The following is a 60,948-nucleotide window of genomic DNA, read 5'->3' as shown; positions in this document are numbered from 1 at the left end:
CATCATACAAATGTAGTGGTAGAAACAAATGTGCATCCTGCAGTGGTGTGGTGTGTCTGCAGAGTTACTGCCACACAGCTGAAGCAGCATTTGACACAACACAGACCCATACATATAGCTTAGCCTGACCCCTCTTTTTTTCATTCTCCAAACCGAAGTTTGAGTGCTCTTTCTACATTTTAAGTGAATCACAGAATATGCTGAGTTAAGTCAGTGGCTTCCTCAAGAGCTCTTGTCCATTATAAAAACCTTAGAGCCTGCAAAGAGACAAAAGCATTCTTATGTGACAGCCAGAAAGAGCATGTGCTCCATAACCACAGGAAAGTAAAGCTCAGGCTACAGAGAAGAAAGAAGTCACAGTTGTACAGCAGGACAAAGGTTACTTCAAAGGACATAACACTTCTTTCCAATTGCCCACGAGCATTTCCAGCTCACATTTTGAGATGGTGCACTATGATGTACAGTGAAAATTGGGGGATGAATATTTTAGTGCAGAAAACACAAGCAGAAGCCAACATTCACACTCCTCCAAGAATCCTGCTGGCAAAGGCATTTCTGAGAATGCATGTGCACGAAAGCCTTTCTGCCCAGATCGTGTGTAAGATATTCCAAAAATTGAATGATGAAAGCAGGAAATCTCCTAGGGAAGTAAAACCTGCAAAAAAAAGGTTTGAGCTGAATTCATCAAGATCTAAGTTAAAGCCTGATGAGGGGTTTAATTTGGTCTATTCAGGATGTGATTGCAGGTGTAGAACAGTTTGTGCAGACTACCTGATGGCAGTGTAATAAAACAGGACACAAGATTTGGACTAAAGAAACATTTATGCAAGAATTCTTTATCCTCTCCAACTATAAAGCTAGTCTTCACCATCTGTTTCCTGGTCTGTTTAAGTTTTGGAGTTTTACTTTTTCTCCTTTCTGTTCAATGAACACCAGGAGTATGGAGCATGTTGTTTTTAAAACGAGCACTGCTTATGAGGAAGGAAAAGTTATTGGCTCATTGATCAGCACAAAATTAGCATAATACTCTCAGTACTGTGTTGGTCATCCAGAATTCAAACACTGATTAATTTAATTGTCCATAATACTAGAGGAAACACATGGCTTGGAGAATTGCCCTGCACTCTGTCTCTACAAGCTTTTAGTGTTCATTTTTATGTCTTATTTCCTCTCACACATTACCATCCAAAATAGGATTTTTTTTTTTTTTGCAATGGTTAGGTAAGAGAAACCAAAGGTATTGGCTTTTACATGTTCTACAGACTACAACAGAAGCCTGCTCAATATTTCACAAGTGCACGATCTTCACTATACATATATGCATGAGTACGAAATATTGTTTTCCACTTTTGTGATACTTATGATCTTCTCCAATTAACATTATCTTGCCACCGTGACCACGTATTCAGACTATTGTAGAGTACTGCACCATGGCAGGATATCTGGAAATGTACATGGTGCTCATTAGGGAAGTCAGCCTAGGTACAGTTTTTGATCGGATAGATACACATACCTTCAATATCAAGAGATGAGCCAAGTTTTTGCACAATAGCAGAATTTTTTTGCAGGTTAAGCCAGAAGGATATCAGCTGTGACTTATTCCTAGATCTGTGGGACTTTTTTTTACCCCTAAACTGTAGAGCATCCTCTATATTCACTATACACAATAAGAATTCAAGCATGATGGCCCCATTCCTTTTTGAAGTACAGAAAACATGACACTGAGGATGAGCGGGATTTCCATTTTTAAAAGTCTTGTTTAGACAACAGCTTTAGAACAGTTCAGCCTTTTTGAGGCTGGACTATACCACACCACAGAGCCTACAACATGGCAGTTTCAGCCCTTTTCTTGGAGGCAAGACCAAACTGTTGTAGGGTTCAACTGCACAGCAGCAGTTCATGTCTCTAGCACAGACTGCCATCTCGGGGAGTGGAGGAGAGTGGCAGAAGACAGACATATTTGCTTTGATCAGAAAGGTCCAAACCAGCCTCCCCAGTCACAATCAACCATAATTAATTAAGGAGTGAATGAAACACCCTGTCTCTCTCTCTGGGGCTGTAGCACATCATCATCAGCTCGTTGCAGCAGAATGGTGACATCTTCACAGACAGAATTAGTGTGTTTTTAACATCCTGTTATCACATGTGATTCCTGCCTCAGCCCTAAGTGCAAACTAACATTTAACTTCCCTCTTTCCCCACCAATTATTAAATATAAATCCTTCTTTTCAGCAAGACCAGGAGTTGAGGCTGTTGGCAATGTATCATCTACAAAAATAGTTAGTCTTATAATTAGAAGGTAATACAAAATCTTATTTTCTTTTCATTTGACTAAGCTGTGCCCAATACTTCAATACAGGAAGGTACAAACTATCTGTTTAAATGTAAAAATATATACAACTATATTTAACATTTAAATAACTTTAAACACAACTGTTTGCATACTAACAATCTTATGTACATTCCTTCTTAAACAATACCTCTTTAATATCCTCCTCTTTCCTAAAACAAGTTTTATTTTCCTCCCAAAATACCCAATGCTACTTTAAAATTCTGGAGGGGAAAAATTAGAGCTATATAGAAAATAGCAAGATGTCTTACAATTGTAGTGTATGATAGCACATATTTTTCATAAAAACAACACATCATTCAAAAACTGAACCACTGTAAAAGTTCTCATAAGTCCAACAGGACTGTCTTTAAAACGTTACTTTGGTTAACAGCAAGTCATTCTTAAACAATTAAGGAAAAAAATATATACTCTTTCACCACCTCTACAGATGCATTTCCTTGGCATGTTGTAGCAATCCATATACCTCTACAGATGAGCACTGCAGCTGTTCAGTGCTCCTTACTTGTACTGTGATTTCAATAAAATAGATTAGATATATAAGGTTGGATTGATTTATAATTAAATTAGTCCAACTTCCTAAAATCTCTGAATAAGAGAACTCTCTTCCTAAGACTTCATAGGAACTCTGGATATCAGAGAAAGAACAGTAACGCTACTTCTTCCTCACAAGGTCGATCTCACGCAGTACTTGAAACAGCATCACCAAGCTGCATGAAACTGCTGTTTCCCTGCTTATTTTCCCAGTTGGGACAGTGACAACTTCTGTGAGCTCTGTGTACTCTGACACCCTGCCAGTTGCACCAGCCTCTGAGCATTCAGACAACTAAAGTGCCACTGGGCTTCACAGTAATGCAATGCTTTCCTCTGAGTCATTACGTGTTTTCCAGGTCACGTGTGGCCTCTACCTCACTGAAATTTTACTCATTTCCATGGGAATAAATGCCTTCAGTTTTTGGACAGGAAGAGGAACTCGATCTTTGTCTTCCTTCTCTCCTTGCACTGTGAAACCCTCTGATCCATCAAAAATTACAAACGAAAAGGCAAAAGTGTAAGATTCTCCAGGAAAAGAACACTGCATTAGTCACTGTGTGTCAGTTAAGCTGCAAAGAAGAGAAGTCTGAGCAAAGGCACTTGGTAACAGCACTGAGGACATGTCAATGAGTCAACAGTTTCAGTCTCGTGATCCAGTTGACCAGCAGCGAGGGCTCTGCCGAGGAGGATTTTGTGGATGATGTAACCGAGGATTTTTTAGCACCTTCCTCTTGAAAAGGAATTGTTGCACTGTTGTGGAGGTCTGTATTCATAAAACACCTGCTGCCTCGAATAAAATCCGTTCCTCTCACTAACTGCTTGTCAGACACTGGCCTGGAGAGAGGGTGCTGCATGGAGGGGCTTTCCTCAATGATTGGGGGTATCCTCTCATTGCTGAAGTACCTGCAGAGGACATCTTCACCTGTACAAACAGGAGGAGGAAAACCTATTATTGCTGACTTCAAAACCCTCCATTAACATTTTCTATTTTCATAAAAGTATTCTGGTTACACTTCAAATACCTAAATCTGGGATTTTGTTCATAAAACACCTGGACACAAGCAGCTATCAATAGATTCACAGCTTTTTGCATCTTTAATGTTTTTGAAGTAACACAAGTAATGAAATAAATCCATACACAGAGGAGATACCAATTGACTGTTATATTCCAGACTCCCACACACCAAAAATGCTGATACAGACTACCTTCATGCAAATCATTATCATAGGTGAGATGTAACAAACCTTCTAATGTGTTATTCAAAATTCTGAAGAGACCAGAGTTGAATCCATAAACTTCTCACTATAACTCATGAATAATTTAAAAGCTACAAATTACTCTGGACAAGAGAAATTAATTTTGCAGGTGAGGATGTAAGCACTTCCCTCCCTGGTTTTGACCAGTGTTTCATTATGCTCTCTCTATTTTTACTCTTCCCTAGACACCTGACCAAGGCAGCTGCTGCCAAAGACATCCTACTAGACTAGGCAGGCCTTTGGTTCTGATCCAACACGGCTTAAATACAAGCCTGCAGCACATAGGTACATTTCAAGCATTAAAAAAAGGCAACACAAAGCCAAAAGTAAAACCAAACAACAAACCATACACATAAAAAACAGCCCTGCCACCTGGTGATCACTCTGTTAGTAAACCTCCAGTTTGATGCTTCTCATTATCAACTTCTACTTTTACATGAAAATAATAGAATCCAGCTTTGATTTTACCTAGAATTAGACATTACTTTTCATAACTGATTCCAAGAATAAACAAGTCATCCTTATTTCCACACTAACAGGACTCAAATAGTCTTTCAGATGCAAAAAACGGTGGGAAGAGAACAGTGTGGGAAGTAAAAAAAGCCATCCAAACAAACAAAATGTTATGAGCTTCTGTCTCTCTCCCATTCAGTGATGCCTGCAGAATATGTTGCTTTCTAACAGCAGCAGCAGCAAAAAGCAGCTCCTAAAAGGCCTACATTTTACATTTTGTGAACAAGCTTACTTCTTCAACAGCCTCCACAGTGAGCTAAACAAAAAGAAAGACTTAGCAAAAAAGTAGTTTCACGATCAATATCAAACGCAGTAGAAAGGGAAAAGGCTGTGTGTAAAAGCAAAATGGTAAACCTGTGCTATAAAGTCACAAATACAGATCTGCCCTAGTCATTCTAGCTAACTTTTAATGCTCACTACCAGTCTAAGGCAGATATGAGTCCCATCACTGAATAGCCTCAGAAATTTCACAGTTACCATCTGGCATTCCTGCTAAACCCAACAATGGTCATCTTGCATCCGTTCAGAAATATGCAAACCATAATCCTCCATTCCTAATTTAAACACTTCCATGTAGTTCACCCCAAGGAAATTGTGGAGAGGAAAAGAATGAGGGATAAAACCTAAATCCTTGCCTTTTCTCCCTGATCCTCGTGGTCTAGAGAAGGGTTCTGCAGCTCCTATCCAACTTCCATCAGCAGGCATTGACAAAGGACGAGGTTTTCCTAGAGACAATATAGGTCATGAGGAGTTACATAAAGTTGAGGAAACATATTTTTAATTTTTTTGCTTTTTCCAGTTAAACAAAATGAGAGATAAGCAATAAGGAGTTCAAATTACAGAAAAAAGGGTATTTGAAGATACTTCCACCGGTGACATACAAGAAATCAGTGTGCTGAGATTAAACAACCACCCTCTTGCTCATTTAAAGCAGGAGTGGACATAACGTTATAACCATAACACATGTGGAAATGGCTTTCTGTAGCAGCAGACCCCAGCTGAATGATATTCATTACAGACATAACAGCGTTTAAGAGACATTATTTCAGATGTAGAATTTCACATTCACAATTTGTACAAATGGCCTTAATATCAATCAAGTCTGACAAGCAGTTTTCCCAGACAAATCATTTCAGACTGATCAAAGCCTTTATCACAACAGTGATTACAAGAGAGGAATGAACTCACCGTAGGACTGTGTTTTTTCTCTCATCTTGGCTGGTAGAATGTTCACTTCCATGGGATACCCAGGCAGCTGATCTGAATCAGCAATAGTAAACCTTCGCCTTCGGCTCTCCTGATCCAGAAAAGAATTGGGAGACTCGGCACCCTTGGACCCAGGTAGTGGCTGACTGCGTTTGTTGCCTCCTCCATACACAAAGCTCCCCTTTTCATCTCTGAAAGGACATGTCACTTCAGTTAGTGGCTTGAAAGAGTTTAAAGCTACAGACATGAGTAGGTTTGAATGATCCTTCTACCAGCAGGTCATGCTTGTGACAACTGGCATTGTGCTGCAAACAAGCTGGGGAAAAACCCCAAATAAGTCAGGTGATTGAAAACTTGATTATATTTAACAGTGAGAAAGAAAAGCTACCCCCCTCACGGTAATTCACTCTTAACGAAGCAGTAATTTAATACACTGAGAAATCTAGAGGCTCCACTCCTGCAAAAGATTTTGATAAATGAGACCTTTCTGTCCTGAGGGTATCAAGGCCCCTGATCACTGCCTGCTCAGTACATAGTGACTCGTGAGTGCTACATAAATTTATCCATCTCTATATCTGTAATGGTAACACCTATTACCTCCATCTGAGGGACTCTGCCTTTCAGTCATTGTAGGAGTCCAATAATCTGAATAGTCCAATGTCACTGAATATTTACCATTTTCTCTCTCCATGCTTGAGAGTTTCAGTAACAGATTCACAGCATGTGTGTGTATATATACATGCATAAGATTTTGATTAAATTTTAAAAGTACTTTTGGAAGAGAAGCTATCCTTCAAGTTAAGATTTGCATGGAGGCCTTTTCCCCTTCCTACATCTTACAGTCTTACTGCTTGAAGCAACAATTAGTCAAGGCAGGCATAAGAACACATAGCTGACTGTCTAAGCACACATGTATCCCAGCATTCACAGCAGCCCCTGGATGCCACACCTCACTTGTCCAGCTCTCCAGCAAGAACAATGCTACAGCTCAGTGAATAGGAAGGAGCTATTTATGGAGAAGCAGAGACCAAAAATTGCACTCAAGTATTACACCAGAAGTAACCAGTTCTCCTACACCACCACCATGTGGAGACTGTGCCATGGGGAGGGAAACCAAACACTGCTCTCAGACTCCCAGTGTGGAGCAGAGGAGATCTGTGGCAGGAAGGGAAAAGAACAGGATGATGAGAGGGGGGAAAAAAAAGCAACCATCACATAAATGCACCACAATTTCAAGAGAAAAGCAAAACATGCAGAGGTCAAAACAAACGGCAAAACAGAAAGCAAAAGAATTGTCCTTTCTCCTCTTCCTGCCTGACATAGCTTCTCTCATTTGCTTCGTCTAAAAGTCAAAGTCAAGATGCCTTTCCCTTTCCACACATCACAAAGGACAAGTTTTACAGCTCGTATTGTGATTTCTGTCCTTTTTAACAGGGATTCAGGTCTAAAGGTATATTAAGCTCAAAATAATTTTATTTCTCTTTAGGAAAGATAAACAAATTGAGCACATGGACATAATTCACTAATGTGCTTGAAATTTAATGATTTGAAGAAACAACTAAGGCATTCATCTGCTATGCTTGTTATTATGCCAAAAGATTTAAAGATTTGGTTTTTTTTTAATAAGAACTGAGCATGTGCAACCATAAAAGCAAGGCAAGAGCAGGTCAAGGTAGGTCTAACTTCAGTAAAGAGACTGTACCTAAGCAAGCCCCCCCTCCCAGTCCTGATCCAAAAACTGCAGTAACACAACTTCTGTCTCTGTATCAGCCCTTACATGACAGGAGGCAAGTGCCTTCCCACAAGCCCTGCAGCAAAAGGTCACAGTTTCTCTGCTGGGCTATGTACACATAACCCAAAATGTCAGGGAAGGCCAGGAAGCAGACCTGCCTTTCACATCTTGCCTGAAAACTTTTTTTTTCATCACATTCCCAGATCAGCTGGCAGGGTTCTGGCATGAGTCAATATGGACTTGAGAACAAACAACAGTCAGCCTTACCATATACACCACTCCCCCTTCCCACTGTGTACACAGGTCTGCATTTTTATAGCCTACACCACAGGATAAAAAAATAAAATAAAAGTTGATGTATTGCCTCTCCCTTCCCTTCAGTGGGAACATATTTGTTTTAAACAACTTCCAAGTTTAAAAATTTAACGTGATAGGCGTCATTTAACGTGACATTCTTTTCTATCCTAACTCCCACAACAGTTACTCAGCTTGCTAAAACAGAAAATATCCAAGAGTGAAAAATGTTAGGAACCAAAATTACTTCTTGCTGTGTGCAGTTGGATTTAAACAGTGTCAGAAACATAACTCCACAACAAAACCAGAGATGACATCGGTCCATGTTCTGGGAACAACTCTGCTCTCTGTGGCACACAATAAATCTTCCAGTAACAAAATCTGTTACAATCCTGGTAGTATACACATTTAAGCATAAGTTTAAGCAATCCAACTCATTTAGACAGCTAGAAGAAAGTTTGAGATTTGCAGCTTCCTCAAGCTAGTCTGCACAGAGCTCTAACAGCAAGCCAGCTCAGAAACAAGTGCAATGAAGGAGGTTTCTGTTCAGTGGTGCACATTTGTTTGCTTACCGAGGAGAATATGGAACAGCTGGTGGAGGGGGTATGTACAGATCTAAAATGGCTGGCTTCTCCTTCTTCAGTGAGGTATCCACGGTGCTTTCTGGTGCCTGAGTTGAAGCTGGTGGAGGACTGGTCTGAAATGTTAAAGAGCTATCAAACATCTGAACATTCATTTATCATTCACAAAAAGATAACTTAATAATCAACAGCATCATTTTCATCCCCTAGTGAACTACTAGGGGATGTACAAACACTTTAAAAACTCTTAGAATCCACATTTTCCTCCACCCCCAATCTTGGCTAGCTTTACAGGACCTCCCACAGAAGTCCTATCATGAGTAATGCATTGCTCAAGAATATTTTGCTTTTTCCAGTTCTATTTTTCCTGTAAATTCCACAGACAAAAAAAGCAACTGAGACAAAACCCCCTCTTTTATTTTTAGATGTATTAAAAGAATGCAATTTGTTAAATACAGACATGATTAGCAAGCCTTGTGAAGCTGACATATGCTACCTTTATTCCATTTATTCCATTCCCATAATGCCTGGGGCACAGACAGGAATATAGTAAAGTTCACCACAGATTGGATCAATGGCTATAACTAGGACTAGGGAGGCAAACTAAAAATAAATTTGGCATTGCTCATCATTGTGGCTCACATCTATATATTCTCAGCATCCTTCCAGGTTCCTGTCTGCCTGTAGGAGAGAAAGGGTTTCAAAGACCTTTCTCTCGAGTCACTCCCTCCCCCAAGGAAACACTGCTGGGCATGGCCAATAAACCAGCCCACCTCAGCTCCTTCTACCCACTTTGAGAGAAATCTGCCTTCATGGAGATTTGTAACAGCCACCAGCATTTCACAGGTTTAAATTATTCCCACTGCTGTAGGGAGACCTGGATTAGAACAGGAAGAGGAGGGGGAACTCTCCCTGGTATTATTAATTTCAGTAAGTAACTTTAATTCAGTTAGATTGCTTGCTCCTGCAAGCATTAAGCCCTAAGTTTCCTAATACAACAAGCCACTCCTCAATATGGTTATTTAAGAATTACTAACGTAACTTTCTTTGTCTGCTCAGTACCCAATTTGTGAATTGCCCAACAACCAAATCTTATTTAAACAAGAAGATTAAATAATTTCTTGAAAAAAAAACACTTTCTCACCCTTCACAAGACTAAAAAGAGGACAAATACATGGAATAATCTTAAATTATTTCAGCAAAAACATATTACTGTGATAAATAGAGAAAGCATTTATTTCTTGCTCCATGCTGATAAATTCCATACATATCAGCAGTTTTGCCTCAGATAAGATCTCTCGGTACCACACACACAGATTAAAATATTCAGCACACCTAGTCCGTTTGTGTACCAAGAGGGCATTATCTAGTTGCAAGAAAAAAAAAGAAAAAGAGAAGAACATTTTCCCTTTTATCTAGGAACCAAAGGAGGACAGCCATTTCACCTAACCTGCTTTGACTTATACTCAAACATGAGCACTTTGAGACAGTTCTGGGATTTTTCTTTTTTGTAGCTGTAACCAAGGCATTCCCATCCTGAGATCAGAGTGGAGCTGGCAGATCCTCACCTGCACCAAGGGTGGTTTCCAGCGCAGGTTCTTCAGTGGAGCAGGAGTGAAATGAAAAGAGCCAGTAGGACGTTTCTTAAGTAGCAGCCTAACTCCAGCAGGATTCTCTCGCAACTTTGCCACCAGATTTTTTAGTTGCCATCCAACCTGGAAAAGAATAAAGACATCCTTTATTTAGTATTTCTGTTCTGAAAGCAGATAAACAAGAAAAACCCAAATCTCCCAAGTCAGACTGATTGTTTGGACATAAATGTAGAAGAGATAAGGGATCCAAAAAAAGCCATCTTAAGAATTAAAAAAAATTGGAAAGCTCTTTTTTTGCAAGGTTCTTGATTTTCTTTCCAAGTTCTCTACTTAGTCTGTAAACTAAATACTAAGATATCAAGCACTGCTTTTTATATCTCAGTTCCAGTCCAAAAGGACACATGGATATGTTTAAATTGACTCACACAGGGATTCACAGTGAGCTACTTTTGTCATGTTTCTTTCTCACAATGAAAGGCATTGCTTAATGTGCTAAGCAAAAATATAATCATTACATCCCAGTTCCCAGATGCAAATGATTGGACAATCATTTACAAATTAATGGATGGCGGGGGGGGGGGGGGGGGGGTGTGCTTTAAAGCTCTTTATCTCCATTTCAGTGAATTGTAACAAGGCATTTTAAAACAAGCCTTAAATGCAACATATTTTAATACAATGCATAAAACATTTAAACATGAAATACTGTAAATTTATTTTATCAAAATACTGCAAAGAATAAAATTTGTCTAGAAAATAAAATGTTAAAAAGCCTCAGACATTTCACAAGGAAGACATCAGAACTGTCTCCTGGCCTCATCCATTCAGCCCCTGTGGTGCAGAGCAAGCACAGGGGAAGGTCTGTAATGCTGCAAGTTACTCACCACAGTTTGCCGATTAACCTGGATCACTTCATCACCAGCGTGAATCTTCTGGGAGCGATCAGCAGGGGACTACAATGAGGAAAACAAGAGTCATGAGCTGCAGCAGGTCTCCCTCCCTCCCATAATAACCCCCACCAATCTAAGTCACAGGTTGCATCAGCAATGCTCTTCACTATATATAATTTTCCACATCTGCTGATGACTTGAGAAATGTAAATGAATTAATCAAATTATTTATTTTTATACTGGGGAAACTAAAGGGGAAGAGAGAAGCCTCCACCTGTTTACAGGCCAAATTGTACTTAAGTCATGGGACACTCTCCACTCCCCTTTTCCCTCCAGTTTGTACTATAGTTTTAGATAGTAATGAAAGAGGACTGATGAGGATTTCTGCCCTAACACAATAATCATCTTAAACAGCTTTTAAATAAATGTGTATATATTTTAAAAAATACATTAAGACTTTGAATGTAAAGAACAAAGGACCAAAACTCCTCCAATCCACAAGATAGGTCCTTTGCACTTTCCCTTTTTGTTTCCCAATGTAAATAAAAGCTTCATGTGACTTTCATGTGAAACGGCCAGCCTGAATCACCAAAGTCAGCAGATAAAAATACTTGCATAGACAGGTATTTTTCAAATACCTATATAATAATAATAATAATAATAATAATAATACCTATCTAATATAATACACTTTAAAATACAATTTTCTTGGAACAAAACCTAAGCTCTGGGGAGCCGTTAGCAAGAAAATGGTAAGTATGTCAATATTTAGATTTATCAACAGCTAGTGCAATGCACCAGCCTTTGCTGCAGTTATTAAAAAACACTCTCACTGCTATAACACACCAACTCCTACCAGCCTTGACAATGCACAAAGCACACAGACACACTACCTTGGTACATGCTGCACCCTGGTCACAGGACAGCAACTCCTCCCATTCCCCCCATCCCATGACTAACCACCAGGCAGCAGGCCAGATCTTCCTAGTGACTGCAGAACTAAGCACTCAGATTAAGGACTCCCTTCTCCACCTCATCACACCTTTAGACCTCAAGTAACTTTGCTATGAGAAAGAACTGTAAGAATAAACAGTGCAACAAAGGAAGAAAACATGGGGAATTTGTGGGAGGCTCCAGCTATCATGAGTAACCTCGTTTCTTCATTGTCTTCTTGCTTCCTGTGAGAGGAAATGCCTCTGCCAAAAGCTGCATATACAAGAGTCAACCAAGATCATGAAAAAATGCTGGGACAGAGTCAAGTTTGTGAAAAACAAAGCTCATTTCAAGCTGTCCTTTGGGTGACCAACAGCTCATCTGAGGGAGGGTGGAGGACCCTTGCACAGAGAACTCCTGCAAGCAAGTGACAGGTCACAGCACTGGGATCACATCATGAGAAGAGAGGAAAGAGCAAAGTTTATCTCTAGGCAAACGTGACATGGAAAGTGACACATACAAGGCATAACTCAGAAATCCTCTTGGCTGACCCATACCAAATGGACCTCCCCAGCTTTTCCATTGTTCAGTACTGTCAATTCAGGGGTGCAATTCCATTGCATTCCCATACACCAGCTACTAAAATACCATCCCAAATCTAGCAAGAAAATTGAGCTAAGATCCAGCCTGGGTCATCTAAATGATACTACACCACCATCAAGTCATCAGTTGTTCACAGATCTCTCAGTCACTTGTCAAGTTCTGTAGCTCCAAAGAAGTTTCCTCAGAGCAAGAACCAGTGTTGATAACAAAAAGCTGACACTTAGGTCAACACTCAAAGCTACAGAAGGAATAGAGACCCAAAATAAGAGCTACATGCAAAAGCAGCTTGTCAGCAGTCAACATTACATTCTTCTGCATTTATCAGATGTTAAAATTGCTGTAAAAGTGGATGTGATCTCTGTAGCAGATCCTATACAGAGTTATGCCAGGGCAATAGTATGAAAGCTATAGAAGCTTTCACTCTGCACTCTGAACTGCAAGCACAGATTTCCACCCTCTCCTGCCTGGTCCCTGGACCTGGCAGGGGAACAATTAGAACCACTGGTTCTTTCCTATTCACAGGGGAAAAAAGCATTGCTGCAAAAGCCAAGTTTCTGTGCTTTTTTTTTCTTTCAGTCACTGCTCCTGGACAGTAGTAGCCTGTTTGAAAACACCACAGCATCACCTGCCAGCGTCAGCTGCTGGCTAGAGGTCCACTCCTTCAAGGGCTGCCCAGAAGCCTTCAATAAACTCTCAGCTACAAAGGACTCAGTGTACAAATAAAACAAGGAACCACCTGCAGTAAAAACGAGTTGCCTCTCTTGCCAACTACTTCCTTCCAGCTGACCACTGTTAAAGTCTTTCTTGTTCATAGCCTTTTTACTCTGCAAGGTAATTTTGTCACGGGACAGATCATTGATTTCATTACTCATTACTGAATTTACCACACTACCTCCTAAATGCTCCCATTAGGGGAGATTGCCTTTGCCAGTGGAGAGCAAATACATCCAAGACTTTGTCAAGCAAGATACCATAAGAGCTCAGAACAGCAGATACAGTAACTTATTAAATCAATTACTTTAATGCCAAGCTTTTGAAGTAATTTGTGTACTTGCTGAAACTGGTTTAATTGGACTAACAGTGAAACATGCAGGCACAAAATATTTACAAACTGTGGATAAACAAATGATGGATCATGCAGTGTTCAAAGCAGTAATGCCATGCAAGTCATGGCTAAAACAACAAAAAGTATTAAGTCAAACTAACTCAATCAAAGCTACTGTCTGAGAATCTACATTTGCTGCACTTACATTTTCTGTAGTTCCAGTAATTACATGCAATCCATCATAAGTTGATTTGATGTACATTCCCTAAATATAAGGAAAAAACGAAAAACAAGTTTAAAGGCAAAACAAACCACACAATTTATCTGATTAAAACACTGTTGGCAACAGACTCAAAACATTATTAAAACTAGTTAACTATTCATATATTCTCCCCTAGAAAAGTGTGTGGTCTAATATTACAACACTCTGAAGTTCTTCACAGATCACGTTTAGTGTAATTTATTGTACTATTTATAATGACTTAAAACACCTAGTGTATGGAATGAGACTTAGAAATGCTCTCTGCTTGGTAATACCAAACACTGCTGGTTTTGCTGCCTTGTCATCTCTGGCCTTGAATAGAACTTTACTTTCTTACTACCCATCCTGCTCTAGAGAATTACAGGTTTTACTAGGTGGCCACCAGTTCTGTCCAAACAGAGCAGACTCACACAGGTGGGCTAAAAGTATTGCTGACATGCTCTTTTACAGCTTCTCCTGGTAAGTCAATACACATACAGCCTCATAACCACAATGCTTACATAAGGACTAAAAGTTCCAGCAGAGTATTTGTGGCTCTGTGTGTTAATGCTGAGTGTGAACACAAGGACAAACTTGATGAAGTCGGCGTTGACTATAAGAGCGCCAAATTAAAAGTCACAAACAGGCTATTAACTAATAATTACATAGATTTCCCACAGGACGTGACCAGCATATTGATTGCATAATTTATGAACAAATACATAACTACTTTTCCTTTCTAGATCTGTTGATAGAAACACTCACACTGAGAAGTACAGAACTGGTTACTCAGGAGCTGAAAGCAGCTTAGCTGCATGAAGTTACCACACTTGCTTTAAAAGTAGGTGGAAAAACAGATGAACTTTTTGACCTTTCCTCTCCAGGCAATTCCCTGCCTGTTTTCCTGTCAGTATCCAATTGGGTGCACCCACCTCCTTCTTTCTTACTTAGGCCAAGCAAGAATGACTTTGCTTCCATGTAGCCTGTGCATTAACAAAAAGGTTCTCATAATTTCAAGAATGCATGACTGATTCAGTCAAATCCACTGGTCTAGGTAAAACTATATAGCGCAATAAGACTGTGCAGCTTTCTCTAAAAATGTTCATTTCTCCTGCCTTCAGGGCTAGGGGTGAATGCAAATGCATATAACAATTTAAATTCCCTCCAATTAATTTTAACACATCTGCTCTCTACACCAAAAATGCACCAAGATTTCAAAATAAGTTTTTCATAACCAGCACTCAGCTAAGCAGAATCCACTGAACAAACAAGAGTCAGTAATGAGACATGGCCAAACAGTTAAAAAAAATCTCACTTTCCTGCTAGAAGCAAACCTCAAAAATTCTCCCATTCATCTCAGTCTTGCTATAAGCACACGTAAAAAGCACCTTTCAAAACACAAACATCATTTTTCATTGCCTTCTCCCTCTCCCAGCTCCCCTAGAAAAAAAAGTGGTTATGGTAACCTGAAAAAATAAAACTACTAGCTTCACAAGCATTTGTAAATTCTCCAATATCCTGGTTAACACACAAATCTTCAACAATTTAGAATCAGAAATATTATTTGGGATCAAGCCTATCAATGTGCATATCTGTCCCTGGCAGCCATTCCAGCACACCACCTAACACCTGACCTTAGGACTCCTTCTCGTGCCTCTTTCTTTTCCCCACAGGTTATCATCGGTTTTGAAGTATCTTATTATAAATACACACTTGCATTGGCTCACAGGGCTACCTATTAAATACTGGGAACATCAGGACACTGAAGAATTGTTTCTTACCAGGCCTTCCCCAGGTTTAATGTTGGTTAAATGGACCTCCTCCAGACACGCACACTGGCTCATCAGTGGGTCTGTAGTTGATCGGATGGCTTTATCACAAATGCCATTTAAAGTCTTGGCCTGCAATGAGAACACACAGAAAACAGTTAGGAAAATTCTCTCCCGGCTTCTTCTTCTTTCAGTTTTCAGAAGGTGTAAAGGAAATGAGTTCTAAAATCACTGAAATAGAAGATTCATTTGTACAGATCTGTTCTACAGGACGTTTACATCTTTACTGTAACACAGAAACAATCTGTTTCCAGTAGTGCTACCTTACCATCACTAACAGATGCTGACACATCCTCTGTCTGAAAAAATAAACACACAAAATACAGCAAAAAATTGGGTTTGTGGTGTGTTTGCTTTAACCAAAATAGAACTCATTAAAATACTAAAACATTTTTATGATTCCTTGGGGGAACAATTGAGAGTTTTTCATGTTGTTCTGTATTTCTGCTATAAGAATACAACTGGCCACGTGTCACAAAAATTGATGTGGTGGCTATTGACATATCTACACAAAACCTTACAGCATAAAGTAGGACCATCCAGCACTTAAGTGCTTCTGCAGTACTTCTCTCCACTGTGTCTCTGAACTGACCTCTTCTGGAATGCTTACACAGACAAGGTTCATATTTCCTTTTGACCAAAACATAACTGATCCTAAGCCAACATTATAACTAAAGGCTAATTCTGACCTTGGCATGTGTGTCAGTAAAGTTGGAGGCAGAATGGCATGTTAACTATCAGAATGTCTAATTAAACATGAAAAAAAGAAGAAAAAAAAGGTCAAAAAATAAGTGCCCTCTCTACACTCACAAATTTCATTATGTCCCACTGTGTTTTCTGTTTCGACATCAACTGAAGCAAGGCTGACACTCAAAGTAGGTTAAAAAATCTTAAAGGAGAGGGGAGAGAAGATTAGTCCACAGTACCGTAGTTAGGTAATAAACAGTTTGGGAACCTGCAAGGAAAGTCACCTTCCACAAGAAACTTCAATCCTTCAGTCAAAGTAGACACATGTAATTACAGAATGTGGGGGAGCTATGTCATAGGAAGACATTGGTTTGGATTACAATGGTCCCTGGAAACAATAGCTCCAACGTTTTCTGTTTCATTTTACGTCAGATTTATAAAGCAGCAATAAAATAAATCAAAACAATGTTTAAGTGTGAATGTGAGGAACTGCTCAAACAAGGGAATTCCAAACAACAATAGCTACTTCCAGTGTGGGTGTGCACAAATGGAAAAAGAAAGATGCAGAAAACTCCCTTTTTTACGTGGTCTCGTTATTTATGAACAAAATTATTTTTAGTTATTGTGCTACTAAATTCCTAAGCATCTATGAGCTACCGGAAGGCCTTATCAAAGAGCACAGCCTGGTTCATGTCAAAAGCAGGAAGCGATGATTAACTGTTACAAAATATAAAAAGCATTCCATTACACTCTGCGTTTGGTCACAAGGCTGCTTCAAACAACCCTAGAAACTTAAGCTCAAGTACAGAGCTTCAATTCTGTGGCAGGGCAGTTCTTTTATATGAAGAAGCATAACAAGGCAGAGCATTTGCTTATTAAGGCGCTAAATGCACTTCACAGCCATAATTGGTTTATTTAGCCTGTGATCATTTTCCAATACTAGTCCTCTCTTGAAAATTTGAGGTTAAATTCTCCTGGAAATATAGATGTGTAATGAAACTTTAAGGAATACTTGACTGCATGCTATCACTGCACACTATCCATCTGCTGAAATTCCAATGATTTCCTCTACAATAAAGAATATTCATTAAACAAGTCATAGTACTGTTTACTTGCATGATAAGCATTGTGCATTTGGGACTGAAAAGCTGTTGTCAATACAGCCAGCATAGAAGCAACCAAAATGAATGTGAATGTAGACAGCTGAGTTTCAACAGAAACATAAGCTTACCACAGTCTGGACTTTATCTTCCATGTCAGCCACAGTGCAATCCTAAAAACAGAACAAGAACAAAAACCCTACATTAACCAATAAACATGGAAACAAATCATCTCTGAAAACTGCAAAACTTCCATTTTAACCTCAAATAGAGTTATTCATGCTGCAGGGATTAGTCAGATTAGTTTCACCCAGTAGGGCTCAAAAGGACTGTTAAGCAACTATTTTCTGGCCCTGGTAGAAAGCAATAACAAACCTTGAAAACTAAGAGAATGTGGGATTCAATTACAGCAGCTGACTTTTCCAGAAAAGCAGAACCCTGCATAATTAAATCAGATTCTCAGAAGGCCAGGCAGATGTGTTTGCCTCACACTGATAAACACAACTCAGGTACTCCTCTGCCCCAGGCATGAAAATGGACCTAAAGCAGACTGTTAAAAATAGAAGGGAAAGTGATTTTTTAAAAACTATCCTACCAATGACATTCCTGAAGGGCAGAGGACTGCGCATAAGGCATTATTTACACAGCCCAAGTATAAAAGTCTTCGAACTGAAACATGTAAAAATCTACAGAAGTCATCACTGTTTTCTGCAAGAAGTGCTGAACTCGAGAATTACATTATTCTCAGATCAAAAAGTTAAAATAGCACATAAATAATAAAACACGATTTACAATATCTACAAGGAGAAAAACCCCAAACATTTTAATAAGCTTAAGAAGGAGTCATGTTGGAGAAGTTTGTGGAGGGCATTCCCCTCCTTTTGTCTGCTAAATACATCTGCACAAATCAATAGCAAATGCCATCTATCATCGCGTAGCCAAAATGCTCAATATTGCAAAGTCCTTCTGTTCCCACTCATTTCTGTTTATACTGTTTATTATTTCAGCCCTAAAGTTTGGCATGGAACTTTAGGGAGTAAAATCCTGTCCTTGAATTTATATAGCTATCATCAAAGGTAACAAGAATCTTCTTGCATTTCTGCCTTGCTTTATTATGATATGCTTTTATGCATCATTTATGATTATGCAGAGCAGCATTGGTTCCACAAGAGCCACTTTGGCCTCTTCTTCACCATTACAACTGACCACCTGTTTCTACATTATATACCTTAATAAGAAATACTTTTGAAGTCTAAACATCCTCCTAAAGATTTTCCAACTGTATCTCTTTTCCACATCAGTGGGCTCCTTCAGACTATCCTAGCATATGTGCCCCATCCCAGGACAAAACTGTGTTCGTTGGCTCTTCTTCGATTAATGCTTTTCTCATATGCACCAATCCCATCCTTTATTATAGCCCATATCAACTTGGCAGAGAAATAGTCTAACTTTTTTTTTTAAAGGCATGGGTTGTATTCACAACTTCCATTCTCCTGCTATCAAAGGCTGATCTAACAGAAAGATTAGACACCATTTTTAGCAGTTTCATTAATACATTCAGCAATCTCCTATCTCAGTTCCTGTAGCACTCTTGGGTGAACACCATCTGCTGCTAGAAACATGTACTGTTGCACTGCACAACCTGCACATCTGTAGCTGTAAATCACTGAGTTTGTGTGATTGCACATGGAGAACCCCAGCAAGAAAGGCACTGAGCAGCAGGGGTGTGCACCTTGGGGTACCCAGACACCACCCTCTCACAACTGACATAACTGGGTGGCATCACAGCTCGACAACTGGGGATGTTTCTGTCCTTTGGCATCATCCCTTCAGCATGGGGAGGGAATCACCCATGTCACAGGAAATGGCCCTTCAGAGTTCAAGCGTTGTATGGGCAGAGAACAATGGTTATGAGCAAGTTTGGCAGTCACTGAAGTGTGCAGACAGAGCTGCACAGCCACAGCAGTGCCACACTCTCACAACAGGGTCAAAAACAGGCAGCATTATTCAAAGAGTAAAATTATGTCAACTGCCAAGATTGCCACAGTTGCTACACATCTTTTTAGCTATTATCTGTACAAGCACTCATCATACAGCTGGTAAAAAAGTTTTGAAAAATATTCTGGTCTTGCAGTAGCAGAAGCAGTCTGGCAAGTGGGATCTGTATCATAAAGATGGCAGCTCCTTCCATCACATGCAGCATTTCCCATTTGATGGCTAAAACATCCTGCATGGGACAAGATCTATGGAGTCTGCAAACATAGGTACAAAAACTAGAGGAGCCAAATTTTTGTTTAGAGTTAGCACTGATAACCGTTTTTCAACATGCTGCTTGGAATGTGAAAACCTTCAAATGCAGATCAACTGTTTCAAAGACAGTAAAGCTCATGAAAATAAGAGTAGCCTTTAAGCTCCCGCACTTAAGATCCAGCCAGCAATACCACAATTGGAAATTAAATTGAAGGGCAGGGAGAACAACAAAAAAACTCCACGACTCAGAAACAGACAGCTGAAACTGACCTTCATAAATGTTTTAAGTTAAAAGTTTGCTCTCATTCCCAGAACTGTCTTTAATTAAGCACTCAGCACAAAGCAAGCACATTACTTCCCCAAACACCCCCTTTCCTTCCCTTTCGGAAAGCAGAGAGGAAAAGAAATCAGCTGACCTTTTGAACAGTAGTAGTGAGGTCCAAGCAGAGTTGAATGATTCTGTTCTTCATTGATGAAAAGTCAGCAATACCTGTAAATGGGGTCCTACAACAAGAGAAAATTCCCCTTAGATTGGAGGGTCCAGCCTTCTCCCATCCTACCTTACCAGTGAGGAAGAGCATATGAGAGTAAGTGCTGCACCTCTGACATTGACACAAGTGTGAGGATAGTTTTACAGTGTAAATACTCCTGACTGTATAGTCCTGCTCCACTTTTGCACCAAAACTAGGAATTTTCTAGCCCTGTCCTTGGGTTTACCAGTGAGTAGACCTCCAATTTCCTGACTGGACAGGGAAAAAATGATTCTCAAAAAGAAGAAAAATAGATTTTCACATTTTACACACAGAGGTGCAGTGAGACTTAGAGAAGAATCATTACAGGTAGGGCAGCTTTAGGGCCTGTAGAATCCTACCTCTGACCTCTCAGACAGCTGCAAAACCTAAAAGAACAGTTGAAAAATAACCATAGCAGTTTTGGAAAGGGACAAGCCTGCAATTTTGATGACTGTGAGTTACAGTAAAAATTTAGGGTGAGCTGCCAGCAAGAGAGTGAGAGGACCAGGTGAGAGGCAGAAACTTAACATCACTGCCTGGACACAGATCAACTCCTTGCTTGAGAGCAGGATAAAGGATAAAAGTGCTCCTTGCTGCCAGGCCCTGTGTAGTTATTCTCCTAACTGTCCTTCTCAGGAAAGGTAGCAAGGGCTTTGAGAATTTATGTTCATCTGTTATCATAGACTGCACTCCTGCCAGCACCTGACCTGCTGCAGCTATAACAAAATAACTCTGGCTCTTTCCAGGCAAAAAAAGCAATTAAAAAAAAAAAAAAAAAAAAAAAAAAAAAAAAAAAAAAAAAACACCAGCAGAAGGATAATCTCTCCCACTTCTCAGTTTTCGAATCACATAACTAAGGCCATGATTTCAGCAGAACACTAAAACATCTTTCAGGAAGGGACCTGCCAATGGTAATTTAGAAGCTGGGAAAACCATGTGTTTGAGAAACTGACCTAAAAGGGAACGCTCATACTTTTACAAATACCATTCTGAGTGCCATGTTAACAGTTTTGTTGGTTTTAGCAAGAGTGGAAGTGCAAGAATAGATACCCTGGGTTAAATTTACCCACTAGAGGTCTTCTAGCAACAACAAAACAAAGAGGTTAGTGACATTATGATCTTTACACCCAAGCATCTAGGAAAGGCTCTACAAAGAGAAGCAATTCATTAGAGCAGCAAATTAAAATATAACCAATTTATTCTTACCTGTCCAACCAGGCAAGCAAGGCTTTAGCAGCACCAATAAGCTCTACAACAGAAGTGAGGAATTCATTGGGGGGCTTACGAGAGGTATTTCCATCATAATTTGAACTTTTCCTACGGCTGCTGATGTAGTTTTGCAGATTGTTGGATGACCCTCGCAGCTTGAGAACCAAGTTCTTCATATTGTCTGTTTCAAGGCCATAGTTCTGCAAGGAACATTATTAAGCTTGATAAATACCCTTGTTGAGTTCTCCTCTTTATTATAAAACAAGTTAAAAGCTCACATGGGATAAAAAGCCTTGATGATTTGCACAACTTTCTCATGGTTTTTGGCAAAAATGCCTTCAAAGATTTGTTCTACACTATAGCCAGTAAAGAATACTTTTGTGGGTGCCAAACCTCAGTTTCTGTCATTAATGAGATTTAAGGACACTTTTTAATCAGAATGAAGTCCCAACGTCCCAATAACATTTACTTGTTAATAACTAGATTGTGTTGTCTTTCTTTGCGTTAAAGAACAGCAAAGCATTTTGCTTTTCTTAAAATATTTTCTATCCTGTGGTAAATAAACACCAAAGTAACATTTCATTCACAACTAAAGATAAGTTAAATCTGGTAAATGATGAAAACATCAACAGGAAGCAAGTACAATTTTGCAATCAAAAGCCTGAGTAAATATTTGGATCACCAGTTTTAACTAACTGTGCTCCTTGGCTACAATAGTGCAACTATTTGCAAGTTTGGGGACAGGGCTAACATAATCCATGGTAATTAAACCCATTTTTAGATATAATATTTTTCATTCATTTACAAAGCCTAAAAAAAAATATCTGAGAGTCTTGGCTATAGCTTCAACTTTATAAATTAAAATTCCTACTTTTGAGAAAAAAAAAAAAAAACAAACCAAAACAACAAAAAAAACCACTCCCACCAGAACAAAACATACACACAAAAATACAAGAAAGTCCTGCCCTTCACTATTCTTTTGCTGCTGCAGATTCTTGCAACTAACCTACAAGTTCCATAGTTCAGTCAGATATACTCTCAACTCTTTCTACTTTCCTATGCAAAAACCTAAACCAACTAAGACAAATTTTAATTCCATTTAATTCCTAGTTTCAGGAGTTCCTGATACACCAGCACTCAGGATCACCATCCAGGGTGAAGGGAAGCTTTGGAGGTCCCAGACCAACCCCTCCTGCTCAGAACAGGCTCAGCTGTAAGCTCAGATCAGCTTATTCAGGATTTCATATCAAGTCTTGAAAACCTCCAAGGACAGAGTGCACAACTTCTCTGGGCAGCCTGATCCACCTGGTCTGACTGTCCTCAGAGCAAGAAAATGTTTCCTTATATCCAGCCTGAACCTCTTGTTTCAATTTCTGCCATGCACAGCCCAACTCTGTCATCCTGACAACTGTTCCCCACCATGGTGGGTGCTGGGGATCTGCTGTTGGGCCTCCCTGGAGCATCTCTTTCCCAGGCTGAAGAAGTCCCAGTCCCTCAGCCTCTCCTCAAGGGCAAGTACTCTAGCCCTGACCAAGGTGAGAGCCCTTCACTGAGCTTCCTCTGGTTTCCCTGTACCTTTGCTGCACTTGGGAGCAGGGGGCATATTTAGCCTAAGGTGCAACAACTTAAGGGTGATAAACACTTCCTCTTCCATTAATGCAGAACAGCATTCTGCTAGGGCACAGTGCTGGCTTGTAGCTCCATTCTCTCCAGAGTGAAGCATCTGCAAAACAGGCTGGAATATTTCAGATTAAGTCATTTACAAAGTGTAAGGATCTCTGACCCAAAGAAACACATGGCTACAGTGTACAGAGAGGTTTCAGCTACACAGCTACCTTTAAAAATACTACTACCTCCTATGGATAAGATCCCAGTGGGTTTAAGTTACACAAGTGCCTCCCTCCTCCACCTCAGGGCTCTTGGCAAGGAAATACCATTAAAGTGCAGCCAGGAGCAGAGGTTGAAAGGATATGTCCAATTTTAAAAAATGCCACTGTTGCAACAGCAAAGGATATCCTTAAATTTTCCAGGATCACAGAAAGGGAAAGATCTGGATTACTAAAAAACTTTAAAGTACTTGCACACTGTGATGTGTGAACTTGCCACCCTTTAATTTTAACAAAACAAAAAAAATGTCCCAAAAGCATTATTTGGAGGCATTTCATGCAGTTAGTTTTATCCTCATCTTACAAGATTGAATATTAGTCTATTATTTAGGGAATACTTTTTCACAAACAGGTCTGGATGTGGAGCAAGTTCCTATGACCACAGGAACAATAGCCACATATCAGAAATCCTCCCCTTAAATAGGGAAAGTAGAGGATGCTGATTCTCTGCTTTCATAAAGGGACAGAAAACAGAAAATACTTTTTCTGTCCTGAGGTATGACCACCAAATTACTCTGATCAGAACTTGAGAGCTTTCATGTAATTAATTATCTCTAGACCTTTCTTTCTGTTATTAAGATGCAGAAGCTCTGCCAGCCACCTGTGGGTACTTGAGATTAGAAGTGGCACCAGCATTTAAGAGTACATGTGTTGATATACCAGGTAAGATTTTGGGCTTGGCCTTTAAAACATTCACGTACCCCTTATCACATCTCTTTCGCTTTATTTATACCATGGGTGAGTCTAGTGTGACTCTTCCAGTCCAGGTAGTTTTTAAATAATTCTGTCAAGTAGTTCTCAGTTTTGAGGGCGATTTCAACACAGGTGCTGCCTCTAAAGATGTGGGGGCCCATGCTCAAAACTGCAACTGGTGTCCCCAGCAGACTCCCAAGAGATCACAGCCAAGCTCTAAGTGACTGCTCTAAGCTCTCCTAAAGCTTCCCCCAAAGGCTCTGCAGAGTGCACCTCCACTGCTAAACCAGCAGTTTGTGCTCCAGGAAAGCTCCTGACACCTCTCCAGCACAACACAGGGGATGCCGCTCTTGAGTACCAGGACACCAAACTGGACAACTGTGGATCAGCCCTAGTGGATGAACTACCCCAGGAATAGGAGTCATCCCAACCAAATCCACCACTGCTCCACCAGTCCCCTCACTGTCTGCTCTAATATACAGAAAGTATTTTGCCCCTTGACCAGATATAGCAATGCTTCTATCCAAGCTGAAACTCTCCTGACGAGCTCTCACATCACCAACTATTCTTTCTCCTTCATTTGCAATGTCCAGTCTGTTGGGAGGGTTGGCTTGGGGATCTGAACAATAAAAAAAAAAAAAATCTAATCCCTTGGTTTAGCTCCCTGAAGCAGCTCACTTCAGGGTCAGGTGAGTGCAAGTACAAAGGATCACTAATCAGGGGACAGGAGGGAGTGGAGACGGCAGCTGACCTGGATTAATTTAACTTGTCATAGAACTGTAGCCCCAGTCTAGGACAGATAGGAATGCTGATATTGTGGCAGAACACCAAACAACCTTCACACTGACACACAGTTGAAGTGCAAATCTTAGCAGGCTTTTCTTGAAATATTTCCACAGGACTGAGGCAACAAGAATTAACAAATTATTATTTAAGCAACCAAAGGGTTTTAGATGTTGCCCATGAACCAAAGAAAAGGTTACATTTTACTATTGCTCCCAATTTTAAACATCAAAGTTGTTTTAATCTAAACACAGGCTGCAGCCAGCGGTCAAGAGCACCCGATGTCAAACATTCCCAGGCTATTACTCATTAACCTGGGGAGCCACATGCAGGGCTGGAGGAGAGGCAGCACCCACACGTGCAGTGAGAGCACATGAGCTCACTGCTTCTGAACTCCATCACATTTAATGAGAAAAAGTAATCTGACCAAATAATGGCTCAAGGTCGGGCAGCCAACATAAAAAAAAAAAAAAAAAAAAAAAAAAAAAAAAAAAAACCACCACCCACAGAACCACACACTCAAAAAAAACAAAACAAACAAACAAAAAACCCCACGTGGCTAACTAAAGTCAAAAGAGCAGAGCAGTTGTGTCAGAGTTGAATTGGGCTGACAAAGAGCTCTGCTACTGCCCAGGGACAGCATCCTCTTCCCTTTCACAGCCATGTTCACATGCTGCAACGTGATGAGTTGGACATGCTGGCTGATTGAACTGAAAACCTGCTCTGGGAAAAAAAATAAATAAAACCAGTTCAAATGCTTGCTCAGATGCTGATCCAACTCACTGCAGGCCTATATAAACATTTGAATTAACACAAGGTATTATCACAGTCACCCATTCTTGGTATTTTCTTTTTAATAAAAATGCATGCTAAAGAATTCTCTGGAGTAGCAGATTTCCTAATAAACAACACAAAATTTGAAGCCTCTAAAAAAACTAAAATCTTATATGGTAGTGCACAGATGTCCTTTCACAATGATTAGGACCTAAAGGGTAAGTCTTCCCATATTTTTTTCATGTTATGGTGTTGTATTTTGTTACGCTGCAAATATGCTGGCAGAACATTATCATCAGCAAAATTATCAAAGGCACAACTACGTCCTTTTTTGGTTTATGGATTTTTTTCAGGGTTTGGGGTATTTTTTAATTGTATACAATTAGTATCTCTTTATTCTAGCCTCAAGAAAAACATACTCTCAAGAAAATTCCAAACTCTCCCATCATACAGTGTAGGCAAAGATTCAGAAATCAAATCCAAAGAACACATTAAAAGTGAAAATATTTGCATAGTTTCTTGCTTGCATTGTTTCATATTCATTAAACCCTCAAAAGCTTGTTTTCTGTCCCTGCTTTTGTGGTTTGTAAAGCAAAGTTACGTATGTTTGTTCCCTCCTCCTCCAAATACTTGAATCAACAAAGAAATGTGATCTTTCTTCCATCTTCCCCACCCCCCCGGCCCCCACTGAGCAGTAGTGTCAAAAAAAAATTGAAACACTCAAGTTGATTCTTTTTTCCCCTCTTCAGGGGGAATTCAGGTCCTTTGATATATCCTCTAAATTCCTCAAATGAGTCCTCAACACCTGCTCAGAAAACTCTATTAGACCAGGTCAAGAACAACAGCAATGTGTTTATCCCAGTCCACACTCTCCTGCTGACTCTTGAAGATGCTGCATGTGCAGCCACTGCTATGTGAGGACATGAGGGAACACTGCATCACCAAAGCAGTAGAGAATGATGCATTAATTTCCTTTTCACACCAGAAACTTCCAGACATTTTTAGCTCAGTGCTGCCAAATAGTACTTAACCCCTAGAAAAACTAAATTAAAAAATCAGGTGCATTTGGTGTCCTTTCTCAAGGCAAGGACTATGTTCACCCTCTATTAAGTGACTGATCTGCTGATGCTGGAACAAAGGTCTGTACAGTGAACATTGGAAAAGGAATACTGCAGGAGAAAGATGCTCCAAAGAGAGCTTCCTCACTGTCTTTAGAGCCACATGTATTCTTGTGGAGTGAGGCAACCAAAGCACTGATCTGAAGGAAACTCAGCTGGGAGACTGCCAAGGCAAAACTAGATAAGAAGGGAAATTCTTCTTGGGAACTCCAGCACTGGGAAAACACCAAAACCCCCTCTCAGCCTTTCTCCATCAAGAATGATAACCTTTCAGAGTGACATCAGGCTGGCCCAGCCAGTGCCACATTTCCTCAGTGTGAGCTGACAGCTTAGTGGGGGTGGCAGTGGGGTGAAAAAAGGGGGAACAAAAAAGAAAAATAAGATTAAAAAAAAAGAAAAAAGAAAAGTTCCTTTGCTTGCAAGGCCCAAAAGTTGGGAAAGTGACAGCATATGTACAAAACATCCACTAAAGAATACATGTTGCGACTTTCAAAGAACTAATGCAGGTGGAATCAGCAAACCTCTCTTGCACAAAAAGAAGAAACAACAACAAAAAAATTAGTTGTTACTAGCATTTAGTATCCCCTTGGAAACAAAATCAGTGGTGATTCTATGCAATTCCAAAAACTCAAGGGAACAGGCATCAAGAAGGTGGCAAAGGGCATACTGAAAACACAGGAATTCTCCCTTCACCTCTTAAAAAGGGAACAAGCACATTTCAGCTGTAATATGTAATATCTGTCTAATGCATTAACTTGAGCTGCATTTCACAAAGGATTTCCAGAAATGGGTCTGAGGTCAAAACTTTTGTCTACAAAGGAAATTAGAAGGAAATTGTAGGAGATAAAACACAGCTTTAGGTTCTGGCAGTTGTCCAGCTTTGTTCACTTTATTCTAATACTTTTAAGAGAGAAAAAAAGTGCCTTTGGGGACTGCCACATAGATTACTTCAGTCAGAAGTCAGAACCATATACAGCCCACACTACATTTACTAACTCACCAGACCCCTGCACTTGCCCAACAAGCTCCTTCCCACACCATGAACTGCTTTTCAGTCTAGTTACATTCTTTTATTAGGTTTTCAAGTTCATGTTAATTTTTTTTGGTAGCTCAAATACCTAAAGGAAATAAAATGTAAAGTATAAGAGTAACTCTTTGAGAAACATTTTAGATCGTTTGAAGAGATTTCAAAAAATATGCTTCTTTCAGTAAAATCTGCTCCAGGTTGTGGAGTAGAAACACTCCCTGTAGCACCTCTCTGCAGCAAATAATGCACATATCACACAGGCAATAAAGACTCTCCATTTTAAGAAGCATAAGCATATACTGCTGCAAACCTTGCCTAATGTAGGGAAGACAGACCAGTGCTGGCCAGGGAAGGAATCATCAGGCAGGCTTTCCCACCCTCCTCCCTGATGTAATTATATTATACACCTCTGGTGCTCATTACACTGCACTACATCAAACAGGCCTTCAAGACTGTGACCAAACTATGGCTTTTAAATAAAGCCTGCCCTAGTAAAACAATCCAAAATAAATTTATTGTTTCTTTTCAAAGTATCTGCAGTTATATATCGGGAGCAGGACAAAGGAATAGCTTAAGTTCTGAATCCAATGAAGAGTTCAGCTAGACTGAAACTGAGGTGGCTAAACATCCCTCATCTCAAGAATTAATATTTCTTCACTTCCTAGGTTTGCTACACAATCAGCCTAAACCCATTTCAACTGATGTGAGGAACCTTCTAGCACTTGTCATTTCTACAGTGTGTCTTCTGTCTTTTAAGACAAACTGTTCCCTAACAGAAGCCACAAGATGTAACAATGTCACTCAGACAACTTCTTCCTTTGGAAGTGCAACCAAATGAATTGAAATTGTCTCTTACCAGGAAAAACAGAGCTATTAATACAAAACTTGCAAGAACTAAACAAATTTTTACTTTTTTCTTTTATCATGATGTGTAACAGAAAGCAAGACACAAGGATATTCTGGTTTTATCAATCTTGCTTTTGTTAGTCACCCAAAAAAAGCCCTTCAAGAAATTCTTTGCATATCTGTTCACAACTTAACTAACCAGTGCACACAGGAGATCCACAGCCTCTAGAACCAGTTCCTGGTGTCCAATCCGTGTGATACCCAAGTCTTCAAGGTCCTGGTGAGAAATCTGTAGTAGCTGTTCACCATTTATCTTCTCCCGTTCAAATTTATGGACATACTGCTGCAGGCAATCATCCAGGCCTACCAAAACACAAAAGAGAGACAAGGGGACATCAGAAACAAACAAACCAACCCAAAAAGAAAAAAGGAAAAAAAAACTTGCAAAAGGCAGAAGTTTTAAGTTCATTTAATATACAACGCAAAATTATGGAAGAAACTTGCAGTGTGACTGAAGTTGTACCACGGGACCATAGAAATAGAGCACATAAGTTTTGGGGATCTTTGGATCACCTAAGTCAACCTGTCTGCTCCTTGTGGATCAAACTCAGGCAGTAAAAACGTGCCTTTGTTGTCTGCACCAGCAAAGTGACCAAGGGACATCAGGGTAACCCAAACCCTGAGGGGCATCCATAGCAACAACAAAAAAATAACTGTCAGGAAAAAAAAAATCCAAGGCAAGGCAAGAACTAAGATCTTGTTAAATAAGCAAAGAAACAAAAGCATAAAATTATGAGAAGGAAAATGAAGAAAAAATAAAACACAAAGGCAAATCAATCAAAAGGATGTTTGGCTCAAGTCTCATTGTTACCTTGATTTATAAGAGCCTGCAGCTTCCTGAAGCAGCCATTGCTTCCCCTTTCTAAGGATCAACAACACACACCAGTAAGAAATCTAATTCATTTTTCTTTCTAGAAGTATTTTAAAACAGTTTAGACTATTTTGTCCCAGAAATATTTCCCAAATCCTCACTTTAAACTGTGACTCTATGATCCTGTTCTCTACAGTAGGTTTTCCCAAGTGATTACAGAAAGCGTTTCTGGTTTTCATCTCATTTTACTTTAAGCTTCATGTGTTAATCCTGTTTCCTTGAGTATTTTCCTTATTTCCTCTGTTGTTTAAGAGCCTGTGAGCAGCAAAAATCTGGGGAGGGGGGGAATTTGGATGAATGTGTTATTTTAAAAATGTTTCAGTGCTCCTGTAACTGTTCCCCTTCAATATTTTGGCTAGAGCAAAAGGAACAGACCCAATTACGTCTGTTTCACAGGAATACACCACACTCATTGAAAACAGATGACATGAGCAAAAATTCAGATAACACATTCTACATCATCTTCGTATAGTTCACAACAGCTACATTGTTTCACCATTCCTTTTTCAAAAAAAAGGTTGAACTTTTACTTGAGTAAAGGATGTTTATGCACAATGCTGGTTCAAAAGGAAACCATTGAGATGGACAGGATATCAAACGCAGCAGATGAGGAACACAAACAGCATCCTGAACTACAGAGAAATGAGAGCCAAAAGACCAACACACAGTTCCATTCGTGGAGCTGCAGCAGCAGCCTGGGAAACAAGCACTCCCAGCACAGCCTACCACCGTGAAAACACTTGACACAAGTCACAAAGGGGGTTTGAGGAGTCACATGAAACATATTCACGTCCAAACAGCAGCAGAGCAGCCGCTGCTTCCCCACAGTGCCGGCTCCCAGCAGATGTGCAGAGGACGGGCTCCCACAGGCACAGGCTGACCAAACACACACCGCTCCCCTTCCCAAGTTAATGAGGACAGACACCCCTTTACATGACTCGGACAAGCTTAATTATTAGAGTAAATCAACGTCTGGCTGAACAAGCTCGACTCCTCCCCATGTAGAGCTACCAGTGCACACAGCTTGATTTTTAAGTGTAATTATGAATGGGAAAATCCGCATGCAAGACTAGCAGAGTCTCCCAGGGCTGCAGTTGTTCAGAGTGCACTCTTGTTCCTTTCCATATGTCTCGGCAAAGCTGCACAAATTTTGAAAATTGAGCCCCACTGTTCTCTTTCCCACAGGCACCAAATCCTCCCTTAGGCTATACAAACTCTTTTCCCAGGAAAAATAATTTAAAAAAATAACTGGCCGTCATTGTTTAACAATTTATTTTTTCAAACAAATTCACAAACAAGGCTGACATACAGTGCACATATTTGGCATTCCCAATTTTTATTGCTGCCTCACAGACCACTGTTTCCCATCACTTGCTCTTGTAAGCCCACAGTTTCCATTACAAACTACACAAACACCTAAAATAAAACACTTCGTTCAGCATGCAGTTTAGTGTTATTTTTTAAGGGTTTTTTATCCAGTTTGGTTTTTGCTTACTATCCTTTCCAGAACTACATTCTATGCTAAAACATGGAGACTCAAACATATATATCCTTCCCAAGAAATAACTGTGGCTTTTAGTTTGCCTGTGCTTTTTTTAACTCATGGTTGCCCATTCTTGAAGGTAGAGTAAAACTTGAAGGGCTATTTTTTTTTTTAACTCAAAAAGCCTTAAAAATAGTACTTTCATAATCATACTGTAGGACTATATTTTATAAAATAAGATATTACAGAATTACATAAATGTTGACTCAAAATAGCCAACACAGTGGCACAACTGCTCAGCTAGACACATATTTAAGATTAAATGACCAAAACTATGCAACGCATAAACTCATGTATTGGTAGACAGTTTAATATGAGCTTACCAATATTAGGAACACTGATATTATTTTTATTAAGAAACCTAGGGGGAAATATTAAACATTTTAATTGAGGTTGCAACCACATTTTATAGCCTATAGTTTAATTTTTCATTATATCAATGTTTAATCATATGCAAATAAAATATATCATATGAAAACCATACTTCCAAGAGGGAAAGGAGAAGGGAAGAAGACTCATAACCTAATTCAATAAATTTTAGTAGTATTTAAGCAAAGTTTTAAGATCAGCATTGAAATGTCACTAGTAGTCTAAATGAACTACTCATTTTTCTCTTCTTCCAAACATCTATATTCTTTCCATGTATTTTCTCCATGAACTTCAGAGCCCTGTGGGGAGACTTGGTATTGCTGATTGCAATGTCTGGATATTACTGAAGAATTTAGATTAACTAAGAACTATAAAAAGCAAGCCGATATTATTTAGATAATTTCTTACATTACTTAGAAAGACACTTTCTTACATGTGGCAGGTTCAAGCAAGAAAGCAGTTTTCTGGTTTTCTAAAAAAAATACAATTAAGACTGACATTGAAAAAAGGTATCTATATTTATATCCTTTATCCACTGAAGAGCCTTTCTCAAAGCTATTCTATTTATTTTAGTCTCAAACTGTTTACAAATCACTTGTCTCAATCATGTGTGTGAAGTCTTTGTATTATTTCTTGCACATACAACAAAACCACGCACAAAAGATTGTCCTTTCTATTTACACAATTGTTAGAGAATGAGGAAAGGCAGAAACAAAAATAGCAATTGCAGACTATTATTCAAGTTTTAGAACACTAGTAGCACAGGGAGAGGGGGAAAGTGAGAGACTAATACAGTTAGTGTTTGTTATGTGTGTTGTGAAAACCTTTCTGATGAACAGCAGGGTAATTTGAACAGAACTCCCTCCCAAATTTTGGCAGGTGTAGAGATGTGCAATAGATCCTAAGAACTGTCTAGACTTTTCTGTCTAAAATAACCACCACGCAAAGCACCCCTGAAGACATTCAATACCTTGCATTCATGCAAAAACATTAGGACAGAGCTTACACTTAAGGATTTGCGCTGATACCAATCTCAGTCTGTTTCCACAATTAAAAAAGTTATTTTGTATAAGAATTGAGGCGAAGAAAGGAACAACTTTGGGGGAGTTAGCGGGGGGCTTGGGTCCAAGCCATAACTATCGGTTTTCTATTCAGAGAGAATTAACATTTCTATAGTAGAGAGATGTCAGCCATCGAGCAGTGGCATACCTGACTCCCCAAAAACTAGAGAGGTGTGTTCTGTGAGCAGAGTCGCCAAGCAATTTCACGCTTTTTGCTCAACTTCTTCGTTGGACACTTCCAAACAATTTACCTACCATAAAGCAACAATTAACTAATCTATTATAGGCACAGCTGACTCAGCACCTCTTTTTTCCTCCCTCACTCCTGTTCTTGTAATACCACAGTCAACAGAGTCTATACACTCTGACATAGCAGGGCAGAGGAGATGGATATGGCAGGGGAATGAGGAAGGCACGGGGAGGGGAAGCTGGAATGTGACAGGGATTGCTTCCCATACATTCAGGAACTTGAACAGATTCTCAGGGCAGCTCATAAAATGCCACAAGCTGACACCAGGAAGCGGGAGGAGCACAAGCCACTTGAAGAGAGGAAGAACTCACAAGTACAAAACTTTTCCTTCACTTAGCAGGAACATGGGGATCATTGCTCACTGCCTCAAGGAAACAAAAGCATTGTTAAGATCATGTTCTCTCCTTTGTTGGGCAGCTCTAAGAAGTAGGTAGTACCGGGCATCTGAGGGCAGAACCAAAGTTCAACTACAACCCTCATCCCATTAAGGAGCTCCCTGGAACCTTGGACAGCCGGTTCGGATAGGACCGCCAAAGTCATCTTTGCCTCATCACCCTAAAACTGACCTTCCCACCTAAAAAAAGTCACTCTTATTCTGGTCTCCTCTTCAGGGTCTATATAATTTACACTTTTAGTATCCAAAGATTCCCTGCACACATCAACTTCATCCCTCCCAAGCCTTGAAAGATAATCAGTTCCATGAGAATCCTTGGCAAACCCCACGGTACGTGTCATTATGCTGTCATTTACATTCCACATCATTTTATAAGTTACTGTGATAGCTTCCTCCCATCATTTCTTCTGTTTCAATAACTGGAAGAAATTAATCAAAGATAAAGCAAGAGGGAATCAAGGCAGCAAATGAACACTAGAAGGAAAATAACTACCTCACAAGCAGATGAACCAGCACCTGAGAAGGCAAATGAAAATAAAGAAGAAGGGTCTGCAAGGCAGCCGAAAGCTGAAGCGGCTCAGTAGGACAGATACAGAAAGAAATAAGAAAAGTTCAAGGAGGAGAAAATAAATACACGGTTTCTTTAATATAGAACTCAGTGGGATGGTTTTACACAGCAACATCACAGATGCCATTCTCCAGCAGTATTACAAAACAGAATTAGGGATGATCTTAACAGAGGAATTCAAAGTTCTTTAAAAGGAGGATAAAAAATTAAATCTAGAGAAGTCAGTAGAAACTTTTGAGCTTAGGTAAGAACTGACTTCCTAGGATCCCCATGCCTGATTGTTAGCTATCATTGAAGTTTTCACATTAATCTTTCCAAAAGTTCTCAAAACAAAAGTTTAGTTATCAACTACCGTGAGCCACTTTTAGGGCCCAGAAAAGAGCTCAAAGCTCTTAGTTTTCCAAGAAAATGCCTTCAAGAGGTCTTTGTACTTTTGTCTAGTACAAATGTGAAAAAACTTCCTCATTCCACTTTTTATTCTCATGTAATGTCACAATTAGTCATAACACTGTCACCATCTGAAGTATCAATCACTTAAAACAAAACAACACAGAGTGAAAGAGCAAGAGTTGCTTATTATCACCATGGAAAAATGTCTCCTCCCTAACCAGATTGTTTATAAAGTAAGTTCTCCTCATGTAGTCAATTGTAAGCAACTCTTCTATGGTTTTGTCTGAGCACCTGCATCCTGATGAAGCAGGCACAACGTGCTGCCCCACCAGGCACTGGGTACAGCTTTGCTGAGGACAGGCATTGCCCAGAGCAGCCAGAATGGCACAGAAGTTTCTTGTCAGTCTCCCCCATCACACAGGGATGGTACCAGACAAATTGCTGGCCTCTGCCTGCCAGCCTGGATGCAAAGGGCAGCTCTCTCATTAAGGTCACAGCAGGACAGGGGGAAATGGTGAAGCCTTCAACCTCAATAACGAGTGCTTTACTGTCCCCGCTGTAATCCCCCCTGATTGACAGCTCCACAGGAAGGCTTTTGCAACATGTTTCTATTTCCAGTATTTTCAACTAATATATTTAGCCTGGAAAAACAGGCTCCATACTCATGCATTCATGTTACCTCAAAATAAATCCATTCATTCCATTCAAATCCATCCCTAAATCCCTTAGCTTTTTTTTTTTAAACACAAAACTGAAAGCTTTGCCTTGTAATAAAAGAACTGGTGGGTAAATTTGGGTTGTAAGCTATCCTGACCAGAAGGGAAAGAGAGACTATACTATGTTTAACCTTTAGTTGCTCAGTATAGATACAATCTCAGACAGACAGGCCTTGTGTTATGCTACACTTTTTATCAGTCCGCCCTACAAAACCACTGACTGCAACCATTCTGGCAGCGCCTATTACCTTCGTCCAGACAGTAAATCTGAGGACAACTCTAAGCTTTAGCATTTCACAGTCATGAAGCATGATCAGGAGGAGTCAAAATAGTTTGCTACCCTTCCAATACTCCAGTTTTATAAGACAAGAATTCTCTCTACCAAAGCCAGAAAAATTTACTCAAATTTTCCTCAAAAATATTTTCAGGAAACTAAGCAGGCATGGAATAAGTTTTTACAGAAGAAAATACTTTGGGTAGAAGGACATGGTAAAGGCCTGTAAAGACAAAAGTAGCTATAAAGAACACCAACTGCTCATCATCTCTTCCAACACAGGAATCAGAGAGTGAAGCAAGCATATGACAGGTCCAAACAAGTAATAAAGGAGTGATTCTTCACACAGCAGTATGCAATAATGTTCAACATCCATACACAGGTTCAAGGAAAGGTGAAGAGGTTCATGAAAGAAAGTGTCACAGAAGTCAAGTCTGACCCTGACAGACTCAAACAGAGATGGTTTAAGGCTTGAGGAAGCCTACAAGAGGAAATTACGTGTCATTGTTCCGCTTACATTGCTTAACTTACCTGTTTTTGGCAAACATTCTGGACAGCACACTTAGCTAGACAGCAGAGAACACAGGACTATCACAGCTGTGCCATACACCTCACCAAAATGATGGCAGCTTCCCTTTTAATTACTTTTACAGCCATAGAAAGGTTTGGGTTGGAAGGGACCTTAAAGATCATCTATTTCCACATCCCTCCCTGCACACCCCCAGAATAGGCAGGGACACCTTCCACTAGACCAGGTAGCTCGAAGTACCATCCAACTTGGCACTGAAAATTTCCAGGAATGGGGCACCCACAGCTTTTCTGGGCAACCTGTTCCAGTGCCTCACCATTCTCATAGTAAGGGTGAGCTCCTGTTCTAAGACTTAAGAAAACTGTCTTTCTTCACTTGTGAAAGCTACTCTTGGTTTTAATATTTTCTGAAATAGTGACACAAGATTTTCCCAAAAAGGCAAAACTCTATATAGAGTAATTGGAGTTGGGGTGGTAGAGAGGAAGAAAAAAAAGCTATACAGTAATACTGAATTGTGATATCAATTCAAGCCAAAGGTAGAACCAAAGCTTTTACAGACCGGTTAAAAAAATACAGCAAAAAAATTTACCCTAAGAATACTAGGAAATAGATCACAGAGAATCACATGAATCACACAGCTGCTCTCATGGGTTTAGTAATCCAGCTTGAGATATTAACGTCAAATGGAAAATTGCTAGAGTGAATTAATTTATAAATTGTACCTTTGGTTGACAATGAGTGAACTTGCATCAGAAATTCAAAAAGAGATTTGACATGGAGAAATGGTAGTGTACAATAAACAGTGATAAAGGCAGTTCTGTAATAGCTAAGAAGTTAATGGTATTTAATCCCAAAATTTCAACTAAAACTCAAAGTAGAGTTGACATTTCTTTCTTTTTAATAGCTCCTTTTCAGATAATTCATGGAAAAAAAAACTGGGGTGGGGAAAGAAACTTAATTCTAACCTTTTCCACAAGAGGGTCCTTATTATGACATAGCTTTAAGACCTCTAAAGGCAAAATCAAAATGTAACACTACAGAAAAGTGAGTTGTGATAACACGTCACGTATCTAAAAAACAGGAAGAGCAAAAACTGGAATACAGCATAAAATCATACAGGTTTAACCAAAGAAGTCTTTTTATGAAAGAGATACAAGCATGAAGACAGTAGGTCAAACACACTTCACTACACTGAAAAACAGAACACTGTGCCAGAAGCAGAGAGAAAGAAACTAAAGTGAGCCATACCAGGAATTAAAAAAAAATATAATAATCGGTTTTACTACATTCCCACCAATTTGAAGGCAGATATCAGAATACACGTGCAGTCACAATTTTCACCAGCAGAACTAGACTGGATATCTGTGCAAAGCTGTGGGGTCCAAGGCCACAACCCCGTGTGGCTTTGGTGCCATCACACTCACTGGTATCACCCACCTCCCTAAGAGACTGACTCATCTGTGAATATTCAGCCATTAAGTATCATTTGGCCTTAAGGCATGAAATTTTGACTCCCCTTGGGGAGAGAGGGAAAAGGTGAGACACCCCCTTGTTCAGGAGTTACCACTCAGCCCCAGGCAGCCAGACTCCACAGAGCCACCCCGAATACTCGTCCTGGGAAAAAAATGGGTTTCCAAGAAAGAGCAGGAACCACAAACAAGGGTTCATACTCAAACACCCAGCAGCATGATATCTTGCTGCCAGCCTTTCAGCTGTAACTCTTTGCTAATCCCAGCCTTCACCAGGAAAACGACTCCTGACCTGAAAAAGATGAAGGATTAAAAAGGAAGAGAACTGACGCACACTATTTTTTCCTGCTGATCTTGGTGTATGTTCTGCATGCATCAGAGATGAAGTTCCATATGATGCAGTAGCTTCACACAGAACAACACTCCCACTTTGGTTTTCCCTTTTAAGAATCAACTGCACCACTCACTGACCAGCTACGTTTTGCAAAATCAATCCTTCCATGCTTTAACAGATTTTGTTTGGCACATTACATGAATGAGATGGAAGCAGAGCACATCCATATGTTCTGTGCAGACAGACCTGGCACTCTTAGTTTCAACAGAGAACACATGAAAGCCAACATTCAGCAAATGCATGCAAACACATCATTAAAATAGGGAACACACCTGCTTTAGGCAGACGAGCCCAAATAGCTTCCTAGCTAATGCCACAGAATGTCTTCAGGGACACTTCTGACAACATCCTCCCCCACTTCACAGTAAAAACAATATCCTACTTGTGGAAAGGTGCAACTTGTATTCACCTGCTGGGTGCTGCACAAGCAAGGCAATATGAACCAAATACAATGGCAATATGTTGTAGGTGTAATGAGGCCCTTTTGTTTAGGCAGCATTTGTTGCTCCAGTATCACTTAAGAACCACTATAAACTCCAAACTGAAACAAAAAAGCATCTTCTTTTTTTTCCCAATGGACTAATTCATTCCCCAATACTAATACATAATAGGCAAAGGTGTGCCTATTTGCCTGTTGGTTGCATTTAAAACAGCAGTAGTTAAACGAGTTTAGAATAGCTCTCAACTGACATACAAGCATTTCAGCCAGCATGATCCAGATCTTGTTATTCTTTCTCACCCTAATTCTTTACCATTACATCTAGCAACCCACTTATACTCCCCCAAAAAAAACATTTTAAACCCACAGAGATTGATACAGCATATTGTGGTAGACTACTGCAGCGGCAGAAAAAAAATGCATATTTAAATAAAAAAATAACTGTTTTTTAAACAAAAAAAGACTGTTCATGAACTAATTCGTGCAAACTTTTGATAGCCATCATGCCCAGTGAACCAAACCTAGTGTTTGTCATAACCTAATAAAATCATTTTGCTGGTGAAGACATGACTGACAGTGTCATCAGATACAGAGCCAGAGCTTTTAGCAGTAGGATAATCACTTGGTGTGACTTTACAGTAGCATACATTATGTGAAGCAAGACAGACAACCAAATAAATACCTGTACTGAGAGAGATGCAACCCGGCTTAAAATACTGCCACCTTCTTCCTACAGCCTAAACAATTCACTTCTTTAGTGGTTTGTAACTGATATGGTGACTAAACAAAAGATGTTGTAAACACCAGAAGTACTTTATTACATTTCACATACAGCAGCTTCATTAATTTCACTCGTGCACTGAGTGTAGAACAGTTCCACATACATCAGAATATATTAACATGTCCTATGGACTGTTAGTGACACAACACATCATCCTCATTTACTGTGCCAAAACTCTGACAATGAAACTTTCACCAAAGTTTCTATGTGGGGAATCTGTTCCATCCTGGGTTTGAAAACCACACTCTTGGATACACACGAGTTGTTTCCCAACAACTTAGAAACACTAAGTCTTTCTCCAGCAGAAAAGAAAAAAAAAAAAAAAAAAAAAAAAAGGCAAGTGGTAAAATCAAAAGCAAAAAGTGAAGAAAACCAGATGATTCCAGTATTCATTTTTCTCAGCCCACTAAGGCTTTATTTCACACTAAGTACACTTTAAGACATGCTGGCCAAGACATTTTAAACTTTACTCAAACAGGACTCTGCAACTCCTATAGTCATGGTAGATCTGTTAACCTAAAAATTGTTTTGCTTCATTAATGCAAATAACAGCTTTGCCTAGGCACAGCAGGGCTTTGGCAAGAATGAAAGCACAGTGGTATCTGGACATTGAAAGCTGGAGTTGAGAAAAATCTACAAACAAGGCCTTTGTCCCTCCCTCCATACAGCGCTTGGCTTTATAGGGAATCAATCCGCTTCACCACGTGTTCCCTCCTGTACAGAGCACACAGGATGACTGCTGCAGAAATAAAGCACCCACAGGCATACCACAGCGTTTGTCCCCTTCTGCAGCTAGGTGGCAAGAGGAACAAGGGTGGGAGAACAATTGCCATTTCAGCACCCTGACTCACTCTCTTAGCAAGGAGGCCTCATGCAGGAGGACAATACGACCTCAAAAGATTTGTGAGACCCCAGACAGCACAAAGAGATGTACAGCTGGCTACTGCCAACTCACCTTTACCAGAAACTGAGCTAAAGCTCCCCTACAACATCTTGCAAGCAGAAGGCAAGCCATGAGGATGTTTGTGCCTCGACTACCACAATAGGACTTTAGAAGCTCAGCAGCAGCAGCTTCAGCCAGCATTAATGGGCTGAAAATTGGAAAAACACATAGGAGGACACAACCCAGTCTGCCATCTCTGCTCTGGAGTTACTGCCAAACACAAGGGCAGAAAGATGCAGGGGGTGGGGGACAGGCAGCAGAAAATGGCACAACTATGACCAGGAGAGCTCCTTATCTGAGACCTGACTCGTGCATTGTGAGACCCCCACACGCTCCTCACTAGACCTGCTGCAGACCCCACTTAGAGACGTGTATTTCCTCACACCCATTAACAGCTCCAAAGAGAAGCCCAAAAGAAATCTTACTGCCGCTACTAGCAGATACAGATGTTTTCACTAAATCAATGCAACCACAGAGGAAATACATTTCCCAGAACTTTCCAGCTCACACAACTATGTTGAATTTGTTGTGTGGTTTCTTTATAATACCACTATTCCAACACACACACTTTACAGGAGAATTTTTACTCAAAACAAGTCTTTAAAACACTACCATTTTGCTTGCAGGAGTATAATAGCACTGAACATAAAATAGCTCCAACATTAGCTATGGAGTCATTCACAAGATTACAAGAACCAGATTTTTTGTTTTGTTTAAGGAAAACAATTTAATTTTGTTTTATTGTTCGAATACATATTGTGGAATACATATTGCAGAATACATATTGCAGCTTAATCCATGCCAGGAATAGGAAATTGTTTCAGTCTCCAGAGGCAAAAACTCTAGAAGCTGTGGAAATTATGGAATTTGGAGTCAGTCTGTAGTTCATGATGTATGGCTGAAGACCACCTCTTTAGTCTCATTCTTCCCACTGTCTGTCTCATTCCTCTCTCCAACACTCCTGGCCCCCTTCTTTCTCACCTCTGAATCACAGAACAGTTAGAAGGCACCTCGGTGGGGTCTCTTGATCCAACCTCCCTGCACCTGCACTGTACTGCCTACCCCTTGCCAGAAAACCTTCCAGGTCCGTAGCAAAAGTGAGGAAAGCTACAGGTGGTGAGGGGGGCCTCACCATGTGCTCTGGCTGTATCTGAGCATATTCTGGGAGGCACGCCAGGGCACCAGAGAAATGCTGCAAATAGCAGGCTGGACCAACATTCCTCATCCCTAGGGTACCACCTGGCAGCAAATAACACCACGCAAGACACAGGTTCAGGCATAGCTTGGGGGAATTACAGGCACCATACAGGGGGGAACCAGTGGAAGGACTGCATTTGGCACCACAGATTTAAGAATATAAGGCTCTTTAATACTTGATAGGACATTGGACAAAAGACAGTGAATGCTACAAAAGAGAGGACAGTGAGAAATACAGTGTGGTATAGGACGTAGGGTTGCACTACTTGCAAAAAAAACCCATTTAACTCCTTACAAAACAGTATGTCCTTTGGCAGGTTTCACTCCAACCCTCACATCTCCTTAATCCAATTTTCCAAGCAGCAGACATATGAAGTTAAACTTACAAAAAGGCAGCTTCTTAACATTGTACTTTTTCCGGTTTACCTAACTTCATTATTACTATAAAGTAATAAAAGTTACTATAAAGTAATTCACAACCTAATTCAAACAATTTTCACAAGAGCAGACATAGGAACACTCGTGGACAACTTAATTAGCCTTTTCCCTTATAGAGTCTTGGAATTTCAATTGTAAGGTTAATGCTTTCACAGTAACAAGCAGTTTACACCAGCACCATCAAAAAGTGAAACTTCAAGGTGTCAAAAATTCAAAGGTGTCTGAAAGAGGAAGTGTTTCTGCTTCACAGAGAGGTAACCCCAGTAGAACAGTCACCTGTATTTCCACCTATATTATCTTTCACCTACTGACACTTCAAAGTAGTGCTTCTTCGGTTCATTATTTTCATGTATTTAACTATTCTCTTTGTCTACATGGCATCACTGAATTCTTATGAATAATCAATTTTTCCCCATTCTCATATTTTTTTCTAGGCCACTACACAGTTGGGTGGGGATTTTTGTTTGCTTTGTATTATTTTGTGTGAGTTTTTTGTTTGTTTTTTCTTATTTTAAAAACAATATTAAATTTAGAGCTTGTTTTAGCTCTAAATATATCATTTTCTCTGCAGATTAACTTTTTTTTTTATTAGGGATGGCTTTCGCACCAAACTAATTAATCAAGTTTAAAAAAAAAAAAAAAAAAAAAAACAAAACTACCCAAACAAACAAAAAAACACTTATGTCAGTTAACACAAACAATAGCTGAAAGAACTTGAACTGGTAGACAAAGAAAAACTTTACAAGAGGCACAAACTGGCACATATCTCCTAAAACCCTCAAGCCATTCATGGAGAAAATATGCTACCCCAGCAGCTGATCCACCTTGTAAGCGCCACATTTCTCCTGCATCCTAAAAACAAATATTCTCTATTTCGGTTATGCCAAACTTCACATCAGCCACTTTACTGCTGTATAGTAACCAAGGGGAAGGATTTTTTAAATTGGATTTTAAATAAGGATGGGTGGATCAGATAACATTTGTGAAAGTGGTACATAACCACTTAACAACCTCTCTTCCAAGAGATTATCAAGTGGACAATATCCCCTTAAAGCTTTGAGTTCTGTATTTGCAAAACAGATGCACAAAGGGATGAAAATCCCATAAATGGTTTGCATTTGTAATGTCTGACACAATTTAATCGCTTGGGAGCACCCTACATGTGTGGATGTGTGGACGTGGAAGACTGCATGCAATCTTTCACAATAAGGCCCTGATGCTGAACCTGTAACATTACTTTAAACACCAAAAATAACCTACTGTCATCCTGCTGCATTAAACAGGTGGAAAACAGGCTAGAAATGTACAGATGCAAATGCTGTTCTAAAAACAATGGTTGCAATAATTTTTACACCTGCTTTTTTTACACAATCTATTCTTCTATTATTAGGGCCACCTAGACATTTTCTTATTTTTCTTCTACTTACTGCTGCACTTACATTTCAAATAGCATTAAGTTTAAAGAAACACATCAAGCATCTGCTTAGTGCTCAGATTTTTTGGCAAATCAGTACCAAGAATATAACTGAAAAGGAGTAAACACAACATTTCATGTGAAACTGAGTGTTTTATATGTGACTAATATTATACTTGAAGAATGGGGTAGAAAGAAGAATAAGTTATATTTAACGAACATTGTAAAATTTTAAATGCTTTTCTTGTCCCTGAAATACTGATTTGGAAGAAGCCAGGATTTATTCCTAACATTTATGTTGCTTTTTTTAAAAATGTCATCTGATGGGTATAAGGGCTGTTTGAAACTGGAAGGTGTGAAAATTTAGAAGCAGACGTTTGCCCATTAATAAAAAGATATTACACCCAATCTAGCAATAACAAATGTTTTATTTAAATGCAGTTATTTGTTTGTTTTGACCAACTTCAAGTTGTCTGAGCAGCCTCTCTCCTGGATGTACATTGTATATCACATATTACAGAGCCTTATTTCCAAACTACTTAAAGAGATCAAATAACCTCTTCAAGTCCTCAGATCGCACTTCTGCAAGTCAATCTGCCACATGGTCAGCACTGTGCAGCAATCTCCAGTCAGTGACTGATTTTCAAACTTCCAAATCATAAGAAATTGCTCACTGAGCCCAAAGTACTTGGAAACATAAATTCAGAAGTAATACTTTGGTGGGTACTTTGCGAGGGAAGACAGAACCTGCAATCAGGTCAAAGCCCTTTACCCCCGAGAGTGCCCCTATTTGTTAACTTTATAGAAATGAACTTTTAAGACAGTGATTTATGGAAGCTTGCTTGATCACTCTTTAGTTTCTCTTACAGGCACTGTAGTGACCTTATTTACACCCAAGTTAATCATTAGGTCCTTACACGAGGTGGAGAATGGTGGGGGAAGGGAAGAGAAGGGGGGACAGAGGTGGAACAGCTAGGGTTTATTTTCTAAATTAAAGGCATTAGTGATATTTAGAAATCATTTAAACTACAAAAAAAGTGTCTCACACATTAATCTTTGTTTATGCAGACTTGGCTTCACATCCCCAAACCAAGACTGCTACTGAGAGTGACACCTTCCCCATGTTCTCTCCACTAGAACTTCCAGGAAACCCATCAACTCCAGCAGTACCCCCTGCACCAGCAGTAGAGACCTCCTAAGCAGAAAACTGTGAACAACTTATTTTCAAGCTGTCATCACAGAAGCCACCAAGTACTCCTGTCTTCTGCTTACCATGAGCTGGAAAAGAACAAAGGCTCTCCATATAAGGGCTAAAACAATAAACTAAAAAAAAAAAAAAAATGCTTGCCGCCTTTCATCACATGTATAAGCATCTTCTTTATGATGGGGAAAAAAAGTCCAAATACCTCTGAAAACTGATGTAGAACAACCAGGAGACAAGTAAGTTATGTTAAGTAAGTGACAAGTTACTCAAGCAAGACCAACCTGACAGAATATCATCTAGGAAAGACCACATTAACAGGAAAACACAAGGAATAAAGGGAAGTACTGCCAAAAGAGGAAACTGAAAGTTTTCATTGAAAATTTCAATGAAAACTACTGTAAGTTTTCATTGCAGACATTCATCCCAACATTTAAGAGACCTTTAGGCAGCCACACTGCTTCAACTGCAGCAAGCACAAAAAAATTCTTTGTGTTATTTTCCTCTTCATGTTTATTTCAAATCTACAGAAGTAGCAGTATCTCAAAAGCAAGCAATCCACAAGCATATAATGAACAGGGCAAGACAGAAGTCTTCTTATCCCAAAGTTACTCTCTCTAGATATCCCACCCCATTCATGTGAAATATGAAAGACATTTATTTTAGCCCAATGTTTTCAATTCTAAGAGATATAAAACTGTCATCAACCTCTTGGTCTGCAGACAGTAAACTTCAATTGCTGTTACCCGTCTCATGCACACACACGAATCCTGCTGAAAAGATGCTGAAATGAGAGCCACAGAAACCAAAAGCATGCATTTACTTGCAAGCCAGAGCTAACAGCAGCTCCTCAATCTCTGTTCCTAGACAGTAAACTGCTCAGGCCTGGAGAGCTTATGGATAGAGGGAACAGGCCAGACCCCGACCCACCTCCATGCCAAAATGGCAAGGGAAGCCTTTAGAGATAACTACACAGCAAAACTTCCTAGCAAAGCAAAACTCAGCTTGAAAAATAAACAACCCATCCCACCTGGAGGTAAAAATCAACCTTCAGTCCATTTTATCCAGAGCTGGGTTTCCATCAGCCCATACACACATCTCATCACCAAGTCTCTACACATCTAGTTTATTGTTGTAAAGAACTTCACAGCAGCATAGAGAATTACACTTCCAAAGGAATAAAATGAAAGTAAGTACAAGCACAGAATTCAAACACATGCAACACTAATATTAATCACAGTATTTATACAATGACTGAAGGTAATACAAAAGCACTGTCCCCTTGAAAGCATAATGTGACTGCTTCCATGCCTTGTCAGCTGCAATAGGTTATGGCCCTTCCATGAGGAAAATAAGTCAAGATCTTTGCAGCAAGAATAAATTTTTTACTCATTATTGGTCTTTGCTGGTCCTACAAATAAATACTATCCTTCTACAAGTCAAGCACAAAGTTATTTAATTTTCCAAAGCAGTAACAGTACACTCTACATTACTTGTTTGTGTGTCTACCACATGAACCTTGTGCGCCTTATAACTTTATGTGCTTAATAGGAAGCAACAACCCCTCATGCCCTAGAGCCACCACACAATTAAGGGCCTGACTTTTAAAAGTTACAAGGTATTTGTGGATGAAGGAGCTGTTCATTAGTCACAAGAGCTCCTTTTCTTGAACTCAGGCAATTAACACTCTCTTGTCTGTTCCCACAGTGGAAACAAAAAAAAAAAACATTGCAAAACTGCCTGCCTCTTGTCTCCCAAGAAGAAATGGGGTGATCCCTTTAATCTGGTTTGGTGCTTCTCGTAGCACCGCGTGGATCTGTTTTGGCCGATTGCAGCAAGGTCCATTACTCACGCCTGCCTCTCCTTTGTGCGTGCACCCTTGCAAACACTGTGATTACTGTTCCACCCATGAGCAAGTCGGGGAGTTGCTGCAAGGCAACAGCTGATGCAGTTGCCAGATAACCAAGCTTTGGGATGACAACCTCCTACTCGGTTACGAAACACGGACGCCTAGCACCTTACGGCCTGACAGTCACCAGGGAGGAGTAAGGACAGCCACATGAGAATCGCCAGCCATCAGCACCTGCTGATAGATGACAAGCTGAATGACATTAACAAACTCAATGACACGACATTAACAGAAAGATGCTGATGGTGCATACACCTTTCCATCACGGACAGATTCCCAGGAGTCACTACTGGACTCTCCTAGGAGATGCTGTCATTATCTGGATGCATAAATTATTTCATTTTAAAAATCCTCACAACACTTCCATCAGCAACTGTATCTTAAAAGTTACTCCTTGCATTATTTTACCCAGCCCTCCCATGAACCAGGATGTACTGTCTTGAGGCACCCAATACAACAGGCATTTTAAAGCACAACAACAACAGGGTCAAAAAATAAGGTATATCAACTGAGCAGTCAAACACCAAACCTTTGAGCTTCTCCATAATTTTATAATAATTTTAAACATCTAAAGCAATTGCTTTAAACAATTAGCTGTTTGACCCATTTTCATTATTTCATATCTTTCAGCTCTAGTTATGATGCTACTTCCTAAAATAGCAGAGACCTCAGAGTTCAAGTGCAACACCCCAATCATAACAAAGCTAAAGGATCTTAAGATCATCAGTGGCGAAGCTGAAGGCTCTGTATGAATCATAGACAAGTCCAAAATACCATCAAACTGACCAGGAGACCTACCACCTTCCTAAACAAAAAGTAGAACGGGAGAGGGCAGGAAAGAGTCCTACAGGTTCCTCAGCCAGTCCATCTGACATCCTCATTTTTCGTGATGATGAAGAGGCAAGAGTGTGAGCAGATATTTTACCCTCCTGGTGGGGTGGTGTCAAGATATTTCTGACCCTCTGCTGAAGCTCCAGACAAGTCACCCTGATACTTTTAAGCCACAGCAAAGCACCATCAGATATCTGTCAAAAAGTCAGGCAATTTGATTGATGGCTATTTGCCTTTCTCTAACAGCTAAATCGGGGGGATTTGGGAAAAATCTGTTACAGAGTACAATACAGATCTGTTACAGAGTACAATTCTTTTTGGTGCAACTTCCAGACAGTGCATAATTCCTAGATGCAAGAAGCATCTCAAGGGAAGGCCCATGCATACATGGCTAACAAAGCTGCTAGGGGGATAATGGGCAGAATGAAAATAGTTTAAATCTAAACAGAAAATTAGTTTTCAGAAGTTAACAGATTTTTGAGAACACTCAATGACAGGGAAGAAAAATAAAGAGCAAAATATAATTCAGTAAAGCCACAAAAGATATTTGAGTTTCCAACTATTATTTCAATGCTCTCTTAACCCTTGGAAAATTGAGGAAGATCTTGGACAATAAAATTTACATGCATTATGCTCAATTATACATGTGTTAGAAACCACACAGTCCATTCAGTATTCTGCAGCAACCAAGTCATATTAATTTGAGCAAGCCTGCAAGTGTGCATACAACCTGACAATCCTGGAAACCATCATTTCCATGAAAGGCAGCCCAACAAAAGTCTCCAAACATGCCTAGCACATGACTGACTCTTCTGGGAGCTGGAATTCTTCTCCAAATACATGACCTGGAGAAGACAGTAATAATCTCACTACAATAAAAACTGGCACATATTGTTGCTACTGGTACTATGGCCACATCCAATGGGATTGTCTAATTGTCTTGTTGGAATAGATAATTTTGTATGCCAAAGATGCTAACAAGGTTGGAACTTATACACCATGGTGTGGTCTAAAAAGATGTGTTATGAGGAGACAAAACAAAACCCAGCAAGATATAGAAATGTTATTGGCAGGTTTGATTTCCAAGCACTTGTTTCAATCACATATAGAATTATTTATCCAATGTTACTGTCTGAAATAGTGTGATGTATGTATAGCTAAGAGAAAAGATGCACTGTTTTGAAATACAAGGAAACAATACAAAGCCCTTATGTTGACATGGGAATTATATTTCACAAGAGGTATAACCTTACAGCCTCTGGTAAAAACAAAGTCCAAATACCACAAGAAATACTAAAAATTTTGATGAAAAAGACTACAAACATACAGAATTTACAGCATATTTTTCTTTTGTCCCCTCTTTCCTCCAAAGTTTCCATTACAGCTTGCCTTAGGAATGTCAACAATTACCAAGTGTAACTTTTGCCACAACGCTTTTATAATTCTGTTTGGTGAAATTGACAGAATACAAACAGAACCCAGCACCTTGCAAAGGATGCAAGTGAAGCAGTGAATACATATCTTGACTAGAACTAGACAGAAAGGGAAGAAAAAAAAAGGCTCATGTCAGAGCAGGTATCTATATTTCACTAGGTTCCCACTTTTCCTCTGTAATACTCTCTGGGCACATCTCCATCCACGACACATGTTTTTCAGGCCACATTCTTCAGGCATGTCTGAACTTGTTCTTAAAGCCCTCTACTTAGGGCAAGTTCTATAAGGGGGAGGCAGAGTGGGGAAGCAAGTCTTTGTCTCTTTGTTCCCTTCTCCCTCCCCACCTGCATGGCCAAGCACACACCTCAGCAGTGCAGTGCTGAGATACCTGCTCAGGTACAGTGTTCTGCCTCCTGCTAAACTTTCTTCTCTTCTGGCTTGAAAAGCACCTGTACCAGAGTTGTTCTCTTTATGACCTTCTTAATGACAAAATGTGCTTATTGCAGAGCTTTTAATAAAGCATTCACCCAGCCAAGTTCATTTGGCTAAAACAAGACTGTGAGATAAATAAATACAATGATAAAAGGATGGCAACCTAAGCAACATTCATTTTGCACACCCAAGCCAGACACATCAGGATGATTAGCCCAGAAGCGTGTACCAACACTTGCTTAGCAGAAGCCTTAGCCCTTGATGAGCACAAATTAAGCTCTTTCCTTTGATCAAGGTGCAAGATAAGATCACATTTATGCCATAAAACTTTGACTGCAACAGCACACCAAGGACTTTGTTTACCTATACCTAACTACTAATGTAAGAAACAGTCCAAAAAACTATTTTGCCATTACAGTGACAAAATTCTTCATTCTAAAGGGTGTATAGAGAAGCCCACATAAGAAACTACAGAGCTTTAACACAGCACTGATACAGTGTTATTACAGAACTCAGCCAGGTGCTGAATGCATGACTGTAGACCAGAGTTACAGAGGTCAGTGATCTGATCTCACCAAATCAAACACAGATGCTTGGTTTTGTCCAGCATGTGTGATGTTTGATGAAAATTAGCTACATTTCATAATACCATAAATATCTATTTTAATAGGTAATGAATGTTTAAAGCCAGCAAAACAGATCAGACTGATTCAGTGTACCTCCTGCCGATCCTCCAAGCTGTGAAGTGTTACTGCTTGTCCTCTGAAAAGATGGAGGCGGGCATATAGAAACCCACAGGCAATTTCCTCATGCAAAAGAAGCATGGCCCAGGGACCTGAGTGATGGACTCCAAAGTTATCCCACTCTGGTAATGAGAGCCCAAATGACACAAAGACTCTATACCAGATCTAACGTAAGTCAGAGGACCACTATCAAACAGCATTTTTATTTGAATCTCGTATCTCTTAGTGCAACCCTGTGAACAAACACACTCAAATCTTGAGCTACCCCACCACCACAAGCAGCTGAGGGCCTGAAGAACTCCCATAAATGTGTGAGAAGATGCTACAGCGACCTCAGTTAATTAACTCCTGTCCACCCTTCCTTTCCTCTCCTGAAATGTGCCTTGCCATCATCAGTACCTCACTACTTCCTCCTTTTGACAGGACTTATTTGGGGAGTGTGGAGGACAGAGCAAGGAGAAACACTGCAGATACAATCATTCCTCTAGGAAGGCAAGACTTGACTGTATGATATCATTAGGCAAAGACAAGGTGCAATTCAGAACCGTATGACTTCTGTGAAAGATATACAGTAAAAAGCAACATCTTTCACTTAATTCAGAGTCACTGTTTCGACTTGTTCATTATCATGCCTTCTGTGAGAAGTATCAGTGAAAATCTTGCCCTAAGATGATAGAGCAAACCAAAAACTGAGCAGCCTTGCCACCTTTTCTGCAATTCCCTAACCGTGACCAGTCATCATCGGTTAGACATGCTTGTAAGGAGCTCCATGACTTAAACCAGGCAATTCAGAAATTTTGATTTAAGAGACAAAAAGGAACAAACAAACACCACCCAAAACCCCCCACATACTACTGAGAACTTGATAATAGGCTGTATTCACACATCACTCATACCTGCAATTTATCCTGTAGCACATGTTGAGTAAAAGCTTTTTGTTGGGGTCTTTTACTAAAGAAAGCAAATCATCATGGCAAATTTCAACATACATTTTTATCCAGTGCCCCGTACTTTGTCTTCCTGTAGCTCTTGCAATGTGCTAATAAGTGTAAACACAAGGAGAGGCATGATTCTTGTTCAAGAGGTTTTGCGTGCTGGAAACAGGGTTCCAGGAAAGAAGGGCAAGGAAGGAACACATAACAAGGATTCTGAAAACCTGAAGCCCTAGCAATATTTCAGCAAAAATGAGGCTTTTCCTATAGAAGTCTCCAACAACAGATACAAATTACTTCCTGACCCTCAAGTTTTAAAGAAAGGAGAAAACAACATGCACAGTGGCCAATCTCTGCACCCTTAACTGGGTAGTTTCACTAAATTCTATGAAGTTACAACCAACTTTTCACTAATGCCTATTGTGATTTTAGCTTTTAAAATGTTGCTTTTCCAGACATTATGCTGACAGCATTCAACTTTTAGACTTTCTGATGTTTGGTTATAGTAGTTTGAACAGCAATTTAACGGCAAATAAACGGAGCTGACTGTGAATATGAAAAGATCAAGGGGAAAAAAATCACAACCCACAAGCAATTCGAGAAAGTGCAACACAGCAAAAGGCATGAAAACATGATCTAAACACATGAACACAGAGGCCAACTTTGATTTATGTTTTCATACGTATTCATTCATCTAAGCAACAACACATGGATAACTTGAAGAGTGCAATAGCACAAAACTTGTTGTGCAAGTTTTTACTTTGTTTCAGCCCACAAATAAATATAAATAGATGTATTTAGTGTATTCCACCTTTTGCTAGTAAAACATTATGGGCAAGCTTGGATGTGCAAAGAATGGTTATTCAATACCATTCTCTGATCTAATTAACAAATACTCAGAGTGTTTTTAGATAACTAAGAAAAGGTTAGGACAGAGGAAAGATTCTTCTGTATACCAGGCATGGGCAACTCTCCCTGTTATTCCTCACTGAAAGCAAAATACTCCTATCTTACAAAATAACTAGGGGTTTCTTAGTGTTAGATTTTCCCAAATAACTTGAATGCAATGGCATTCACTTGAGAGTGCCTTAACAGAAAAGCTAAAAAATAACTCCAGTGCTAAGCATCATTCATAATTTGTTCTAAAATACAGCTCTGGTTTGCAGCTCCCAGCACATACAGTTAACATGACTGACCTTGTTGAAATCTCCCTGGGAAAGCAAGATAGCTCTAAAAAAAGAACACCAGGCCCTCACGATTAATTGCTAACTATTAATAAATTAGCATATTTCTCCCTCTTCTCCCAGACATACCTATGAATGTAGTTGCCCAACAGTTTTACCAGGAATGGAAATCTGAGTATTTCATGACATGTGCAGGAATAAGTACTATCCATGAACTACTAAGAAAGGGAATAACTGAACCTGGAGTGCAATAATGAGGCCAAAGCAGACGCTTGATCCCCAGCCAGCTGAGTCTACAGCTCCAGTGACAAAGGCCAGACTGTAATGGAGCCTCACAACAACAGAGGCTTCTAACCACAAGCATGTCAAACTGTCTTTACCACGTAAAATTTTGCTTGAAGTCACAACTCACACAAGCATGTGAAGCCTGGGGAAAGGGGGAAGAGACAAATCAGGCTGAAGCAGACAAAGAGGAGGTACAGTGATGTTCTCTAAGACGACAGTGACATTTCTCACACAGGAGCTCTATGCCAAACACTGCTTTCCTCCTCCTCACATCTTTTGAGGAAGGACCTTAGCTGAGGGGTTTCCAGTAGCCAGGGGCTTCTGAGACCAGAAAAAGTTTCACCATACCATCAGTTGTCATTTTGCCAGTAAAATTAAGCCACTTTTATACAGTGTACTGCAAATGTGCTGCAACATCTATGGCCATTCACCTGTCCTGCAACAAGCTAAATAACTCTAGGAATACCTCTTGAGGAACTCTCAAGAAATTCAGGCACACTAGAGTGCTGTGATATACAGGTGAGGACTTCAAGCTTCCAAGCATCTCACACTGTACAAAAGCAAGATCACACGTCAACTACAACACTACCCAGATATTAGTATGTACCACAACAAGGATCAACTCAAAACAACCCAGAGAAACGAACTCCAAAACATCTTCTCAGAAGAGTTAGGAAACACTGCAGACAATACTGTTCAAATATCATAAACTCCATACCAGCCCAGGCACAAGTAAATCACAGCATCCTAGGTAAATACATACCTTTTCATGGCTGAATATGGCCCCTAAATGCCATCTGAATTTATCGTGCTGCAAGAGAAACCTTAAACTACACCATCACTTCTTCCAGACAGAAACCAGGGAGGTGCTTATAGAAAAAAATCAGATAATTTTCAAACATCAATGCTGTAGCTGAAAGCTATCACATCCTTGGTAAAAGCTTGAGAAATGCTTCATGTACACAGAAGATCACTAGCAATAAAAGCACAACTCTTCCTCTGCAGCTTCAGTTTAACTAGACCAGCTCTTATTAGCTGCATAGCCTGCTATTGCCAGTACAGTGCCCTGTGCCAGAAAAAACACCCTTGTTCACAAAAAATAGCAGCATTCTAGTCTGAATTAGCAAGAGCAGACAAGCAATTGTTTTGTATCAGCTGTAGTTGGTAACAATGAACAGAGCACTTTTTATTTAAAACCTGACTACAAATATCTAAAAATATTTATGCTCAGCTTAATGCTTCTTGATAGGTTCTATTTTAAATCCTAGATAAATGCTTCTTACAGTATTTACCAAAGACTGAACAACTCAAAATCTCAGAGCAAAACTCTTCAGAACAAGAGTCACTTTATTAAAAAAAGTTACTGAGAAGCAATTAAAAAAAAAAAAAAAAAAAAAAAAAAAAAGCAGCAGACAGCTTTGGGATTTTGCTTTTAGGAGTTTGTTTCATGGAAAAGGGTAGGTTTCCATGATTCTTTTTGGTTTGGAAAAGTCATTAAAATTAATTTATCGAAGTTTGATTGAAAGGGTGTGGGGGGGCGAGAGTGATAGGGAAATGTTCCTGAACAAATATTCTCAGTTTCACACTGAACATTAAAATGGACTGAGTCGAACCACTTATTTCCCCCCAATCTCTACATTTTGCCAAGACATTTTTTATCACTGTATGATAACTAAGAATTATTATCTGCAAAACCAATCTCCCCACTGAGAACTGGCATCTCCCAGCAGTTTTTTTACGTCATGCTCCTAAAATACATCTGAACGGCACCACAGCACTAGCTACTGGCAGCAGATATCGCCAGACAATTTCTCTCAGTTCAGTTAAGATCACGGCATCACTTCTCACAGAAGGCACGTGCAAGAAAACAAAGAGCACAAGCTTCCCTCCAATCACTTGCTTCATAAAACTAACTTTGCGAATTAAATGTCATATTCATAAGGTAAAACTTAATTGGCCTTGGTCAAACACGAAACCCAGTGGTTGTGAACTACACAGTAAATAACTATTTCAGATTGAAAATAAACTGTGGAACATTGCGCTATTAAGGCTGTTAGCTATCTATTGAAGTGTCTGTTTTCATGTGCAGAGATGAAACTCTAACCATAAAGAAAAATTTTCCACATGTCATTTCTTTATTACAGTCTTGTCATGTAGGGAGTGACATAAAGTGACACTGTGTACTGAACAAGTCCAGCGCTTACCTAGAAACTGAAAAACAATAGCACAAACAAAAGTCACCAGCAGGCTTTAATCTATTCCTTTACATTTCAAAGTACACGTGTTTGCATTAGTCAGAAGGTCCACCTCCCAACTACAGTCAGCCCTCAGATTATTCTGCATAACACTAATTGAGGGTCCAGCTGAAGAGTTACCTGTTCAAGGAACCTGCAAGTAAAATAAATTATGCAAGAAAGGAAGCCAAGCATGCTTAAAACTAATAAAGGCTTTTTAAATGATTAGCAGGTTTACTCTTTCATCTGGCAAGGTAACAAACTTTCAGCACCCAAGAGAAAAAAACACAATGAGGGAGAAGCTTTATATAAATATTCCACATGCCAAAGCAAAAGGCTTATTTCATTGGAACAATGCACTCCTGTTTAAACCAATACCAAGCATTAAAAAAAGAGAGATCGTTCTGGGGAAGTTATTTATATGTTAACGCATAACTTCACAGCACGTTTCTGTGGAATTCTCTCCTCACAAAGGCTGCTTGGACAGTCCCTCTCTGGCACCGGCTCCTCCAGGCACACGCTCACGCTTAGGAGGGCTGGGAGTATCCATCTCTCGCTGTCTGAAAACACGAGTCTGCTTGCCAAACTTGCCTCAGTTTGGAGCTGCCGAGCGCTGAGCACTGAGCAGAGCCAGGCGGGCAGGGCACCAGCGGGACTGTCCTGAGGAGCGGAGGGAATGGCTGCGGGAGCCAACCCCGCTCCTAACCCGGGAAAACTCTCACAACACCCCTCACTTCTCACCAACCTAAACTCCAGCTAAGCCTGCGAAAATACTTTATGTAACCAAAGAGGATCACACTAAAACGCAACGCTGCAAGAAAAAAAAAAGAGACGCACACTCCAGAAGCCATAAATCCCACACCTAACTCACAGCTCCGCTTCCCTTTCGATTCATTCCCCGCAGAGCGGGAAGTGCCACAGCAGCACCCCGGCCGCACTCGGGAAGCGCTGCAGGGTCCAAGGGGAGGATGTCAGCAGGAGGTGGTGGAAGCTGCCCGCAGAGGCAGAGCCGGTAACACCCGGTAACACCGACATGCCCGCGGCGGGAGCCCCCCGGGCTGGGCCAGGAGCCCCGGAATGCTTTTGCTGGCGGGAGAGGGAGAGACACAAGCACACCCCCGAGAGATGAAGGGCGGGCGGGATGGACGGACAGACTGCTGGACGGAGGGGCCGCTATTCACCTCCCCGAGCTGGAGCCCAGCGCTTCAGCCCCATCGCCGCTCAACAGCATAAAGAGCTCTTGCTTAGCTGAGCTACTTTTAAAACTTCTGACTTAACTTAAAAATCTGAAGTTTTTTCGAACCGTGGATGGATTTCTCTGGAGAAGCCGAAAGTTAACTTTGGCGGGACTTTTCCGACCTGAAGGACTCTGAGATTCCAGGATCCCGCCCGCCTGAAGGGGCACGGTGACCCCCTCCCCTGCAATCCGGCTGGCCATGATGGGCAGACAGAGAAGGGGACCGAGCCGTGGGTGCAGACCCCACTGGACTTCGAGTCAGCCAGTCTCGCTGCAAAACTTTCTCCTTCCCAGTGTCAGAAAAAGAAACAACCCAAGCCCCGAACCCCCTTCAGGGCGCAGCGGGGGCGGGAACCCTCCAGCCCCGAGCACCGGGCGGGAGCCCCGGGGTCGGGCCGGGGCCGCCAAGGCCGCGCTCGGAGCCGCCCCGGGGGCAGAGGAGCGGCAGCGGGGCACCCCCGCCGCCCACACGGAAAGTTCCCCCGCCGCCCAGACGGCAGGGCCGGCTCGCTCTTACCCTTAGTCCAGTCCACCACTTGCTTCGGGCTCCACCTGGTCACCGGCTCCATGGCGGTGCGATCCCGCCGGCACAGCCCCACGACAGAGCGCAGCTCCCCGGGCGGGCCGCGGCTCGGCCCCTCACGCTCCCATCCCGGCAGCGCCGGCCCGGCCCCTCACGCCCCTCCCGCCGCCGGGCCCGCCCCGCTGCCGCTCCGCCCCCGGGGCCGCGTCCCGCCCGCCCGGGCCGGCCTCGTGCGAGGGAAAGTGCCGGGAATGAAGTTCCCGAGGTTCCCGCTCCGGCAGGTCCGGAGAGAGAGGCGGCGACTGGGGAGCCGCCCGCATCCTCCCCCGGCAGCTGCTCCCCGAGAGCTTCGGTGGTGGCTCGGTGTGAGTCACAGCCTGGGGGCAGATTCAGCAGCCACTGCAGAGTGCCCTGAACCGCGCTTGTTCCCGGATCGGCATGTGGGGGTTTTGTTTCTGAATCCCTGGCTTAAAAGCCTCCTTGGGTGTTTCACAGAAGAGTTTACTTTTATTTTGATGTCTTGTTGCTGCATTAAGCCATCAGCTGCTCCTCAGACTCACTTTCCTCATGGGAAAGGTGTCACTTGTGTCCAGGCCGCCTCCAAAGCCTGTGTAGGCCCCTGGTGGTGTCAGTATCTCCCGGAGGTGACAGGGCTGACCCCAGAGCTGAGTGCCCAGCACTCTGCCCTCTGCCACCCCTAGCACTGAACACCTAACTCGGCCTTGCAAACACTTTTCCAAACAGCAAGGAAACATCAAGAAACCAGGAGTTTTTACTTTACTATAATAAATACTATAGTTTTTACAATACTGTCTGGTTCAGCAGCAAATTCCAGCCTGAAGCCTTTTCCTAGCGTGCACAAATGTCACACTGCTCCCCTTCCTCAGTGAGGAAGAAACAGGGCAACCTCTGCTCTGACAATAAGGCTGTGAAATTTTAACTTGGCAGTGTTAGAGAGTGGGTAAGCAGCTGGAATTTGAGGCCGTCCAGTATCCCACTGTTTTCATCGTCTCCCATCTCGCCCCATCTGTTGTCCCCAGTCATGCAGTTGAAATGTAAGCTCTTTGGGACAGGGGTTGTCAGCTCCCAGCTGTGCAGTGCCCGGCTTTCCCACCGTGGCACAAACAGCTGCCCTCTGGCACACGCTGCTGCAGACCCCTATTGGAATCACGAGGAGTTTTAGTTCTAGTTCTAGTTTGGGGAACCAGTAGTTAAAATAAAGGAGAGTGCATGTATATCCAAAAAGTATAATTTGTTCATTTTTTTTTTGGTTACATGGTGGTTGAAGGCATATTTTTAGTTCCTTATTATAAGGTTAACTTGTTCTAGCTGATTTCTCTGTTTGCTTTCTAGTCTGTGAAATCTAACAGCTGTCAGTTAACCTTCTCTGCCTATTTGGGAGATTAAAATGCAGTTCCTCACAGCTTTAATACTGGTGCAACATCCAAAAGTTTCCTGATTCCCTATTGGATCATGTGCCATTCTTGCTTAAAAAACAATAAAACAGCAGCTCTCCCCCCTTGCAGAGGCCTGAGTAAACAGATGGACCTTGCTGTGTGTCCTGCTAATGGTTTCACATGGGTTAATGTAACAGCACTTGTTTTAACTACACAGATGCTTCCTTAGGTTGCAGGCAGGATAGCAAATGTCTCTCGCCCTTGGTGTTTGGAACACTCATCTGCTGTCATCCTTCTCTGTCACCGGTCTTGGGCCAGTCCCTCTCCAGATTTGGGTCAGATGAGCATCATATTTTGTGAGGAAGACACACAGAAACGGTCACTTGCTAGCAGATTGCCAATCCAACAAATCCATTATTAATATTTAATATTTTTTGTCATTTTCAAGGTGACAGATCTATTCATTTATTTTTTAAGCAGGACAACATTACAGTGACTCCCTTTTTTTTTACTGCATGATGTCCCACATCAACTGCTTTACAGCCTGCTCTGGACAAATGAAATGAGGCTGACAGGGGAGGGCAGCGTGTCCCCTGTTTCTCAAAAGGATCCTAGCCACATTGCTCACCTGTGCTACTCTTTTCAAGCCCAGATTGCAGCTGCCTTTGAGTCGATCTTTCTCATGATTGCATCACCTTAATCTGATCTGTATTTGAGATGAGATTAACTAGTAGTCCACTGGCATGATGCAATTAGAAGTTCTGTCTATAGAATAAGGTATTTTTGTTAAAAAAACCCACTTATTACCAAAAGAAATAATAATTAAAAAAACAAACCAAAAAAGCCTGTCTGATTTCTGGCAATGACAGATGAAAAATTACACTTCTTCTTTGAATGTCTTCAGATGCTCTGTAGGTTGGTTTATGAGTTTTTAGCCAGTATCAACTATTAGGAAAGATGTCCATTCCTTTTCTCTGCTTGCAGCCTTGCATGGCATTCATTGCTCTGCCAAGGACCAGGCTACCAGCTCTCCAGAAGTGCACAGTTTTTCTTTTATTACCATTTTCCAGTGGTAAAAATGATTTGATTTGAGAAGATGATTCAGACCAATCGTCTGCTGATTCCCTGTTTTGTTTGTTTTCTTCCTTTCTACTTCCTCTTGCGGGCCAGGTTTTCAAAGGGCTCTCAGGCCACTTTGCCTGACAACACAGAGCTCAGTATGGACCATGATCTTGGTTTCATAGTCTTAGGCACAGCAATATGCATCCTCCCATCGCCCCAAAGGAAAGACAAAAGAGTCTTTCATCCAAACCCACAGCCACACCCTGTCAAGATGGCAGAAGACGCTACACAGTGTTTGTCACCTTCAGGTTTCTCTTCTGGCAGCTGATCAGGAAAAGGAGGACAGATGACTCTCTATAACAGAAAGTCTGTGAGAATAAATTATCCTTTCAAGAAAAAAAAAAAAAAGTGTATTTGGATAATTGAAAAAGCTTAGCATCATTCCATCAACTGCATTGGCTGTACTCTGGCTGAACAGTGCATTTGTCATTTTTTCTAAACATAGTCTGGTTGACCCTGCCTCACAGGCCTTAGTTTTTCGTACCAAATATGTGAACTACCAGGTCCAGGTTACCTGCCTGGACTCGATTTTTTTTTTTGACATACAGATGCTCACATGCTTGACAGAGTAACCAAAGTGGACAACAAGGATGGCATTCGAGTTTTTAACTAGCACGAGGGTGAGAGGCAATAGATGATCTAGCACAAATACCTGCTGATACAGAGGGAACACAGCAAAATTCCTTGAACAGTTGAGAGTTAAGTGTGTTTGGACCAGGTTATCTCTTCACATCACGTTGCTGCTTGTGTCCCCTGGCTACTTCATCAGTCTGTCTGTTGCCAGACTTACTGCCACCCTCCAGAGCTATGCCTCATGTCCCTTGGTGTTGTGCAGATTTGCACAGACAGCAGCTCCTTTCACTAAGAGAGGTGACTGCTGCTACTCATCTCTAGGGGGATGAATAAACAACTGCTTAGGCAAAAGTCACATACCAAGTTCAAAAAGTGTGGCTTTTGTTCAAGGCCACAAAAAGTTAATTTTCTTACTGGATCAATTTTTTTAGGGGCATCAGCATATTGCAGTGTGTATTTTTGAGTGGAAGGGATGTTTATGTTGGGCAAAGCACTGTCTAAGCAAGTTTTACATTACATTACATTTTAATTACATTATTCATGAAGATTTATTTATTTCATATTCATAGCTGAAAGCTGTGAAAATTGACAAATAAAAAGTATGCAGGACAAAAGCCAGTATATCGGTAGAAAATCCACCGTTTGCCTCTATTGACAATCCACAGATGAGCAATTAGGTCACAACAAGGTCATCCCTGAACTTCTGTTAAGTCATAATACTTCAGAGACCACCTCAACTACTGTCACTACTGTCACTAAAAAAAAAAAAAGAAACAAAAAGAAAAAAAATATATTTACCTTTTCAAGCATTACGTTATTCACACATACAGGCCATAGAAGTCAGTAGGATGTTTTGCACAACAAGAAAATTTTACCCTACATAACTGGAACTGAGAACTTCCCGGAAAGATCGGTGAGTATTAAAGTCATTTTGGAAATTGCAACAGGTAACTTAACTGAGTCAGAGTGAGTCAAGTCTAGAACTGGGTTTGGTTATATGAGCATGTAATTAAAAAAACTCATACTAGTGGGAAACTGTTCTTGCACAAGAATCAACATCCTATTTCTCACTTTGATACCAGTACTGTTAATGATGGGTCTCTTCTGTGTATGACAGTGTGTGAGATCTTGGTGTAGCCTGATGAGAAAAGTAGGTCTGCCTAGTGGTGTTTTGGATACAAGGTTATGCCTGGTTTATCACTAACCAAGAGTTAGCTTAGGAAGACCTACATATATGACTGTATTTATAATGGATCTATCAGATTTATTTTTTTCCCCATAATAAAGTTCCTGCACTAGTTATTTCCTAAGGATAGGAGTCCTGTATTTGCATTGTCCTTGTTGTCTTCCATTCAGCTTTAAAACTACCTACACAAAGTTCCTAGTTGGGTGAAAGTTGCCACTGTCTGCTGCTATACGTATATATATATATATATATGTCTGCATAAAAATATGAGTGTGTGTGTGTATGTACACTGATGACTTTGCATGAAACTGATGTAGGCCATAAGGAAAAAGGTCTTCTCCTGAAGTTTTTCCTCAGGCAATATCCTATAAACTTTAACAAGTATATTTTTTTCCTTTAAGAATGCAAATATAGGACTGAATTGCCATATACTGGCCTTTTCAATTTCCTAGGTGGTTTTATTAAGCAGATCTCAAATCCCTGCATAGAAATCATTTCCTCAACTGCACCTTATGCTAAAGGAGCATGTTTAAGAAGAGAATCACAAACCTGTTATGCAAAATATAAAGGTATTAAAAATGTACTTCATAATTATTAGAAATTATGTTTTAAATTTATTTTGGTCTACCTTAGGTCCCTTTACCTGGTTATGAAACTATCTGACTCTCAGGTAAACAAAGCACAAAAGTGATTTGTGGAAAATTACAAAACTCACCAATATCAAGACATAAAGTGAAAGCTAAAATCAAATGACAGCATTTTTATATAGAGCAATAGAAAAATTCTTCATTTCCCTGCCCAAAAGGCACACAAGAGAAAAGAATTGTCTTGAACATACTTGGTCAGTGTGTTTGGTCAGCTGCAGAAGATTTATGTTCCCAAATGGAGAACAAACAACTTCTGGGAGTTTAGCACTAGCAAGGAGACATTTAAGCTGCTAAAGCAGGGAACCCACTTTGCAAAATTACCAGGAGCAGTGTCTGCCCCACCAGCTGTGGATGTTTGTCCAGCAGTCATTTATCACAGGCACAGAGAAGCAGAGTGGGACCTGATCCTGCCTGGTGCCTGGAGGGGTGGAGGGAGCGAGTTGTGGCACAGTGCAGGTGAAGATGTGGCACAGCCGAGCTCCTGGACTAGGACCAG

The 60,948-nt window shown here is 40.5% G+C and overlaps 1 protein-coding gene across 1 annotated transcript; it reads right to left on the bottom strand.

Moving 5' to 3' along the window:
• Positions 1-803: 803 nt before the first annotated feature.
• Positions 804-55,661, bottom strand: CNKSR3 (CNKSR family member 3). Its single transcript, XM_083857708.1, has 13 exons — positions 55,522-55,661; positions 28,682-28,845; positions 21,353-21,555; positions 20,051-20,138; positions 17,516-17,557; positions 15,550-15,669; positions 13,733-13,792; positions 10,941-11,009; positions 10,036-10,182; positions 8,459-8,583; positions 5,843-6,051; positions 5,290-5,379; positions 804-3,806 (listed from the first exon to the last, which is right to left on the bottom strand). Exons 1-13 carry the CDS (start codon positions 55,571-55,573, stop codon positions 3,508-3,510), a joined length of 1,668 nt encoding a protein of 555 aa, XP_083713834.1. The 5' UTR covers positions 55,574-55,661; the 3' UTR covers positions 804-3,507.
• Positions 55,662-60,948: the final 5,287 nt, after the last annotated feature.

The sequence above is a fragment of the Zosterops lateralis genome, assembly GCF_965231275.1.
Source record: "Zosterops lateralis genome assembly, chromosome: 3".
NCBI lineage: Eukaryota > Metazoa > Chordata > Aves > Passeriformes > Zosteropidae > Zosterops > Zosterops lateralis.
Note: the sequence above shows the minus strand (reverse complement) of the source record. Positions and strands in the feature narration are given on the sequence as shown.

Coding starts and splice junctions, on each gene's coding strand:
- CNKSR3 (XM_083857708.1), bottom strand. CDS start 55,573: ATGGAGCCGGTGACCAGGTGGAGCCCGAAGCAAGTGGTGGACTGGACT. Junction 10,183..10,940: donor AGGTTAATCGGCAAACTGTG/GTGAGTAACTTG, acceptor ATTCTTTTCCAG/GTTGGATGGCAACTAAAAAA. Junction 6,052..8,458: donor GCTGTTCCATATTCTCCTCG/GTAAGCAAACAA, acceptor ATGTCCTTTCAG/AGATGAAAAGGGGAGCTTTG.